Source organism: Sorex fumeus, unplaced genomic scaffold (assembly GCF_029834395.1).
Source record: "Sorex fumeus unplaced genomic scaffold, SorFum_2.1 ptg000098l, whole genome shotgun sequence".
NCBI classification, from domain to species: Eukaryota; Metazoa; Chordata; class Mammalia; order Eulipotyphla; family Soricidae; genus Sorex; species Sorex fumeus.
Window position 1 is genome coordinate 47,123,446 of NW_026606155.1, and position 72,089 is coordinate 47,195,534.

Genomic DNA, 72,089 nt, shown 5'->3' on the forward strand with positions numbered 1-72,089 from the left:
CATCCCCATGCGGTTCAGAAGAATAGTCCTGGTGCCCACATACCAGAGCCATGCTTGTAGAAGCTCATGGTCGTCGGGATTCCATCTGGAGAAGGTGGGGAGACAGCACCTTCTCCATCTGGGGCCTCCTGGTGATAATAGGCTCAGTATGAGGTCCGGAAAATTCTCTGAGAGTTGTGGAGCCCACCGGCCAGTTTTCTTTGCTGCTGTGTGCTGTAAGATGATGCTGGGGGCCGAGTCAGATGTTTTGAAGAAGAAAATTCAATTTCCAGCAGCAACAACAACAAAAATATAGATCTAAAGTAAAGCATGGAGAATTTTAGAATATAAGGTGCTTTAGTATAAGAAAAAATAATCAGTGTAAGAAGAATGGAAGCAGATACATGAGAAAAATGTAGAACTAGTTAAAAAATATGGGTGTGTACACAATGCTAAGACATTTATATTTTATAGTATGTAAATGCTATAGATAGTAACTATACATTTAGGCATGGAGGGGATATTGGTGTGGCAGAATTGGTTGTACAAGGACCACTCCTAGCACTTTATGGAATGATTACACCTTGCAATGCTCAGAGTAAAGTGTGGTACTAGGTATCAAATCCAGACTTCCTGCAAAAAAAGAATGGGCCTGACATCCCTGTCCTATATCATCATCCTATTACTAATATCAATTACTATAAGATAATAATAATAATGTATTAAAATTATAGAATGAGTGACATGGTCATATTTATGTTTAAATTTTATTCTGCTGATTTACTATATAGAATAAGGCTAACTCAATTATCTGTAACTCAATTACTGTCTTAATACAAACAATATAGAGATGAGAAAAAAGAATAATCATTATATAGAAAGCACCAAAGTAATAGAATTGATATTCAGTAGTAAAAAAAATATTACTGACATAATTTGTCATAAAAAGAGATATAAAACAATATTCTAAAATTATAATTTATTGGTGGTCAACATAGCAAATAAAAAGATGAAGATGTTTAGAAAGTAAAGAAGTTTTGTATTTTTACAAATTTAGTTATGACAAGTGTTTTACATGTAAGTGGGAATATCCAGAAGATATTAATAAATAAGGATTTATGACTCAAGAAAAAACTCTGTATTATAGATTTTTTTTATGATTTAATGAACAGTAGAGTTAAAAATTAAATTGTGGATAATAACGAAACAAACCTATAAAGTAAAAGTATATGATGTATCTTTATGAGTTAAATAAAGTAAAAGTAAAATATGAAGAATTTTTATGAGTTAAACATATTCTTATTAATTCTTGCTTTCAAGAATCATGCTTTTGGTATGATCACCAAATCAAGATCAGGTATCTTTTATAATATGTTACCTGCTTTTTTGTTGTTTTTCATGTTGCAATTATGCATACAAAATATTTTTGAGTTAAGTAAATTTTGTGGAGATATAAATTCTGTGTCTATATTAATATTTATATGCAGATAACAGTTGTTTCAGCACTACAATTTGTAAGGACTATCTTTGTTACACTACAAAATTTGGTTGAAATTTCTACTTTGAGAAAGTCATTGTCAGGATAACAAGGACAAGCCTCAGATTGGGGGAAAATACTAGCAAAAGAAAAACCTGATAAAGGACTGCTTCAAATTATAAAATAAACACTAGAACTCAACAGTTAGAAAAACAAACAACCCAATTAAAAAGTGAATCACAACCTTTATTAGATGCTTCACTAAAGAATATATACATATAAAAACCAGCCTACTCGGATTGGGGCTGAGCATCCTCCACCCAGATCCTCCGCGCATTCGCGGCCGCGTGACATCTTATTACGACATCTTATTATCTCATTCCTACTTTGGACAAACTGGCAGGCTACCGAATGTAACCTGTCCACATGGCAGAGTCTGGCAAACTCCCCGTGGCGTACCCAATATGCCAAATACCAGTAACAATGATGGGTCTCATTCTCCTAAAGAGCCTTGAATACAGCACTTTCTTAAAAATCTCAGGGCTAGGATGAAGGAGACATTACAGGGGCCTGCTCGAGGCAATCGACGAATAACTGGATGGTCGTGATTCGTGATTCGTGATTTCATCAGTAAACAGAATTTTTTTAAAAAATAGAGCTACCACTACAAATTTTTTATATTTATTTACTTATTTATTTATTTTTGAATCACCAAAGATTAAACACCCAACCCTCCACCAGTGCACATTTTCCACCTCCAATGTCCCTGACATTCCTTCCACCACCTTACCCCATTTCACCATCTACCTCTATGGCAGACACATTCCTTCTTATCCTCTCTCTACTTTTGGGCATTAAGGTTGCAATACAGATACTGAAAGGCTATCTTGTTTAGTCCTTTATTTACTTTCAGTGCGCATCTCCCATCCTGAATGATACCTCCAAACAATCATTGACTTACTAATCCCTTTTTTTATCCTACCTGCCTTCTCCCTCAGGGCTAGGATGAAGGAGACCTTACTCGGGCCTGCTCACAAGGGTGGCTTCCAACCATGGAGCAATCTTCCTGCCCCTACAAACTTTTTAGATGGATGAAACCCAAAAACTGACAATACCGAATACAAGGATATTGATTAACAGGAACTTTCATTTACTGATGATGCAAATGACAAATGGTCAATCTCTTTGGAAGACAATTTAGTAATTTCTTAGAAAACTAAAGAGTATCTTTCTTATAACTCAACAGTGGTATTTCTTGGTATTTACCCAAAGTAGTGGAAAAGCATGTTCATATAGATATTAGCATACTTAGATAGCACATATTTAGAGAGCATTATTCATATCTGCCGAACAGTTGAATAAACTAGTAAGTGAATAGACAAACCATATGACATCGAGAAAGTGAGCTATTATTCACCACTAAAATAAATGAGAAAACAAACACAAAAATAATAAAATATATGGAGGAAACTAAAGTGCATGCTTTTTCGTGAAAGAAACCAGTTTTAACAGATAGTGATTTTTCAGAACCATATAATGTTCTAAAAGAAAAAGAATGGAAATGTGAAAAAGGTAAGGTTTCAAAGAATTGTAGGTAGAATAGGTAGAATATAGTGAGCACTACCTGTTACCTTGTATGATACTACAATGGTGGGTATTTGTCACTATATATTTATTTAGATACACAGAATGCACATTGACAATGAACCATGGGGTTACAGCTATGTAAACCACTTCCTTGAAATGTTCACTGTCACTATCACTGTCCTCCCATTGTTCATCGATTTGCTCTAGTGGGCCCAGTAACATTGTGAAACTTGTCACTGTGTTTGGCATATCAAATACGTCTCGGGGAGCTTGTCAGGTTTTGCCGTGCAGATGAGATAATCTCAGTAGCTTGCCAGGCAATCCAAGAGGGCAGAGGAATTGAACTTGGGTCTACCAGGTCAGTCACATGCAAGGAAAACATCCTTTTTGCTGTGCTGTCGCTCCAGTCCTTGAAATGTTAAATGGCTATTAATTACTGGTGGTGGTAGGGGCACACCAGTAGTGCTGAGGGGATAAATACACTCTCAGGACTGAATCTGTGGCTCCAACATGCAAAGCAACAAAGCCTACAGCTCTTCCAGTCATTTCTCCAACCCTAAATTATAAATTTTGGGCGGTAAAGATTATATAAGGTAGATGTATCCATTATAACAAATGTACTACTGATAATAAAAGAGGCAGTGTATGTGTAGGGAGGGGATATATAGAAAATATTTATATCTTGTGCTTAAATTTAGTCTAAATAAAATTAATGAAAATTACTTAATTTGGACATGTTCTTGCATACTAGGTGTATAATTAATATGAAAATCTTGTCAAATATTTTGATTGTTTAATTTTAATTTTAATAGTTTATTTTTTCTAAAAGAGGCATAAAATATTTGTGTGTAATTGTAAATTTTTTATTTTGATCTTGATTTTCTATCACGTTTTCCTTAATATAACATTAGACTATATTAATTGACATATACCAACTTTATTGGTACTCAATTTGATATGACAATTTATAATTTTATCATGATAACATGATTCTTTTATATATTTAAATAGTAATACTTCTTTCTTTCAAAATATAATTGTTATCTTAATACTTTTAATCTTTCATTTATTTTAGTTGATCTGCTTCTTAAATATGCTCAATCGGTATGTAGTTGAAAATAAATTTGACTTATTTTCTACCTTTTGTTTAATTTTTATTGATAGATGAATTATTCAATTTAATGTAATATGGTTACTAGTATACACCATCCCAAATTTGGTTTTCATTGACCCCGTTTTTGTCTTTTACTTTTTAAAATTTTAGATCAATCCAATTGGAATCGATTTAACTCTAGTAATTAGAAAATTGTTCCAGTATTTTTCCTGTCAAACTATATTTACACATTAATCTCTCTAACCTAGTGCAAAATATACATAAGAAACTTAAAAACACCTTTTAAATATTTTTAGAAAATAACAACTGTAAAATAAAGTTAATTTCCATTCTCTATTTTCTCTTAATTAAAGAAAAATCATGCAACTAACTGTAGAGTTTTCAATGACCTCAAACCTTGATTACATTTATAAAAACTACTACTTCCTTAACTATGAAAAACAGCAAAAGGAAAACCTGCCTTGAAAAACAATAATATAGAAAAACTCAAATTATTTTACATTTTTCTGTCTAATTATCAGCCTTACAAAAAGCATACAAGAAATCAACTAACTGAAAAAGGAAAAGGGAAAGAACAAATAGACAAAAGAAACTAACATGGGAACTGAACAACAAAGTGAATAGTTATCAAAAATTATGAACATTTGCTCATAATGTTTAAAGACAAAAATAGATAATTTTCAGTGAAGAAGTAGAAACCATTTCAAGGAAAAAATAACATTTCATACTGAAAGGCAAAACAATTATAACTGAATAAATAGGCTTAATGATCACACTATACACTCTGAAAATTGAGAATTAGAGAACAAACTAAAATAAAATAGCCATACTCAATAGCATATGGAAAATGATGTATAATAATAAAACAGATTCTTACAACCTGCATCTGTAAGAAATGGTAGTAAAGGAGTCAATTAAAATGAAAAGAAAAAGAAAGTGTGGCAGTATTTAAAAATATATTGGCAAGAAGTATTCAAAACTGTGAATAACATCAGGTCAGTCAGGAAAAGTTGTGGAGAGAAACAGTATTGGTATTAAGATATATGCCTTGCATGTGACTGACTCTGGTTCCATCCTAGACATTATATAATCCCCTGAGTATTACCAGCTCTAGGACAAATACAAAGTGATATACAGAGTGATCGTAAATATCATGAGTTTTTTTAAGCAAAGGAAATAGTAGCAATAGATAGGATGGAATGTTAAAAAAAAATTAAAAAGGGAATTTATGTGAGAAAATACAACTTAAAACTCAATATATATAATTGAAATTACTTCATCATTGATTGAGTCATACATTTCTATATAATTTATATACTTATAATTAATAAGCCTGCCTTATTCATTGTAGTATATAAGCAATAGTTAAGAAAAATTTAGGGAATGCACTGATTCGTTTCCGTGTGAAACAATGTGGCTGTCATATAATAATATATCAATACAACTCTGATGAATGAAAGTATGAGTGGTGCTAGCCTAGATCCCAAATACAGCTAAAATACACTTTCTGATGATTGATTTTGGAGTGTATTTATTTGGGATTGTATTTTGGACTCGAGAATTTTAGTAACACCCCAGATTATTTTTTAATCCTTTCTCTAAAGTTCATGTTTCCCAAAAGCTTTTGATTGTAGCAATTTTTTTAACTGGTCTCTCTGAATCTCATTCATATTATTAGTATAGATCGTATGTCTAGTAGTTGAGATAGTGTTTATGATGTCTTAGAAAGGTAAACAAAAATCTTGTGTGGGCTAGTATATCTTGCTTATCTGATGTCAGAGCACTTTCTTTCATGAGCTACATAGTTTAAATGTCAAGCATTATTATCCTTTCTAAATTTTAGTAAATTAGACTAATTTTGTTACTATGGACCATTTTCTTTATTGTTGTTATTGTTGCTGGGACCAAACCTTGCTCTGCATTCAGGGTTTACTCCTAGCAGGCTTGTGGGATTATATGGGATGCCTAGGATAGAACCCCAGTCAGCTGCATGTAAGGAAAATACCCTATCCACTCTACTATCATTCTGGGCCCCTGTAGTATTTTCAGAGTATGCATCAAGAACACAAACCTTAAGTTACAGCTAATACAAAATTAAGATGACTGACTTGTACCAAAAATATTTATGAATTTATCATTACTAAGAAAAATTATAATGAGTTCAGCTAGTCACAGTTTTGGGTAGTACAAAGTATATATATTTGTTTGCTTTTTTGTTCTTTTTTTAAAAAGGTATGAAAATGTATGCATGTTATGGAATATTATTCATCCTGTAAAGGGAGACACAATTTTGAGCTGATTGAATTTTTGTAACATAGTAAATGAATTTTGTGGAAACTTTGTAAAGATTCATGATACTTTCCTGACAGTATTTAGTGCTTTATTTGCCAAAAATTACAAATCAGAGATGATGTCAAAGCTAAGACTATGATTTAAAAAAAAATGACCACTAAGAACTTAATAGTTGTGACGTGTATGGTTATTTCTCTTCTAAATATATTGCTCTCTATCCTTGTAAAGAATAGCTTTGTTCTCAGTTTTGTTACTCAAATCCTACCAAATCAAAAATTCAGCTTTTACATTTTACTTTAGATAGTGTCTGACTGGCTGGAGCAATAGCACAGTGGTAGGGCGTTTACATTGCACAAAGCCTACATGGCCAACCCAAGTTCGATTCCTCCGCCCCTCTCGGAATGCCTGGCAAGCTACCGAGAGTATCTCCCCCGCACAGCAGAGCCTGGCAAGTTACCCATGATGTATTCGATATGCCAAACACAGTAACAACAAAGTCTCCAATGGAGACGCTACTGGGCCCGCTCGAACAAATCGATGAACAACGGGAGGACAGTGACAGTGACAGTGTCTGACTACTTCTCAAAACTTTATTACTATTCCTCTCTATCTCATCATTTGTCTTCTGGACATTGTCATTATATTCTAACTGATTTTCCTTTTTTGAGAGAGGATGATTATGCTACACCTACCAATATTCAAACTATTCATCAATTTTTGTTCAGGGGAGACTTTTGGAAGTGCTCAGGGTACCATATGTGTTTTCAACATTCAAACTGGGATTAGCTGCATGCAAACTAAGACCTTATCTGCAATACTCTCTGACCCCATAGTATACCTTTACTTTAATCAAAATCACAACACACACTCACTGTTTTTTTGCTTATAGTAATATTTGTAAAGTACCTATTTCATTGCATTATTATCACAGATAAAATCTCAAATTTTTTTTGCAAAAAGGTGGTGTGGGATCATTGAAGTTTTTTTTTAAATTCTGCCTTTGTTACTTAAAGATAATTTATTACTAAACTAGTATAAGATTAGGATTGTGAAATAGTTATGACTATATGTACAATTAAATCCAAATCATCATTTCTTATTTCTGGCAGTTTAGTAAACATATTTTTTTCTGGTTAAAAAAAGTAAATTAATTGGTTGCTATTGATTTCTGCATTATAGTTGAATTATTGCAATTGAGAAAATGTATCATGGTGTCATAAAGTTTGGACTTATACACATCTCTGTCCAAAATTTCTAAGTCATCCTCATTGCCATTTATGTAAGATGTGTTGTTGCTCTGACACATTGTGGCATCTTCATCTCCATCTAATGCTTTCAAAATCCCTGTCTTTTTGAAGCTTTGGGGGTTCTTTCAACTCTTAATCACAAACATGTATAACACTTCCAAGTATGATGCTTAATATTGCCAGCGGTCATTGCTCATCAAAATAGAAATGATGTGTTAATAAGAAATGGTGTAAGTCTTTAAAGGGTTTTATTTGCAGATACTAAAATTCTAGGCTCAGAATTCTAGGCTCACAGTGTGTGAGAAGACAAATGCACAACCATATGCATGGAGAATGCATTGCTGCTATGTTGATCTTTTAGTCTCATGCAACTAGTGCATGATGATAGGTTTTAAACAAATTTTAGATTAAAAAAGATAAGCAGACTGCAATGATTTTGTAGTGGAATGTAGTAAAGCAGGTCTTGGTGTTCTATGCTAAAGTCCCTCTAAGGACTTTCTCTCATTTTCATAAAACCCAAAGTTCTAATCATGGTGTACAGCCAATCATATGGTTCATTTCCAGCACTGCTCCTTTTCCACTCTGCTATAGACTCACTCATTTTAGACAACCATGATATTTTTTTCAAATGTGTCAAGCAAACATTAACCTAAGAGCATTTTCCTGTTGCCTAAGAGATCATTCTTCACACACTTCTGACAAAAATAAACAAAACTAGACACTACATGCAGTGCTGGAAATAGTTGAAGTAACAATCACCACAATAGGGAAGAGGGTCAAGTACGAACTGAGTTCAACTTCATTAAAACAAAAGACAGGAGATTTTCTAAAGACTCGGTTGTGTAAACAAACAGGCATTGGGATTATGAAGAGTTAGTTCTTAAAAGTATTTATTGGCCATATTTATAAGGCCATATTGATTTAATAATTGAGTTGGAAAGAGGAATAGCACATGCCTTATTTTTATTTGCTTGTTTTGTTTGGGGTCACACTTAGAGATTCTGAACCCTTTCCGCACTTAGGAATCCCCCTAGCAGGACTTAGGAGACCACGTGGAGTGCCAGGAATCTAAACTGGGTCAACCATGAAAGAGAATTGTCCCAAATGCTATACTGTGTCTCCAATAGGATGTAATATCTTTACCACAGTATGTGATAGTACCCATTAAGTTAGGTACCTGTCCAAGTCAAACCTTTTTCCTCACAGGAACAGGAGAAAAGTTAGTTGTTTCCTTGAATATTTGCATTTAGAGTGATGCTGACTCAAATCTTCAAAAATAAGTTCTGTGTAGTATGAAATTTATATCTTAACAAGGTAGAAAATATTTTTTTTCTTTTTGGGTCATACTCAGTGGTGCTTAGGGGTTACTCCTGGCTCTGCACTCAGAATTACTTCTGGCAGTGCTTGGGGGACTATATGGGTTGCCAGGGATTGAACCCGGGTCTGCCGCGTGCAAGGCAAACGCCTACCCATGGTAGAAAAGGATTTTTAATCACAAATTTTCTACAGTAAGTGCCTTAAAGAACACAAACATTTTGCCTATCACCAGGTTTTGGTAGGGAAAAATAATGAATTTTCCAGAATATATGAATAAATATATAAAGGTATACATATGAAGATAGATGCTTTGTTCATAAATATTATGTATGAACACTGTCATTCACATATACGCATGCAAGTTATTTTTAATATTTATGTAAGTATAAAATATATTTATGTACTGTATGTCATTTACATTACGAGGTAAGTTTATTCACTTATTATTATTTATTCATCTTTAATCTTATTCACTACAAAATCCCTAATGTCTACTGTTTGTCATATTTGGTAAAGAGTAGGGAGTAAATATTTGTTGGTAATTATTTTAAAATATGTATTTAGAATGCATTTTCTGTATGGAACTATAATGCTCACCTAAAAAATACAGGTAAGATAGCTCCAAAATAAAATAATATGTTATATTGAATATGGATTATGTTGTTATAATTATGTTATATAATATATGTTATGCTATACTATATACTCTGTTATGAATATGTATTAGCAGGAAAATAGACATGAACTCAAATTATTTATTATACAATAGTGAGATAATTGATAAGAATTAAAATATAAAGTGCTATAAGGTAAAGGTAAAGGTAAAGGCCCTCCCGTTGATCATCGATTTGCTCAAGCAGGCCCAGTAACGTCTCCATTGGAGACTTTGTTGTTACTGTGTTTGGCATATGGAGACTTTGTTGTTACTGTGTTTGGCATATCAAATACATCACGGGGAGCTTGCCAGGCTCTGCCGTGCGGGCGAGATACTCTCGGTAGCTTGCCGGGCTCTCCGAGAGGGGCGGAGGAATCGAACTCTGGTCGGCCATGTTGGCCGCGTGCAAGGCAAACGCCCTACGGCTGTGCTATTGCTCCAGCCCTATAAAGTGCTATCAGAATCTAAAATTTGGGCAAAAATTAACGGGAGAAATCATGTATCAAGAAAAACTCTACAATGGATTTGATTATTTGATAAAGGTCTTGGGAGAACAGAGCAAGTATATTTAAATGTATTTTAAATAAAATTTGGCATGTTTTTCAAAATTCTATGTTAATGATTTATAAGTATAGACTTTTTTATTTTTTCTGAAAAACTACTCCTATGGAAACGTAACAGATGGCATCACAGTATAATTAGTGACTTAAATCTTACTTTCAATACAATTTTATCTCCTTTTTTCTAACATTACAAGATCTGGGTTTCATTGAAAAACATGTTACATTTCCATGTTTACACTCCCATCTTTTTATATAATGTGTATTGCCTTTAGCATAAAGTGTATATGCCATAAGCCTTTATATTATTCAAACTTGCACATATTTATTAATTTTCTCTCCTAACTCACATGATTTTGTCTAAGAAAACGATTATTATCAGCATAAGAATACTTGAATATAAGAAGACAATCCATACCAGAGGGATATCACAGTGGATAGGACGATTACCTTGCACAAGACTGACCCTGGTTCTATACCCAGCACCACTTATGGTCCCTCTAGCACCACCAGGATTAATACTTGAGCACAGCTGTGTGTGAACCTAAAGCACTTGCATCTACTTAAAAAGAGAAAATCAATTTATGTTCCAAGTTTGTATTAAAATTTCTTGACCATAGAGATAGCTCAACTGGTTGAGCACATACAAAGCATGTGGGAGGTCTGGGTTTAATCCCTGGCACTGTATGATTCTCTGAGCACTGCTAGGAACAATCCATGAGCACAAAGCTAGGAGTAATTCCCATGCATAATCAAGTGTTAACCCCGAAAGAAACAAAATTTCATCTTTACTCTTTCAGATACCGAATGTAAATATAAAAATTATAATATTTTGATATATTTGTACATAAATATAGTCAGTATTTAGGTGTGCAAATGTATATGTACATATTATATCTGTGTACAAACATATTTACATACATGAGCTGAACAGAAAGTATACTTTTTTAAAAAGATGCTTATAAACACACATGTATTTTATGGGGTCTGTTTTAACAGGCCTTTAAAAATTCTTCTCTTGATTAATTTTTTATTTGGAGAATAGGAATAGTGATTGTTATAAAAAATACTATTGTAGTATTCATTAAGAGTATTTTCTCTACATTGGATAACTGTTTAAAAACACAATTCTAATTGTGGTCCAAATTATTATCTTAGAAAATGATATATATATATATGTATATATATATATATGTGGCTGAAGTTTTAGAAATCAAGAAGGAAAACTTTTTAAAACCTCAAACATCTATTGATATAAAATATGTCAACATCTATTTTCTCTGCTTGTAAAACATAATTAAGGATGTACACTGAGTCTCTTCAGTGTTTTCGTAAACCATTTTGTTTCTTTGGAAGTAATGTCATAATGGATTTAGTCACTGAATTTCAATCAAAAACTTTATTCAAGTGACATGCATTATTAATATTCTCACTTCAAATTCACTGCAGAGTTTTGTTTTTAGTATTCTAAAATCATTATTAGGTAGTTAGAGGTTAATCTTCTTTGCATTATAATTGATCACTGGAGAGGTATTCTTAAAACTAACAAAATAAATGAAAACTTTGTGGGGAGAACCATTGAAAAGGTAACAGGAAAATTTGATTCTATGATAGAGATTTCAAATGGGTACAATGTTCCTTGTGATTTACCAGGTATAAAATGAGAGGCAATTTGCTTTAAAAAAAATTGCTATTAAGACATTGCATGAGTTAAAAAGTTGTTTAAATAGAGTTGTTTCAGGTACACAATGAACCAATCAATCTGACCACTGGTGTTCTGCTCTTTTACTACAATGTCCCCAGGTTCCCTGCCACCTTCCAGTGTGTCCACCTTTGCAGACATATAACAAACTTATTTCATATAACTTGCTCCAACAAAATATAACAGAATGTCAAATTAATGGATTTATTAGGAAATAAACCAATAATATCAATTTGTGATAATTGATTGCTAAGTGATATTTAACCAATATAAATAAGGTGCTAACTCATTATAAAAATATATAAAATCTCTTAAGCTAGGGGTAAATAAACCTAAATGTAGTTGAGGGCAGCCATATGCACTGCTAGTGAGAGCCAAACTCAATGCCACATGTTGGGAAGTTTGTTCTGTCATTTAGAGAAGCTCTTTAAATGCTTCTTGCAAAACTCATTTCAAGGCTATAAATTCTCTAAACTCCTGCCTGTCCAAGAAACTCTGTGTCATTCCTTCAAATATGAGTCATTTTCTAGCTGGATAGAGTACTCTTGGTGAGATGTTCATTTGTTGAGTTTTTATACTATATCCCTCCATTCTCTTTTGGCCTGGAGTTTCATTTGATAAATATGCCATGCATCTAATGGACTTTCCTTTATATGTAAGTTTCTTTCCTTTTTTAAATTGTTCTGCTTTCCTTATTCTGTCTCTGTCTTTGGATTTTGTCATCTTGAGTAGAATTGTGGCTTAGAGTTTTCCTAATAGGTTCTATTTTCACTGGGACCCTTTCAGCTTCTTGGATCTCAGTGCCTATAATCCTCAACTCTGGGAAATTTTTTATCAATGATTTCTTTAACTATCATTTCTTCATTTCATTTGCCTTGCTATTCTCCAGTGATTCTTGTATTGTCCCTCTTAAAGTCCCACTATAATTCTCTGGTATGCTATTCACTTCTTTTCAGACTATTTTCCATCTCCTGCTTTTGCTGGCAGTTTCTTCCACATGTTTTATTCTGCTGTTTGGAGCTCCTATTGACTTTTCTTTTTATATAACCCACCATCTTATAATTTCAGATTAAAGTAGTTATTTCCATATAGGCCCTTATACTTTTTCATTCTTTGCAAATTACCTGTGCTATTGTTTGGGCTTATTTAACATCCTCATCATAGTATCACTTAATGACTTTGGGTGAGGATTTAGTGGTGTAGTTTATGGCTTGGGTGGTATTGTTTTCATTCACTGATTTGGAGAATTTCTTCACCTCCACAGCCACCCCCAACCCCCATTGGTTTCCCAGTGTTCTTTCTGTGGTGAGGCTGAATCTTTGTAGATCTCCTGGAAGATGTGAACGAGTTAACCTGAGGTTGCTCTCTTTCTTCTCTGCCCTTCTGGAGTGGTAAGGCAGCAGGCTGGTCAGAAAGCCATTGTGTGGGACTGTTTGTATAGAATAGATTGGGTGGGTATAGAGGCTGCTGAGAGCTTCTGGATTATGCCCAGAGATGACAGCCAGAGACAGGACTAGCCTGGAGGTCAGAAAGGAACTGCATTGTCCACTAATGCTTTTAAGCTGTATCAGGTATAAAGTGAGGAATTCCATGAACAAATGGGTTAGTTTATGTGATTTGTACTGATATCAAGAAAGAATTTTGGCATAAATTCAAAGCACAAATGTTCCAAAGTAATTAGTTTCACTGGCCCCTGGAGTAAGAATATTCATGCATCATTCTTAAACTAGACATTTAGAAGCTCTTTAGTACTTCTATAAAAATAAGTTATGTTGATTCCAATTTACCGCAAATCCTTTTGAACTAAACTCCTTTGTTTTCAACACCAATCTCTGGAATCCATTTTACCAATTAGTTTATATTTTTCTAAGAATAAATTCTTAGAACATAGCGTAAGTACTTAAGAAATCCTTTTTACAACAATTGTTTTATATTTCTAATATACTAAAATGGTATATATATATGGTTTCATTAAATATAATTCCCAGATTGTTCTATTTATAAAAAATATTGTGGGCTGAGGTGATAGCACAGTGAGTAGGACACTTGTATTGCACTTGGCCAACCTGGGTTCAATCTGCAGCACATCATAAGGTCCTCTATGGCCTCTCTGAAAGGAGTGATCCCTGAGCACCAAGACAGGACTAAGCCCTGAGAACCACTGAGTGTGGCCCCAAAACAAAACAAATTTATCACTAAGCATAAAAATCTTTTCATGAACCGAAAGTCTGGTTTTAACTTTATTGTTTTCACACAGTATTTGTGAATAGCATTCAAAATTATCTTTATTTTATCCCATCTATAGGGTGCTTATGATTTTCCTTCCTTTCTTAGCCATTTCCTTCGTGATAGATGACAGTATTCCCAGTCTAATTTTCCTGAATGATAAATATATGTTTGCATTATATCATTATTCTTGTATTTATGACTTAAATATAATACATTTTGAAAAAGTATTCTACTATATCTGATTATTAAAATTTTCAAGGCTTGTAAATATATACTGCTAGTCTGTACATGGTATTTACATGGTTATGATCTCTATAAACTGATAAATAATAGTTCATATGGAAATGAACCTTTCAGAGTTAAAGGTTTTATTGTCTCTTCAGGAGATTTGTAGTATATATTATATACACATTTACCTGTGCTTTCAAAATTCTAGATAAATTAGGGCAAAAGAAATGAGTATTGCATAAAAAAAACAGTCAACAAATAATAGATTTTTGAACTTGAAAAGTGAATGAAAACTGGAAATGGGATAAGAAAGATAAGCAACAAAGTTCTGGATAGTGAGATTTTTTTCATAGGAGGAATAGCTGTGGAAGATGTGGGATAAACATGCACTAAAAATATCAGATAAATTTAAAGATTTTATAAAATACATAATTTCAGGGCCACTTCTAAATCCTGTTCAGCTACTTTTTTAACTCCTGAAGAGAATGCAGGCTTACTTGGTGGAGAAACTGAACTGAAAGTTTCGTACTCAAGGTCATCAAACAGGACAGGAGAGATTTTTTATTGTAGTTTTTTAAGGAGTTAGGGTTGGTAAACCTGAATTCTCCTCATAAATCCCACTGGTGGTGGGAATATCTGGTTTAGCCTCTAAAGAAAGCCAAATATGAATAGCTGTCCAAAAAATAGCAATTGAACCCCTTTATGATCCATAATTACTACTTGGTATTTATCCCCTCAACAAAAACACCATTAATGTGGAAGGATATATGTGTACCTATGTCCATTTCTTCACTTAGTCAATAATCAAGATATAAACACATCCCAAATACACAACCATGGATAAATGAATCAATAAATTGTGTGCATATATATGATATATAATTAAATAGTATGCTATTCTTAAAAAGAACAAAATAAGTCAATTTGTAGCAATGTAGATGGAACTAGAGGATATTATACAAAGCAATCAGGGAGAACTAGAGGGATTTTTCTAAAAAAATAAACAAATGGTGAATAAATACTGAATAATGTATCTAATATCTGGGACATAATGATACACAGCAATGTAACAAAAAAGCCCAAAGGCAATAGAAGAGGAGAACAGATTAAGACAAATTGATTGGTGGTGGGGGGAGGGTTTGAAAGGGAGGGCCATTCGGGTCCTTGGGAGAGGGAGGTGGACACATTATTGATGGATGTGGTGTTGGGAAAAATTATCATTAAGAATATTGTGATCCACCTGCCCCAAAAGAACCCCGGCAGCCACAAACTTCCAGAACCCAACACAAAACCTTCAGAGGGTAGCCCTGAACCCCCAATACATGTTATTGAATCCACTGAAAAACCCAAGCATGCTGGACTTGTGACTGAAATATTCAGGCTTCTGAAGTCGAGAATGAGCCCCTTCTCCCATCTCCCTGTGCTTTCTTTTTCCTGGCAGTCATGCCCACAAATGGCCTCTGGGCACCATTTAAGCACATTAACTTTTATGATCCAGACTCACAAATGAATCTCGGAAGAGAGCAGCATACTCTGTACTACACAAATCACCATCTAGTTAAGAAAAATTTGACTCCAGTTCTAGCATCCTATGAAAAAATTTTAGAATTCCTATGGGGCACAGCAGCATTTGCAGTCACGTGACATCTGAGACTTTATGCCACTGATGGACCAAGAGTAGCAAACAACATTTGATGAGGTGTAGAGTAGAAGGCATTCCATCTTGAAAAAAGGAAAGAAAAACTATCTATATCTATCTATATCTATATCTATATCTATATCTATATCTATATCTATATATCTCTATCTCTATCTCTATAGCTATAGCTATAGCTATATATGTGTGTGTATGTGTGTGTGTGTGTTTGTATGTAGCATGGTCCTCCCATTGTTCATCAATTTGGTCTAGTAAGCATCAGTAATGTTTCACAACAAATTATGAGACTTGTTGTTACTGTTTTTGGCATATCTAATACATCATGGGTAGCTTTCCAGGCTCTGCTATGCAGGCGGGACACTCTTGGTAGCTTGCTGGGCTCTCTGAAAGGGGTGCAGGAATTGAAAGCGGGTCCGCCAAGTGCAAGGCAAACACCCTAGCCACTGTTATATATACATAAAAAATGAAGCTTCCCATAATCTTGCAACTGGACTCTGTGCCAGGCTATTTCCACTCAGGGTGCCCCAGAGGGGGGTGAGTGAAAGCCCTCCCTGCCCCAAAGGACCCAGTCCCAGCAGCCGACCCCCACTAATCAAGTGCCGTCATGCTCCAGAACACTTTCCACATGCTCAGATTGAGCCTCACACATGAGTGAAGTCCCACAGAACTAAGGTAATGTGGAACTTTGTGATCTTGGACTCTGGGCTCAACGGCACCTGGGAGCAGAGATCCTCTGCCTGCTTCTCTCAGTCTCCAGAGACCCAGAGGTCACACCCATAAGCCACCTCCTGCCACCATGAGATAGTCTCCTCATCAGCCTCCCTCCAGAACTCACGGCTGCTTCTCCCAGAAGGGAACATAAAATGAGACTCCCATAACCTTGCCATTGGACTCCGCACCAGGCTATTTCAACTCGGGATGCCCCAGAGGGGGCAGGTTGAGAGCCTTCTCTGCCCCAAGGGACCCAGCCCCGGCAGCCAAGCTCCACTAACCAACTGCCACCATGCCACTTTCCACATGCTCGGGCCAAGCCTCATGCACAACAAATATATATATATATATATATATATATATATATGTATATATGTATATATATACATATATATATATATATCACTGTCCTCCTCCCATTTTTCATCTATTTGCTTGAGCGGGCCAGTAATATTGTGAGACTTGTTACTGTGTTTGGCATATCGAATATGACATGGGTAGCTTGCCAGGCTTTGCTCTGCGGGTGAGATACTCTCGGTAGCTTGCCAGGCTCTCCAAGAGAGGCAGAGGAATCAAACTTGGGTCGACCAGGTTGGCTGTTTGCAAGGCAAATGCCCTACCTGCTGTGCTATCGCTCCAATCATACACACACACACACACACACACACACACACACACATATGCCTCTCAGAGAGTCCTGCAAGCTACTGAGAGTGTCCCTCCCACACGGGCAGAGCCAGGCAAGCTCCCTGTGGCATATTCGATATGCCAAAAACTGTAACAATAATAGGTCTCATTCCCCTGACCCTGAAAGAACCTCCAGTCATTGGCAAAGACAAGTAATTAGAGGTTGCTGGTGCCCGCTTGAGTAAATCGACGAACATCGGGATGAACAGTGGGATGACAGTGATACAGTGATATATATATCAGAACACTATACCGAACCTGTAACAACATGTTATTTATCTCTTATACAATGACTTAGTGGCTCTGAGGTGAGATACAACAATTTTAACATACTTTCCTCTAAGGAAATCTTTTTGGATGATTTTTTGTGAATTGTTCATATAAAATATAAAAAGTAAAAAATAAATTATTTAATATCTGCCTTTGGGGAAGGTTTGGGTGATGGAGGGAAAATTTGAAACAATGATGGTGGGAAGGTGTAATGGTGGTGTGATTTGTTATGGAATAATGAATGTCATAAATTATTGTGAACAACTTTATAAAAATGAAATTTAAAAAATTAAAAAATATTCATGTCATCTTTGTCTTGAGTAAAAAATCTATTTATAAATTAAATATAGAAAATAATTTATTGTAATAAATGTCTTTCAAAAAAAGTACAGCACTCATAATATTAGAGATAGATTGTTATTCCTGGAATCAAAGAGTAGAGAGGACATCCATGCAAGAACATATCTTAACTATAAAAACTTATATTTTACATATCAGAGATTTTTTTATTGGCTACGTTTGCCAATGATGGAACACTGCAAAACAAAATTCATGTATAGGGACCCAATTGAATATTCAATGTATAAATTCACTGGAATAATTATTAAATAACAACTCATGAATGTCTAGGAAAAAAGGTATCACTATTTGTTAGGAATGCAGACCCACATTCAACCATACATTTATTTATCATTCATAGTTTTCCCCTCTGGCCCTCATTTGGTTAAGACTCAGCAATGATTTACAAACAGTATACCTAAGATAAATGGGGTTCTTCCACTTACACCATTTACTTTATTTTCATGTGCTTTACTTTATGATTTCATTTTAATGTGTTCATAACAAAATATTTCATTCTTAGAATTATCTAGACAGTAAAGGTATTTTGATATTTTATTTTAGGATTGTAAAAGTAATTTATTAGAAAGCAGTTTGTAAAGTATAAAGAATATGCAATATAATGTATTTTACTTAATTAAAGAAGTAGTGAGAAAGACCAGAGAGATAAGCAGAGAGATGTTACATGACTTATATGTGCAAAGTCCCAAGTTTGTTTTATTATTTTTTCTATTGTCTGTTGCTATTCTAGAAGTTTCCTGAATCTTGACTTGAAGCACCTTGATCTTGTCCTCAGCTGCTGTTTTGATGCTGCTCAGATAGCGCTTTGAAAATCAATCAATTGATTTTTTTTTATATTACCTATATACTCCAGACATCTATTGAGTTTTTCATATTACCTACATACACCTTCATTGCAGTCATTTCTAATTAAAGTTTTCTCATTTCAACTTTCATATTTTCTTGTGCCTTGCTATCTGACCATTTCTTTGAGCTCATTAAAAATCCTCAACATGGTGTTACTAAAGTTATTTGATAATTTACAGAGCTGGTTGGTTCTAGTTGAGCCTTCCATGTTACTGTTTCCACTTATTGGACGTGGTGGGCTTCCACTCATCTTCTTCCCTCATTGTTTGCTGAACTCTTGCTGTGCTAAAAGTGAATCTTTGCAGTTAGGCACCCTGTAAGCTTCTGCCAGATTAGGCTGAGAATTGCTCTTTTTCTTCCCTGCTCATCTTCACACAGTGGTTGGAAGTATAACTGTGAGTAATTTGAGATTTGATGAGTAGGGTAGAGGTTCAGGAAATGTGTAAATAATAAATAAATAAAGGCCCTCCCATTGATCGTCGATTTGCTTGAGCGGGCCCAGTAACGTCTCCATTGGAGACTTTTTTGTTACTGTGTTTGGCATATCGAATACTCTCGGTAGCTTGCCGGGCTCTCCGAGAGGGGCGGAGGAATCGAACTCGGGTCGGCCATGTTGGCCGCTTGTAATGCCTTACCACGGTGCTATCGCTCCAGGTTCGAAGACGATCAGGAAATGTGTAACTGGGAATATTGATATCATAGAGGTTGGGTGTGGAGGGTCCTCTTTGATCTTGAAGTGATAAGAATAGTAACCATTGCAGAGTTCTTCCATTTATTCACTTAGATTCTGACTGATCTGTTCCATTTGTTCATGAAATGATGAATTAAAGTCATTCTATTTTCCATGAAAGAACTTGTGCGCTAATCCAAATATTTTTAAAGTAGGCTCTAATATCGAAAAATGTACCCTGTATGTACTAATCCTCATTACTGTATCACTTTATCATTGTCATCCCCTTGTTCATCGATTTACTCAAGTGGGTGCCAGTAACGTCTCCATTCGTCCCAGTCTTGGGATTTTAGCAGCTTCTCCTTACTTGTCTTTCCCAACGCTGTTGTTTTGGAGACTTTTTCAGGGTCAAGGAATGAGACCTGTTACTGTTACTGTTTTTGGCATATTGAATATGCCACAGGTAGCTTGCCAGGCTTAAAAAAAAACTCTTTATATATGTATGTAATTTTTAAATTTAATTAAAAATTTAAATTTAATTAAAGAACTGTGATTTAAACAGTTATTGATAGTTTGATATTAGGCATACAATTTTTGAACATTAACTAACATGAGTGTCAACTACCTTCCACCAGTGTTCCCCATATTCCCTCCCCACCCACAACTGCTGCCCCATATATACAAAGTTGAAACTGCATTTTAGACATCTATCTCCAACTTTTATGGCCAAGTATATAAGATTTTACTAGAGTGTGTATATATATATATTTATATATATACACACATATATAAACATACCCCCATTTATGTCTGTATAACATTTATATATTTACATTTTAATATAAATTTATATAAAATATGTGTATATATGAGACTGGAACAGTAGCACAGTGGGTAGGGTGTTTGCCTTGAGCACGGTCAACCCAGGTTTGATTCTTCCATCCTGCTAAGAGAGCTCGGCAAACTACCGAGAGTATCCCACCAGCACGGCAGAGACTGGTAAGCTACTCGTGGCATATTCAATATGCCAAAAACAGTAACAAGTCTCACAATTGTTACTGGTGAGACATTACTGGTGTCCACTCAAGCAAATTGATGAACAAGGGAAGGACCATGCTACAGTGCTACCATGTATTGAGACATACCCTTATATATATAATTACAGTGACTGCCTTTACTTTTCATTCACTACTTCTGGAGCAGGGGTTAAAATGTATACATTTATAACAAGTACTCTATTCAAGTTGATTGAGAAACATAGTTTGAAAAACATTAGTTTAAATATGTTTAAATTTAGATTAAGTGTAGTTTCCTTTAAGGTTCCTTCATGTAGGCAACCCTGCATTTTCTTTCTGAAAAGTACTTCCATACTTAAAAAAAATGAAATTTATCTGCATGAATATTTGGGAAAATTCAATCCATATGCAGACAGAAAAACTAATTTACAATTATTAAAATTAAACTCAGAATTATTTAAGAATTATTAAAATTAAACTCAGATTAAAAAGAAAATAATTTCAGTATCAGAAAATCCTCAGAAATTAAGAGAAAAATAAAGAGTATCTGTTGATTGTCATCAAGTTAAATTTTGCCTGGCAAATGAAATTTAATTGTAGATCTGAGAGAACTCAGCATAATGGACTCCTTAAAAGATAACTTTCATTTTCACGAAAGCAATTAAGAGAAAATAGTACTAGTGCTAATTAAAGCTTAAGTAATTTGAAAAAATACAAAATGGAAAGAATGCATAATATAAGTTAATTTTAATGATTAAAGACAATTTAACATGCTGTTACTAATTGTGATGTTTATCATGCCTGGTTGAACACTGGGAATTTTTCTTTATGTTTCTCACTTGATTTCTGCATGTCTTTAAATATCTTAATCTTCTTTAAAAACCATTGAGTATTACTAGTTACATTTTTAAAAAACAGAGCAGGCTGATTTATTAATCAAGCCAGATACCTGTTTTGTTATAATACTATCATAGTTTGTGTCAAGCAGCCTGGCTATAATAACCATATTTTTGGTTCTTTGCTTGTTAATTTCCCAAGATACCCTGAACTCTCCAGAGTGGGGAACTGATTATCTTCAAAGAGCTATCGAAGTATGTTGATTGGAGATAATTTTTGTATATTATTGTCTCGGTCTGAAATCACATCAATTTCAGTCTTTAGACTGTAGGGAACCAAAATTTAATGTTGATGTCTATTTTGTTGTTGTGTCTTTTGATTTTATGTTTTGAAATGCTAAACAGGCCAAGTTCTAAATTTTATCTCCCATGACAAATAAATTAATTGATAGGAGAGTGAGATCTTACAAGACTTGGCCAACTGCTAGATAATATTCCTCATCAAGAACAAATAGAAAGATATTTAATTCTGATTCCACAGAGGATCTGAGAATATTTTCTCAAGGTGCGCAGCCTTCAAACTGTTTCATAAAACTGGTGTCTAAAAACTTGCCATTTGTTCATTTGTACTTTGAAGGTCATCTATCAATCCCAATACTATAGAGTGAAAAATGCCCATTTCCTATTTCTTTGGATGCATCTTTAGCATTTTAATATGCTGAATTTTTATTATCAAGTTCAAAGCATTTTCTGACTTCCCTTGTACATGACCTTTTATTTTTTATTGGGGGTGGTGCTCAGGGCTTACTAGAACTCTGTGCTCAGGGGTCACACTTGGGAATACTTGGGGAACCATATGTAGTGCTGGGGATCAAACAGGAGTGAACCACATTAAAGACAAGCACTTTACATAGGATATTAACTTTCTGGTCCAGAAAGAGTTTTTAAAAATGCAGCTATATATTATTTAGAACTTCTGATTCTGTTGTAGCTCAACTAAAGTAGTAATTTTCTATTTTTCTTTTTTCTTTCTTTCTTTTTTCTTTGTGTGTGTGTGTGCGTGTGTGTGTGTGTAATAAGCTCTTGAGCTGGAGCAGTAGCACAGCGGGTAGGGCGTTTGATTTGCACACGGCCAACCTGGGTTTGATTTCTCCATCCCTTTCAGAGAGCTCGGCAAGCTATCAAGAGTAACCCATCAGCATGGTAGAGCCTGGCAAGCTCCTCATGGTATATTAGATATGCCAAACACAGTAACAACAAATCTCACAATGGAGACGTTACTGGTGCCCACTCTAAGCAAATCGAGGAACAACAGGAGGACATTGCTACAGTGCTACAGTAATAAGTTCTAATATATTTCTATACAATTCACAAAAATAAGCACTGTGAATTTTGAACCCTTGAGATATATTTCATGGCTCAAAAATTATATATAAATGATTTATATGCAATTAAAAATATTTTTTGTACATAATTTTCTATAAATGTTAAGCCAACTTGTGTAATCACATAAAATGTGCTTTTCTCTCTTTTTCCTATGTTATCAAGATAAGTATTTGTAAGCTATAAAGCATGCTGTGAATATGTTGGTTTTTTTATTTTAGTTATGTCGCTTTTTGTGTATAAAAGGTAAAGGCCTTCCCGTTGTTCATCGATTTGCTCGAGCGGGCCCAGTAACATCTCCATTGGAGATTTTGTTGTTACTGTGTTTGGCATATTGAATACATCACGGGTGGCTTGCCAGGCTCTGCCGTGTGGGCGAGATACTCTCAGTAGCTTGCCGGGCTCTCCGAGAGGGGCGGAGGATATATATTTAAAGTTATATCATGAAGTATATTTTAATATATATTTTATTAAAATACTTGTCATCTTTAAATGTCTCTCTTTATTGCACCCATTTATCTTACTACAAAGTCTTGTGCTATATTGTTTTATATAAATATAAATTAATATAATGATAAATTAATATGTGTTAGCATGGAAAACCAGCTTTTTTGGCTAATATGTTCCATAGCATGCCTACATAGCAAACATGTATCTCTCTGGGTTAATAAGTACATATACTTGTATATAAAAAGGAGTGGAATACTTTTTTCGCTACTTTTGTTCTATTAAATATTAATACTTTCCCCGTTTTCTGTTTTTTAGTGTATAAACGTCATTTGTCTTATTTCAGTTTCTCTTCTATTAACTAATATGCTATAGTTTAATCTTTTACTCTTTTATAGTTATAAAGATACCCAAAACTTATTACTATGTAACTTTTATTATACCAGATGCAGAATAATGTAAAATAATTAGAACAATTTTAACCCTATGTCTTCTGGCTTCTTTTCTTCTGTTGTATATTTTATTTTCAGATATGCTGTAAACACCACAGTTATTTGTTATCATTGGTATTTTCAAGTTGGTCATTTCTGATATTTACCCTTGTGTTGGTGTTTGCTGTTTATTTGTCCCTTGTTATATCTAAGATAATTTTTTTCTTCAACCTATTGATTTTCTTTGTAAGAATGGAATTATTACATTGCTCTTATTTATATCAGAAGGGAGACACTCAGTGGCAAAGCTACCTTTCAACCAAGCAGCAGCATGTTGCTCCTCAGTACTACACTACTTGTGCCAAAAGCAATCACAGGTGCCCTGCCATTTGAAACCCTGAAGCTACAAAGTGGGTGATCTCTGCACACTGCACTGAAGTGTGTGATCTCTGAAAAGAGTTTCAAATAGAAGGTGTGTGAGCCCCCCTTATAAACAACAAAAAGAGCACAAAAGGGATGACCAACTGGCTAGAGTGCCTTATTTATATGACACAATGAGTTGGGTCCCTGGATCTACCCCATATACTGAGAACGATACTGGCAGTTCTGCTGTTTGTGCCCAGCAGGAGTTTTGTTTGAGATCCCCCTTGCCACATGGAATTTCCAGCTACGCTGCAGAGAATACAAGCGGACACCACAGACAATGGAATATACGCATAAACACTTCAACTCAGAGTGCACTCCTGGCAAGTCCTCCAGCCAGAATGTGCATAAGCACCACACCTAAAGAATATGGCCCCAAGCAAAAATGTGTGTGAGCAGTGAAGCTATAATGAAGTGCAACATCTCCCACGTACCCTGGCACTATGGGTGAGTATGAAAACACCACACCAGATGTTTGACCATTGGCAAACACCATACCTAAATGTTTAAACACAACAGCTTACTATATGCATGATGCCATCATCACAATAGAATGAAAGGTAAAATCGTTTTTAAAAGGAAGGGAGAATAAATCAATTCACTTAATCACTTAACTTCCCGTTAGTCGTCGATTTACTCGAGCGGGCGCCAGTAACGTCTCCATTTGTCCCTGTCGCGTGCTAGTGTAGCCCAATGGCATCTGTTTGCTCCGGGAACATGAAGAGCCTCAAAATGATCATTCATGATCTTGATGAAGAAGTCTGACCATCTGGTAGATGGGCGGCCACGCGGTCTTTTGACATCCCGTGGAATCCAGTCAGTAACAGCTCTAGTCCAGTGGTCATCTTTAAATCTCATTACGTGACCAGCCCATCTGATTTTTAACACCTTGGCAAATGAGACAGCGTCCCTGATTTTTGATCGTCGACGGATGTCGGAATTCCGGATTTTTTCTCTCATTTGAGATTTTATTTTATTTTTTTAAATAAAAATCAATTAAACTTAAAGTAAAAAATAGAATTCTTTATAAAAGGGGATTAGCAGTTTATAGTAAGTACTTAGGAGACAATTATAGAGCTAGATTTTGACTTTTACCTTAATAACTTTCAAATAAGAAGTGGCATTGCATAGACAGATTTTACTAGGTTTTTTTTTGTATTTCAAAGAAATATAAATATTTCATCATACAAATTCTGAATATATTTGGTATATCATCATTAAAAATATTTTCGCAAGTACTGTTAATGCCATACGTTTTTCTAAATTATTACATAGATTTAAAACAATATTATAGATAACAAATGTTTAAAAATCTTAAGAGGAATACTTTAGTTGTCCAATAAAAAAGTATAATTCTTCTTTGTATTTTTTGCTCCCTCTCAAAAAGTTAAAATATATGAAGTATGTGTTAACAATCTCCAAAATTGAGAACAACTGAATGACTGAGTTTCATATATCATATTTTGGAGATTAAGGCAGGTAACATAATATAATGGATTCTCTATCAGACTTCAGGCATTTAATTCTGGGAACTGTTTCAGACTGTGTGATTATAGAAATGTCAGCAGCATCCTCTGGAGAATGTCTCATAATGGTACTGTAGAAGAATGTCCTTTTATACTTCCTTATCTAGGATGAAGCTTTTAATTCCAAAGAAAATGAAGGATTTCCCCTGCCCCCAACATCTAGTTTGCTTAACCAGAAGACAAAACTAATTAAATTTTATTTTTATTTATATGTTAATGTCTGCATTTTATATATTATTTTCCTACACTTTTTTCCAGAGAAGAGTGATATTTGGGCCACACCTTTTTATTAGTGATCAGGGCTTACTCTTGTGTCTGTGTTCAGGGATTATTTTTGGCTGTGCCAGGGGACCATAATGTGGTCAGGGGAATTAAACTAAGTTTGTTCACTCACAAGGCAAGCACCTTATCCTCTGTACTCTCCAATACTCACCTAGCTCAAGAAACTTGACTTCAAGTGACTTAAATGAATTTGTTATATTCTACATCTTCCTGCATACTCATCTTAAATTTACTATATTATGAGAGCATTATTATCTAAAAATTTTGTAACCCAATAATCCTGGAATTATCTTGAACAACCTTGATTCTTATTTCAACAGATATAAAGTCCATTTTATTTCTTTTTGCAACTCATTTGTTTACCGTCTTATTTTTATCCTGTTGTGTGCCAGTGAGCAATACTTTAAGGGGAGTTTGCTCTAAGTCTAACCCTCATACAACTTAGAAATTCTAACTTTGGCAACATATATTCTAATTGAAAATCTTATTCTTTATTCCTAATTGGCCTTTTCCACATTCAAGTCTTCATTCTGTTTTTTTCTAACGTTTTATTTCTTCATTATAGCATTCAAATTTTTTAAAATGTGATATTAACCTTATTTCTCTAACAGTTATATAGAAAAAAAGTGTTTTAAAATAACTACTTCCTAAGTGGTAGGTCACGATTAGTTCTTTACTGATAGCAAATATAAACATTTTAATTACTTGGTCCAATTGCTATGTGATAAGAGATCTGAAATGCATACATATCTTTTCTTAAGAGTTTAAGTATGAAAATCAGTAGTATCTTTGGAGAAAATAAAACATGGCCAACTCTGTTCAGGCTCACATGAAATCAGAAATGAGCAGCCTCTCCCAACACTCTGTGTTCCTGGCAGCCTGGCAGTCACATCCCGGAACTGCCTCTGGAGCCATATAACCTCATTAACAGTCATGATCCAGAGACTCTGAAATAAATCTCTTGGAAGAGAGCACAGAATGATAGCCATAGAGATACCTCCAGACCCCAAAGTCACCTTCCAGTTAAAAAATAATAATAAATTAACTTCAGCTGTATAACTGTATTTAAAATTTTAGAATTCCCGAAGTTCAAATCTCATTCTATATACAAGGGCTTAAAGGCTCCAGGGTGATATACAACAGTCTTCCATACTTTCCTCTAAGGAAATTCTTTGGATCATTTTTAGTGAATTGTTTATAACAAACAATACAAAATAAATTATTTAGGTTCCTCTTTGGGGCAGGGCTTGGGGGTCAGGATGGAAACATTCAAAATATGGTGGTGGGTAGGTATAATGGTGGTGTGATTGGTGTTGGAATATTAAATGTAACAAATTATTGTAAACAACGTTATAAAATAAAATAAAATGTAAAAAAATCAAGTGAATAAAAACATGACCATAAAATTCTGTTTGTTTAAGGCCGCAAATAACTCAATTAAATTAGGAACTATAAAGAAATCTAAGCACTAACATTTAATCTTAACTGATTTTAACATAAAAATAAGGAGTAATTTAAAAAGTGTTTATATGTTTTAACATTATGGAATGACTCTCGCTCATTCTTTCACATTAAACTAATACAACAGTAAGGGTTTATCAATAACTGAAAAGACTCAGAAGTTACATGAAGACTGCAAATTCATTTTGTTTCTAAGCTTTGACACCAACCAATTCTTTTTAATTTATGAGCACAGCAGATTAATGATGACACCTCTTCAAATTAAAATATTGACTGCAACATGTCACCAATTTCCCTTATGATACTCTTCTGATGACATATACTAATGGCATTATGTCTCACTGTTTATCTTTTCAACAATTCTGACATTTGACATGAATTACAAACTATTATAGCAGAGACCCAGAGGCTTAAACTTGGTGTTGTGAGAAATTAAAATACCATACTTGTAACTGGTGACAGAATTTAGTTTGAGGATTTTAGAACAGGATATGATCCAGTTAAAACTAGAAATTCCATCCCTGAAAGCTGCCTTTCACTGATAGGGAATTACGAATCTATATAAACAAGAAATAGTTCCACGGAACATCCATTCAAATCTACTTCTGAGTGGGAGAAATATGTCAACTAAATTATAAAGATGTGATCATTGTATAAGTTTTGAAATATACTCTGAATTTATTTACATTTTATTGAATCACTTGAGATGGATCTTTACAAAGCTGTTCATGATTAGGTTTCAGTCATACAGTGTTCCAACACCCATCCCTCCACCAGTGCACATTTGCACATTTCCCAGCACCAATATCCCCAACTTTTCTCCCATCACCACTCTATTCACCCCCAGTCTGCCTGACAGGCACTTTCTCTCTCTCTCTCTCTCTCTCTCTCTCTCTCTCTCTCTCTCTCTCTCTCTCTCTCTCTCTTTCTCCTATTGGGCATTGAGGTTTATAATACAGATACTGAAAGGTTGTCGTGTATATCCCTTTACCTACTTTTAAACACTTAGTTCTTGTCCAGCGTGATCCCAAGTATTCCAAGTATTATTGTCATAAACTGGTCCATCGTGAGTTCACAAACTAAATTGCAGGGAAGGCTGCTGCAACTCATGTGTGCATTCTGCATTTCGTGACCCAGAGCCACCTCCCTATCTCCCCAGCCTCCCCAACAGAGAGACAGATAGATGGGGAGACAGGCAACCAACCACAGCTTGATGGTGAAAATGTCCCTTTAATGCAGAGCTGCTAGCACACTTATAGAACATCTGAAAGGTAAGGACATAGGTGTGATTGATCATTTACATAGATAAACATCTGGCAAAGGAAATTCTCTTGGGGAGATCAACTCAAGAAGACACTCTGTCTCCCAGGGACATCTACATTGCTCTCATCTTTCCCTCTAGTTGTATAAATTATCAATAATTGCAGTTGTTTGGATAAACACAGTAAAAGACAAAGATCCCAATAGTTAATTCTCTAGGCAGAGAGCAAGCAAGGCTTTTAACATAAATTCCAGACTAAGTCCTCAGGCCAGTTCAGCTTGTCCTTCCCCATGGGGGTCCTGTCTCTTAAGTTGTAACAGCTTGCATCAAAACCATGCATTTATGCTTTCTAGACTGTCCTATTTCTATGCTGGGTAGCTTTACCCAATAAACTGGGATACTAATCCCCAAAGTCAACGGACTTAACTCTCTATAGGAGAGCGAATAGGTAGGGGAGAAACCTCTGCCTGGCCCTCTGCTTACCGCGGGATTCCTGCCATTGCAGGGAGAGAAACCGGCTGAGAAAGAACAGAGCAGAGCAGTGGAGTGTGGTGGTCAAGCAGTTCTGAGTGCCTGCCTCTGGGGAGTGCTTGAGCAGGCCCCCTGGGTCTTTGTAAACAGGACCAGCTCTTGTTCCCACAGGCAGAGGATTTGGTCAGTCTCAGGCTAACTGCTGAGACCCCAACACTGAGTGATGTTTAAAGTGCTCTTTTATCATCACTGATATAGTAATGACTCATGAAAAAATTCTTATGGAACTATGTATCTCTATTATCCAGAGTATTTCTGGTTTATTATCATTTACTCGCTCATAAGTGTGTAAGAAACTATTACTTCTGACAGCTATCATTTATAATGATAAGGCTCTGAATTACTAGTTTTAGTAACCCTAGTTTAGCAGTGATTGCATCAACTATTTATCACTGATTCGATTTACTTCCTAATCTAATGCAATGGTGCTAGGAAATACTGCCTTTCTGTAATGATATGCCCAAATATTCATGCATGTAATAGATATGACTCAATGTTTTTATAAGTTTAAAATTTATGCCACATGTTCACAATCTAAAATATGCTTTTCTCTTTATTTATTTATTTATTTGTTTGTTTGTTTTTTGTGGGGGGCATGTCTAATTATGTTCAGGACTTACTCCTGGCTCTACATTCAGGAATCACTCCTGACAGGCTCCAAACCATATGGAGTGCTGTGGATTGAATCTGGGTCAGTTTTATGCAAGGCAAGTGCTTTACAAACTGTACTATTTCTCGGGTCCCTTTCATCAACAGTCTATTATTATTATCTACTAAACCCAGTCCCTGAAAACATTCACTCTAATTTCTATTAACGTATATTTGTTTATCATTGATTTTTCATATAAATGGAGTCATTTAAAAATCATTAACATAATGATTTGATAGATTTCCAAGTATGCTCTTCTGTTATATGCTTCAAGAATTTCCATTTATTTTCCTTATGAATTCAAGTTTCTTAACAATAAATCATGCATATAGTTTAGGATTGATGTAAATTCATTAATTGAAATAATATTTACCTAGTACTAACAAAGTGTATTATATCTAGATAGACTCTGATATATCTGATAAAATCTTACCTTCTTTTCTCTCAGTGACATAATCAGGCAATACTGAATAATTATCCTTTAATTACTTTACTCTCCCCCTTATGGAGAGGTAGTATAAAATGTGGATTCATTAAATAACTTTCTAGGGTCAAAATGTATTATTAACAGAGTCACATGTATGTATCAAAAATTATTTTAGTCTTTTTGTCCACACCTGGCAATGCTCAGGGATTGCTCCTGGCTTTGCACTCAGAAATTATTCATGGAAGTGCTTGGGGTATGGGATGCTGGAGATAGAACCCAGGTCAACTGCGTGCAAAGCAATTGCCCTCCCTGCTGTAATATTGCTCCAGCCCCTCAAAGTGTTCTAAATTATGTGATAACTTAGTTTGCAACCACAATTTATTATTCTTTTAAAAAGTATTATTAAACTACAGTTTGGATTTGAAAGAACTGAGGCTTAAGTAATCTTGCCTTAAAAGAAAATAAGTTTACTTGTATAAGAGCGTCTAATTTGGAAGCCACTATTGAACATCTTTAATCATCCATTTTGATTATAGTTTGAACTGACGATTGAACTTTCATGTTTTGAACAGAAGCAGGCACCAACTGTTAACAGAACCAATAATGATCTATATGACTAGAATGGAACAAATCACGGGAGACTTAGAAAGTGTGGAGAAAAGCAGTCTGTAGAGAGTATATGAAAAATTAATCTCACAGTAGAATATTAAAACATAGTTCAGCTTTCCAAATAAATCATGATACAGCCCATAAATCTCAATATAAAACTCAGTGGGTTCAACATCCAATATTCTGTATTCCATATCCACCCAGATGTCTTATTTCTTTGCATCAATGAATTGAGAAATACAATGGAAATTTGTTTTTGTGTCTTACATGCTTAGAAGACTTAAAGTATTTTTAATGGATGAAATTAAATTAAAGATACTTTATGTTTAATTTGAGTGAATTTTCCTTTTAATAAAATATGCAATAGTTCTCTATGCCTTTTCTATTTAATAATAAAGTGCAACTTGCATATTTTTCTTTAATAGAGAGTGCATTCATATATGAGGGAGCAATTTCAATTCTTGCAGCTTTTATTAGCATATTTAATCAAATTGTTTGATTCCTATATTTTAAATATATAGTCTTTACATATACAACACTCCTTTATGATTATGACAGTTACTTAACTGACCATTTAAAAAATCTGATCCAGACTACCATGTAAGAAATATATTTTAAAGTCAGGGTAAAACAATGAGAAATAGTGATAACTAAACAGGTATCTTCCTTCTGAAAATGACTGCCTCCTATCACTGCCTCTTAAATTCCTTATCCATTAACATTATGAACATTGGGCTTTTTACCAAAAAAAAATAATACAAAGCTAACCAAATATGCTTGTTTTGTCAATTTCATCGCTGAAAATGAATATAGCTGGAATATTGAAAATTTTTGGATGTATATCTGAGCTAGAAAATATAAGTTAATGATCCAAATGCAGTATGCCCTGCATATGCTGTACTACTCTATTGGTTGGCCCTTATCAGGCTTAACATCTAATGGTCTCCTGATGTCTATTGTTTGCACCTTGAAAGAGTAAGATTATTTATGCCAACCTTGCAAGTAAGTACACAATAGTTAATCAGCACAAAAAATGTTTTGTTAGCATATTGCATGTGATTATTTTACCAGTTAATGAACAATAACTTATTTTAACCTAAAATAAATCACTGTTTTTTTTCAACAAATGTCAGTAGTGGTATTGTTAAAGTTGATAGTAAAAGAGCCTAAGAAAAGTAGAACAATATTAGCATTTATTTTTTATTTTTTTATTTATTAGCAAGAATATCTGAGATCATCACCAGGAGGATTACTCCATAGCTCAGAGGCCAGCTGGGCATTCTAGGGGAAAGGGCAGCTCAGATAGAGAAGGGAGCACCAAATAAAGGGTGTTTGGAGAATCCTCCCAGGAGGGGAGATGCATGTTGAAAGTAGACTATGGACTTAACATGTTTGCCACTCAATGCCTCTTTTGCAGACCACAACACCCAAAAGGAAAGAGAGAACAAAAGGGAATGCCCTGCCACAGAGGAAAGGTGGGATGGGGGGGATGGGGGTGGGAGGGATATTATCCTTGGTGGTGGAAAATGGGCACTGGTTGAGGGATGGGTATTTGATCACTGTATAATCGAAACCCAAGCACAAAAAATTGTAAATCTACAACTATACCTCATGGTGTTTCATTAATAAAAATAAAAAAAATAAAATAAATAAAATAAATGATTAGGCAGTAAGGGATCAAGAAACAAAAGAGAAAATAGCCATCAGAAATTACAAACAGAATTAAAATAATTATAATGGTAAACTGCTGAATGACTAAGACCTCTGTTTATACTCAGCAGTTTCTTGTCTTTTATCCTTCTGATATAATTAATATCCCCTAGGGTAGGCATGCTGGTGTTTACTGCCATCACTCTGAAGTTTGTGTAGTGCTTTACACCTTAGAAATATCTTGTTCATTGTAACTTGTAGTTCTGTAGTGGTGTTCTTTCTTGGAGAGAGTATCTTTCTGCCTAAAATTCACCTGGGCACTATCATTTTGGCTCTTGCTAAGGAAACTGTGCTTCAAAGCTTCAGATTAGTTTTTGTGTAGATTGATCACTTGATCACTTGACTTTGAGTTAATCATCGATTTGCTTGAGCGGGTGACAGTAACGTATCCATTTGTCCCTGTCATGTGCTAGTGTAGCCCAATGTCATCTGTTCGTTCTAGGGCCACAAAGAACCTCAATCCGATCATTCAGGGTCTTGACAAAGAAGTCTGACCATCTTGTAGGTGAGCAGTCTTCCATGTCCCGTGGAATCCAACTGGTAACGGCTCTAGTACAGTGGTTGTCTCCAAATCTTAATACGTGTCCAGCCCATCTGATATTTGATGTCTTGGCAAACGGAATAGCATCCCTGATTATTGACTATCAATGGAGGTTGAAACTCCGGATTCTTTCTCTCATTTGAGTGAAACATGATACTCCAAGCATAACTCTTTCTATTTCTCTCCAAATAGGGTTCTCAACCTGTTTTCGTAGGGCCCAGGTCTCTGACCTTGTCTGGGCCAGGTGCTGTTTGTTTCTTTACTGACAAAATGGCGTGTCGGATTTTGGAAGGGAGGATGTTGGGAATGACATATCCATCCTGCGGAATTTGGTATGGGGGCAGGTGGACATAGCTATCAAAGAGATCTGAGTAGAAGTCATGAACAATCTTCTCCACTTCCCTTCTCAAAGTTGTGATAGATCCATCAGGTCATCGGAGGGCAGTCATCTTGGTCTTGTAGTTGGCAGAGGACAGGCGGATGTTATAAATGCTTTTTCCAGCTCCTGTCGCATCTACCAGCACTGCTGCTCTTCTCGCTTTGAGGTCTTCCTTTATCGCATCTCTGCAGTGCTTTGCGAGCTCAGATGTTAGCTTGTGTTTGCCTGAGACATGCGCCAAACCACATTGGCGAATAAGCTCAAGAGTTTTTGAAGACAGGCTTTTTGTGGCTATCTCTCTCTTGGCGATCCTAGCACAATTATGGAGGTGCTGAACCAGTAGATCGTATTCCTCGTCAATGTTGTCAATGATGGCATCTTCCCATGTTGCAGCTATAGCGCCAAAGAGCTCTCAGTTGGTGGTCATTCTGGGAGTTCTCTTCTTAAACTTTGCATCCCTTTCTCCCTGATCTGTGAAGTAAAATTTTGCCCAAAGGAGATGGTGGTCCGATCCCATTTGGAATTTTGGGTCAACAGCGGCATCAGTCAGGCAAAACCGTTGACTGACTGAATATGATTTGGTCAATTTCTTTGTGGAACCATCCACCAGGAGTCTCCCACGTCCAACGTTTAGATTCGGCCTTCTGGAACTGTGAATTACCATGGATGGTCTTTGTCGATGTGATGAACTCAGTCTCTCACCCTGTTCATTCCATTCTTGGCCATGGGTCCCGATGTGGAGTTCTTTGGCTGATCTTCTCGGTCCTATCTTGGCATTAAAATCAACCACAATGATTTTGTATAAGGTAAGGTATTCTTTATAGAACTTTTCCAGCTCCATGTAGAACCCAATTTCTCCTTCATCATAATTGTATGTTGGTGCATAGACAACGAAGATAGAAACTGCCAGCAGTGAGCCACATCTATTCAAGTGTAGTCATCCAGTTCGGGTTGTTAGGCATTCGAATGAATCAATGCTCATGGCCAAGTTCATGTTGACAAGGACACCAACACCTCTGATGCCTCTTCTGTTGCATGTTCTGAGGAACAGTTCTTCTCCAGTGTCGAAAACAGCATGATGTGATTGATGCCTTCTTGTCTCGGTCAGACCAATGATGTCGTACTTGATCTTTCACATTTGTACCATCATGTCCTCGATGGATGCATCTGATGCCAGTGTACGTGCATTTTAAGTACAGACAATCATTTTTGTCTTTCTTCACTTTGACAGTCTAGTTCAGTCTTGAGATTTTATCAGTCTCTCCTTCCACATCCTTCTCAACGCTGCCGTATTGGTGACTCCTTCAGGGTCAGGGAAATGAGACCCATTGTATTTACTGGTTTTGGCATATCAAAGATACCACGGAATACTCTCAGTAGCTTGCCAGGCTCTCCGAGAGGGATAGAGGCTTTTGGGGCGGCCTCTAATTGCCCTTGTAGGTGTTCCCATGGTTCAAACCATATTTGAACCCTATCAAATATGGTGCGGCAATACTGGAAAATGGGTACTAAGTGTCTTATGATGTGTAGATTAGTTTTTATTTTTTCCAAAATGGGCCTGTGGAAGCACCTGGAACAATGCAGGGTGTCAGTAGAAGCATGGCTTCAATTGAGAGTACTTTCTATTGGTTCACTTAAAGTAGATGGATTTCTAGAATGGTAGTAAGTGGGTTTTTTTGTTGTTGTTTTTTATAAGGAGAGGCATGGCAAATAAGTTTGGGGACTCTGATATAGATGTAATCCAAGTTTTGATTAAGATTTTTCTATAATCACTAGTTATAGTTTTGGGAATTGTGGTTAATACACTGTAAGTTTACATGCTCTGCAAGAGTGCTAAAGTAATATTAACTTATTTTACTATGTACACGGCAAAGTCTGGCAAGCTGCCCGTGACATATTCAATATGCCAAAAACAGTAACAACAAGTCTCACAGTTTATTGTTATATGTTACTGATGCCTGCTAGAGCAAATCAATGAACAATGGGAGGACAGTGCTACAGAACTACAGTGCTATGATGTACATGACAATCAAATGAAAACAAATTTTTTACAGTAAATTCTAATAACAATCAGGGAGAGATGTTGGGATCTCAGGAGCCAGCCTGAGACTGAAAACTCCCGCTTATTGTTTTATATAAAAGCCAGCTACTGAGGGCCTCATTCTGGGGCCTTAGAGATCGGGCCTTTCTTAGGTTGCCTCTTCTGAGGTCTTACCTGTCTCTGGCTCTCTGACCCAGCATCTCTCCCAGCGTGGCAGCTTTCTTGTACTCCTTCCATGGCCACATGCACCCAGGCCGCATCTCCTGGTCGAGGGTCTTCAAGTTTATCTACCGTATGGCTAAACATCACCATGGCCCAATAGAATCATATACAACTCCAGTGTGGTCAGCATAAAAGCAACCCTTCTCCCCCAACCTCGGCACATAAGCACCCCCTTCCAACCCTTTGCTGTCCCAGCTCTTACAAAAGTACCTGTTCGGACACCAGATGTCGAAGTGAGGGCCAGTCAACCCTGGCACACTGGAGTACAATCCCCTGGTCACTGGACTTTCTCCCTATAGGAGAGGGAGTGGGCAGGAGAGAATCCTCTGCCCTGGCCCTCTCCACACATCTTTTCCTTTCTCCCATTTTCTCACAATCACATACGACACTGACTTCCAAAAACATTTCAATTTAGAAGTTCCTTTACAATATTTGGCTTAAACTTTTCTTACTTAATATTTCTTTTTCTAATTCCTCATTTTCAGTATTTATTTTCATTGAGTTATTATGTAACATGTCTAAATGTTTTTAATTTTACTTAAATATAAAAACAAATTAAAAACAAATTAAGAATTTTTTCTATTCAATTTAGAAAGATTGTTTTCTATATGATTGTTTTTGGTTTAGTTCCTTTTAAAATAATTAACATTAGGAACATTGTAGATTAAATTTGATCATTCCTATAGAAAAAATACATAAAGACGTGGATTTACACTATCTGTATGAAAAAGTTCTCATACTCTGGATTTATCAACACAGTCCTATTTAAAACAGTTACTTTCATTGAAGTGTTTTTTTTTAAAGATAATCCATCTTGAATGATTACTCTGTTTATTAATCAATTTATTTTTCCATATCAGTACTTAAAAAATTTCTTGCATAACAGGTAAATAATTATTTCCTGTAAGGAAGAAGTTTTTTTTTTATTTTGGCTTTGGGAACACATCTAATTGTTCTCAAAGCTTATTCCTGGCTCTGCATTCAGGGATCATTCCTGGTTGGCTCAGGGGGCAATATGTGATGCCAGGGATCAAATTCAGGTCAGCCACATACAAGGCAAGGTTATAATTCACTCTATTATCTCTCTGAATGTAAGGAAGAAATTTGCTTAAGTTACCAAGGATTATATTTAAGGGTCATTGTTATTTCATCATTGTTTATATATCAGATCCAAGCGTGGAAAAATTCAATTTTCAATTCAATAGTGTTACTTTATGGACTCATTAAAACCTACATGATACAGATAAATTTTAGGAAATGGATTTGTATGTGTTTTGTATCCACTGTCCCTTAGAAAAACAAAATATTTCTGTCTTGGTTAATTCTCCTTTTCTCCCAAAGAGTAATATCCAAATTTAAAGGCATGCTGATAATATTGCAATGCCCTCTTTGTACATTTATGTAACAATTGCACATGTTTCATTTAGCACAATGTATTATTTTAATCTTCTACCTTATTTGATTGCTGCTCATTCTTTGTGTGTATACTCTTAATATAATTTTATTGTATACTCCTAATTTGTATAATGTATATTGTATACTCATAATATAATAGAATATATATCATTAAATTAGAGAAAAATTTAATGACATAATCTTTGAAATTTGCAGCAGTAATTTTCAAACTGCTTCCTGTTTTTCTGCTCTAAAGTTCAGCAAAGAATGACAAATGGTTTTCATATGAGCTGATATGTGTAAGTGTGGTATAAGTGTGTATTTGTTTACATATTATTCCTTCATATGTAGGTAAAATCACACAATTGAATGCATATATCTGTAAATGAATATATATCTGTAAATATGTATACAATTTTGTTTGTGTGTAGGCGGTGTTTTTAAAAGAGTGTTAATTCACTCATAGACCCATAATTACATTTTTCCAGCTTACATATAAGCTTGCACTTGAGAAAGTAATACTAAAACTAATTGTTAAAAATGCTTAACATTAGGTGTTTAAAGACTGTTAAATGTTTAAAATATAAAAGGACCTCAATAAATAGTAAAAGTCTTGAAAAAGCTTTCCTAAAACAGCTAGGAACATATATACTCCTTAAATCTATGTTCAATATCTCAATTTATTTTCATCAAATATATTTATGCTTATAATTTACTAAACTTTGTTTTCCTGAAAAATAGAGCCTTTCAGTATAACCACCTTTTTATTTATTTCCACTTTTTTCTTTCCTCTGGGTCACCTGGGAGACTTATAAATAAATACTTGGCAAAACCAAAGAATCAGAAAGAAAAAAAGAAATGGAATCAAATAGATAATTTGTAAATGGCATAATTGAACTTAGATATTAGATATTAGATGTTAGATATTAGATATTAGATATTGTAAATGGCATAATTGAACTTAGAATAATTGAACTGATTTTCATATAGAAGTAGTTGGGACTAAAATACTTTTCTCTCTTGTAGCCTGTATATTTGGATATGCTTTCACAGAAATTAAGGCCGAATCCTTCAGCAGAAATATCATTACTCACTATTTTATCATTTTACTAGGATTTTGAGAACTTCGGTGAATTCACAGAATTGTAATAAAATGCGTTTTTTAGATAGTGAAAACTAATAAATTGTTACCATGTACATGAAAAAATAAATTACTATAGGTATATACAACAAATTTTCAGATTTTGGGGGCTGAAGCAATAGCACAGCGGGTAGGGTATTTGCCTTGCACGTGGCCGACCTGGGTTTGATTCCTAGCATCCCATATGATCCGCCAAGCACCTTCAGGGATAATTCCTGAGTTCAGAGTCAGGAGTAATGCCTGAGTATTGCCAGGTGTGACCCAAAAAGGAAAAAAAAAGAAAGAAAGAAAGAAGAAAGAAATAAAGAAAGAAAGAAAGGAAGAAAATAAACAATTATTTAGATTTTTGGCAATATCAAAGTTATGCTTAATTTTTCCTACATCCTAAAATTACATTTAAAAATGAGAAGGTGATACTTTTATAACTAATATGCACGTCATATTGCCTTTAGAGTTTTAAACTACAGTCTTAAGATTAAAGTTTCAGACTTGACTTTGGGTCTCATTTCTAGCCCCCACTGCCTCTTCTGCTTTATCTATCAGAAAAGCTAACTCATATCCTATAAGTTTTCCTGTGATTACTGAGTGAACAAAGCATTGGTGTTTATGGGATTTAAATGATAGATCAAAGCCCTAGCTAAACAGGGCATTCAAACTCAGTACATCAGGATCTTCCATGAGCTGTATTACAGATTCATCACCATGATCTCACCATTTCTACAAGGAAGTGATCATCGACATCAAGAGAGGAGTTCATCAGGTTGATATTATTTCACCAAAGCTCTTCAGTGCCACCCTCGAGAACGTCATGCTATGACTGGAATGGGAAGGAATGGAAGTGAAGATAAATGGCCGGAAACTACACCACTTCCCCTTTGCTGATGACATCATTGTAATAACACCAAATATTAACCAAGTGGCACAAATGTTGGCCGGCTTCGACCATGAGTATGGAAAGGTTTGACTGTAATTGAGTCTCATGAAGACAATGTTCATGAGAAACAGAACATTGCTCCTGAAGTTTCATTTGCTCTCAATGGAAAGAGCATCTCTGAATGCAGCAGTTATGTGTACCTAGGTCAAGAACTCAACATGACAAATGACCTGGCACCTGAGCTGGGCAGGAGGAAGAGAGAGGCGTGGAACACCTTTAAGAGCATCGAAAAAGTGGTTAAGAAGACAAAAAACTCTCGGTTCTGGGCACATCTTTTTGACTCCACCGTTCTTCCTGCACTAACATACACTTCAGAGACCTGGGCCCTATGAAAACAGGATAAGAAATCTATTTGGTCTCCTAAAGAGTAATAGAAAGAGCTATGCTTGGAATATCACATTTCACTCAAGTGAGATAAAGGACCCAGAGTTCAAACCTCCGCCAATGATCAAGAATCAGGGATGCTGTCTCATTTGCCAAGGTGTCGAAAATCAGATGGGCTGGACACGTAATGAGATTTGGAGATGACCACTGGACTAGAGCTGTTACCAGCTGGATTCTATGGGATGTCAAAAGAACGCATGGCTGCCCACCTACGAGATGGTCAGACTTCTTCAAAACCCTGAATGAATGGTTTGAGGATCTTTGTGTTCTGAGAGCAAGCAAGACAACTTTGGGCTACACAAGCATGTGACGGGGACGAATGGAGACATTATTGGCACCTGCTTGAGCAAATTGATGAGCAACAGGATGACAAGTGATACAAATGATATAATAGATGAGCACTCAGGATTTGGATGTGCTTTGGACACATGAAGTTAATTCTTCTCCTGTACAAATTGGTGTGGATGACTTTTCTTTTTTTTAAATTTTTAATTGAATTTTATTTTTATAAAGTAGTTCACAATATTCGATTACGTTTAATATTTGAACACCAATCCCACCACCATTTCACCTTCCCACCATCATGTTTTGGATGTTTCTATCCCAAATCCCAACCGCTGCCACAAAGCAGAACTAAAATAATTTATTTTGTATTGTTTCTTATGAATAATAAGCCACTGAAAATGCTCCAAAATCCTTTTCTTAGAGGAGAGTTTGTGAAGATTGTTGTATTTCACCCAGGGGCCATTAGGTCCTTCTATAAGAGATTACTACAAGAGAATACTTATATGTTGTTAAGGGTTGAGCCTTGTGTTCTTATATATTTCCCTCTAAGATTGGTTGCCTTCTACTTTAAACCTTTCAAATGTGGGGCACTACTCTTGGAGTATGAGTGATGTGAGCTATGAAATGTCCATGGCTAGGTTTCCTGGGCCCGAGCATGTGGAGAGCAACTGTGAGTATGGAGAAGGTTGAGTTCTGGAGGTTTTCAGCTGCCGAGGCTGGGTCCCCTGGAGCAGGGAGAAGTTGTACGCATCCCCTTCTGGAATCCCAAATGAAACAGCCTGTAGCAGAATCTGGCAGCATGGTTATGGTAGTGCTGTAGTATGCTCTCTTCTGGGAGAGAAGGACAGTGGCTGGCTTTTCTAATGGTGTTGGAATCCCTCAGGGTTCATTATCTGGTCAGTTTCTTTGTTCATATTATCTCTTTCAATATAGTCTGGAATTTAACAATTCCCAAATTATGATAACTATGAATATCATTTCAAACTACCACATCCATTTTTTACACTTGACTTTTGACACTTTAACTTGAATATCTATCAATTGGTACTTCAATTTTTTATGCCCTTATAGTTTACTTTTGTATTTTTTTCATAACTGGTATTTTTGGTATAATCAATAATAATAAAATAAAAATGATTTAAATTATAAACAATTCTTTTTATTCCTCACAGGCATGGAAGTTACATGTTCATGATGAAAGTGCCAAGATTAGTATTTGGTGAGTTTTTTCCTTGTTTTCAGAGGACCATTTTTCATCCTGGCATAGTCAGAAATAGATTAAAAATCAAGCTTTCTCTCCTTTTTCTTTTATTTTAAAAAGTTTCCTATTATATATATATATTGCATATAATATAGATAGTAGATAGATAGATAGATAGATAGATAGATAGATAGATAGATAGCTTCTAAACTCTGCTCAGCATTTCCCAAGTTTTTTACAATAGACAGTTTTCACAATACTCAGTCAACTGTGTTCAATGGTTCAGCACTAAAGTCCTGGAATGAGTGAGATATGACCTGATAGAGAATGGCTTACATTAACTTGATATCTCACTTTCTTTTGAGTTGTGTTTCATCGACAATAAGTGATAGTAACTGATCATTTTTCCCCATAACTTCTACCTGTGCCTCTTCTTTGGTGAAGTGTCTCTTCAGCTCTCCCATTTTTGTGGGTTTGTTTTTCTCCTGTTGCTATTGTGTTTGTGAGTGTTTACATGTTTTTCTTCTTAGCTCGTTGTCAGATGTGTGGTATACAAATATTTGATCCCAATCAGCAGTATATTTTTGTGTTACTGAGTTTATTTTTCTGTGCAGAGTCTTTGTAGTTTGATGTTATCTCATTTGTTTAGTTTTGTTTTTGTATTCCTTTCTGTTAAATCTTCAATACATCCTGAAAAGTTTTTGCCTGTGCATTTTAAATTTATTTTATGATTTCATGTCGAATACAAGACTCTAATCCACCTGAGTTAACTTTTTTTTTCCCCCCTTTATTTTATTTTATTTTTTTTAAAGTTGTAGATTTACAATTTTTTGTGCTTTGGTTTCAATTATACAATGATCAGATACCCATCCCTCCACCAGTGCCCATTTTCCACCACCATGGATAATATCCCTCCCACCCCCATCCCCCCATCCCCCCGTCTCTGTGGCAGGGCAATCCCCTGTGTTCTCTCTCTCCTTTTGGGTGTTGTGGTCTGCAAAAGAGACATTGAGTGGCAAACATGTTCAGTCCATAGTCTACTTTCGACATGCATCTCCCCTCCTGGGAGGATCCTCCAAACATCCTTTATTTGGTGCTCCCTTCTCTATCTGAATAGCCCTTTCCTCTAGGATACCCAGCTGGCCTCTAAGTTATGGAGTAATCCTCCTGGTGCTGATCTCAGCTATTCTTGGGTATTAATCTCATACTTTGTTACTTTATATCCCCCAGATGAATGCAATCTTTCTATGTCTATCCCTCTCTTTCTGACTCATTTCGCTTAGCATGATACTTTCCATATTGTACCACTTGTATGTAAATTTCATGACTTCATCTTTTCTAAGAGCTACATAGTACTCCATTGTGTAGATGTACCAAAGTTTCTTTAACCAGTCATCTGTTCTTGGGCATTCAGGTTTCTTCCAGTTTCTGGCTATTGTAAAGAGTGCTGCAATGAACAAACAAGTGCAGATGTCACTTCGACTATACATTTTTGCCTCTCTGGGATATATTCCCAGGAGTGGTATTGCTGGGTCAAATGGGAGCTCAATTTCTAATTTTTTGAGAATCGTCCATACTGTTTTCCAGAAGGGCTGAACCAGTGGACATTCCCACCAACAGTGAAGGAGTGTCCCTTTCTCGCCACATCCACGCCAGCATCGGTTGCTTTTGTTCTTTTGAATGTGGGCCAGTCTCTGAGGTGTGAGATGGTATCTCATTGTGGTTTTGATCTGCATCTCCCTGATGATTAATGATGTGGAACATTTTCTCATGTGTCTTTTAGCCATTCGGATTTCTTCTTTGTCAAAGTTTCTATTCATTTCATCTCCCCATTTTTTGATAGGGTTGAGTTAACTTTTGTGCTTGATATGTGACAGCAATATGGTTTAATTATGTTCCATTTGCTATGCAGTATCTCCCACATCATTTATTGAAGTGACTATCTTTTCTCTGTTCTAAGCTTTGTTTCTGCCTCATCTTTCATAAATTTACTTTCTGTTTATATAAGACCTTAAATCTAGGCTCTCAATTATTTTCATTGTTCCCCAGTGTTTATTTTTCAATGTCTATTTTTATTTTAATGCCATTCTGTTGTATAGCTTTATGATGTAATTTAAATTCAGGATGTATGATGCTTTCACTATTTCACTATTTTCATATGTGTCAGGATTTCTTTGTCAATTAAGGATTTTTTTTGTAATTCTATACTAATTTCAGTAATATTTGTTCTATTTCCTTGAAGATCGTCATTGAAATTTTTCAAAGGATTGTACTTATTTCCTAAAATTTATATGTAAGTTCAATAAGTTTAGCACTTAATAATATCGTTTCTATTTAAGTATTAGATTATTTTAAATGGGATTTTTTAAAATATTATTTTTTATATAGCTTGTTGTTCACATTTAGAAATGTAACACATATTTATATATTTATTTTTGTTTTCCATTTATTATTTGTTAAATTAATTAGTTTTAGTCGTGTTCCAGAATTTTTATGTACATCATCATATCATTTGCAAATATGATAGTTTCATTTCTTTCTAATTCAATCCCTTTTCTTTTCCTGCCGAATTAATTCAATCTCTTTTCTTTCCCTGCTGTGGTTTTGAATTTCCACTTCCATGTTGAATAATCATTGTGAGAACAGATATGTTTGTTTTGTGCTTGATCATATGGAAGAAGATTTCTTTATTTACTTAATTATTTTTAGCACATTGAGTATGTTAGCACTGAGCTTGCAGTGTGCGGCCTTTACTTACTACATTGAGGTGTGTTTCCTCCATATATACTTTATAAAAATTCTATGGAAGTGTATAGTTGTAGATGCGGTGAAAAATCTCACTACCAGAGAAAAGTAATTGTTACTTCTAATCAGAAAAACAAAGAATACAAAACACGATTTCTTAACGTGGGACTAGAAACATGTCAGAGCTCCAATCTCTAATCTAATACAATTTAAGATCTTCTGTGGCACAAACTTTTCTACATATGAACCACAACAAATGAAAGATAAAATTTAACTACCAAGAAGATGACCAGAAACATTAGGAAATTCTCAATATTGAGACCTGGACAACTGTGTTCTGTGTAAGATTAGGACAGTTATATAAAATGACAGCAAATTCTTTTGCCTTCACAACAAACATAGTATCACTGTATCACTGTCATCCCGTTATTCATTGAATTACTCTAACAGGCACCAGTAATGTCTCTATTCCTCCCAGCCCTGAGATTTTAGCAGCCTATTCTTACTCGTCTTTTCCCAATGATTAGAGGCTATTTCAGGGTCAGGGGAATGAGACCTGTTGTCGTTACTTTATTTGGCACATTGAATACACCATGGGGAGCTTGCCAGGCTCTGCCTGTGCAGGCGGAATACTTTCCATAGCTTTATGGCTCTCCAAGAGGCATGAATGGGTAGGAAATGTATTATAATGTGTTGTGCACTGTGCGGTGGTCCAGAAAGCAACCTGGAGCATGGCGGAGGTTGGGTAGTGGAGGTCGGCTGCTGGGGCCCTTGGGGTGGGGAGGGCTCTCACCCGCCCCACAGCTGGCGCATGGTTCTGAGGGCCTTCTTTTGTTCTCCCATCTGGGAGGAGCATCCATGAGTTCTGGGGAGTGGCTGATGAGGAGATTATCTGGTGCAGGCAGAGGATCTCTGTTCCAGGTCCAGTTGAGTCCAGAGTCCAAGGTCACAAGGTTCTGCATTATCTGGGTTCCCTGGGACTTCATTCTTGCCTAAGGCTCAGCCTGAGAATCTGGAAAGCAGCCTGCAGTATGACGATGGTTGGGCAGTGGAGGTCGGCTGCCAGGGCTAGGTCCCTTAAGGTAGAAGGGCTCTCACCTGTCCCACAGCCTGGTGCAGAGTCTGGTGGCTTGGTTCAATTACATAGTAGTGATCGAATATTTAGCAATATCACTCTGACGCTGAAGGAGGTAATACTTCCTCTTTAATTTTTTCCCTGCATGCTTCTCACCCCACCACTTTGTCAGTAATACTCCTTCTAAAGCACCAATTGGTGTGGAGAGCAGAAAATTGGGAATAGATTTTCAATTTTAAGATAACTTTGTAACACAGTTCCATCTCTATGTACAAGTATCTTCTGCACTTTATCAATATTGCTTCATTCTCTCTGACTTGCTTGCTTCTAAAAGTCATTTTTGACTGTCCATTGCACTATCTGAAATATCGTTTTCCCTAACAATTTTCCATTTACTTTCAGTTTTTAATCAGTTTAATATATGATGTGTCTAGAGTTGTGTGTCAATGATCTTGGTGTATGTGTGTTTGTGTGTGTGTATGTGTGTGTAGCTTAGATTTCTTTATCTCTCTCTTTCTCTTCTTTTTATTTTATTTATTAAACTTTTTGGCAGGAAAGGGAACACCAGGTGGTGTTCAGGGTAACTACTGGATTTGTGCTCAGGGATCTCTCCTGGAAGGCTTGAGGGATCATATGAGGTGCCGCACATCAAACCAAGGTTGGCCTCATGCAAGGCAAGTGCCCTACCTGCTGTGCAGTCTCTTTGAACCAATTCTGCTTATATTTCTCTTTTCTATATTTTAAATCTTATTACTTCATATTTGTATAAAATTCCCAGATTTTACATAGTTAACTATTTAGTCTGTCCTGTTCATTCACTCTTTTTTTAAAAAAAAAAATGGGAATCTAGCATATTAGTGACATAGGTCAGTGCAAATGCAATGCACAATTGATCCAGACGAGAAGGAATCATGGAAAGCTTTTACCTTTCATAGGAAAATATTCTATTGTGCTGATAAATACTATAAAACCTAACTAATACATCATATTAAAGTTCCTTAGGTAAAAATCTGTGTATACAAGGGCCAGTAACTGTATATGCCAAACTTGAATTTTTCATCAGTCGCCTCCCTTTTCCATCTTTGATCAGGTTTGCCTTGCAAAAGAAGATGGTACCTGGATGTGAATAGCAGCAAGTTTAATGAATTTAAAATGTTGGTCACCAAGTCACCAACAGATGAGAAAAATAGAATAAAAAACTGGTGAAAACCAAATGAAAGGATGAGTGACAGACAGCCACAACTTTATTATATGCCCATTAAAATACGCTTAAATTATAGAAATCTATCACTTGCCCCATGGCCATAAAGACTGCCAGGGAAATCTAAGTAGCACTATTCTCTCTAAAGCAGAGGTTCCAAAACTTTTTTGGTTTTGGGAAAAAATAGCCACACAACACCTTCCTGGAAATTAGCCTTAATGCAACAAATAGAAAATGTTTCCAATTGCACCCAAGTTACTACCACCCCTAGAACTTTCTAGTACTTTCCCAAGGACCATGTGTTTTTTCAGTCTTTTTATAACTATTAATGTGTGAGATTGGGCTGGGGCTATAGCACAGCAGTAGGGCATTTGCCTTGCGCACAGCCAGCTCCGCGAGCTGGGTTCGATTCCTCTGCCCCTCTCGGAGAGGCCTGCTACCCGCATGGCAGAGCCTGGAGAGTATCTCACCCGCATGGCAGAGCCTGGCAAGCTACCCGTGAAGTATTCAATATGCCAAACACAGTAACAAGAAGTCTCAAAGTGGAGATGTTACTGGGCCCACTCGAGCAAATCGATGAACAACGGGAGGACAGTGCAATGAATGTGTGAGGCTGATTTAAAATAGCACACTGCTAAACTGAGTTTAATTTTAGTTGCTGCAGTGTTTCGCAGAAATGTATAAAAAAGTATGCACAAAATCCAAGATCAAAAAAGTAAGAAAAGTCTTGCAGTTCCTATAACTAGTAATAAAATGCCTTGAAAAATCAAGTACACCTGAAAACTATTATTTCTCTTAATAATTACCACTTTAACCTTTAGAGTTTTAGAATTCATAAGCACAAACAACAGGATCAAAACTTCTGCCCAGTAGAAAATAAAAAAGAACTTCTAATTAAATAAGATTAAGTCATATGTCTCAAACTTGCTACCTAGCACACTAGAAAAATCTTTAATGTAATGACATTTTTGGGATACAGTTTGGCCATCTAAATTTATCAAATAAAATAGAAAGGACCTTGCAGTATGGTAGTATGGAAAATATAAACTAGTTCAGTTTCCTCAGAGGGAGATAGATGGATGCAACAAACTGTATACTGGTGGCATTAATAAACAACAGCTCAAATGTATTCTGTGAGTTATTTATTCCCCCCTCCCCACACACACATACACCCAGAGAGAGACTGGGTCAGTAAAAAAAATGGGTCACGTTTATTGGTTTTTTTTTTCAATTATTTTTTAACTTTAAATAGACTTCCACCAAGAATTTGGTTTTGTTTTTGAAACTAATGATCAATCTCTATCCCCTCTCCCCCGCCTCTCTGTCTCTCTCTCCGTCTCTCTCTCTCTCTGTCTTTCTCACATGTATGCGTGCGTGCACAGACACACACACAGACACTCTCTCTGTCTGTCTCTGTCTCTCTCTGTCTCTCTCTCTGTCTCTCTCTCTCTCTCTCTCTCTCTCTCTCTCTCTCTCTCTCTCTCTCTCTCCCAAAAGTTATCAAAGGGTTTATTGCTCACCCGGAGAGGATTTCTAGGTAGAATGAAATGACTCCTGAAAGATTAAAAATAATTTAAAAAAAATGATTTTTACAGTGGTTGATAACTATTATTGAGATATGAGGTCTCACATGTGCCTTAAATTCTGGTTAGTGATAAAGGAGTCCAAACCATGTAAGGGACAGAGAGAAAGAGTAAGAAATAAAGCTCTGATGCTACGATGCTTAAATGATTAAAATTTGTTACTTATTGGGAAATAATTACTAATATATCACAGCTTTTTATTTATTAATTCAAGATTTATATAGGGGCACATATATGTATGAGGAAATATTCTAAGTCCTGAGTATGTAAAGATCAGAAAATTGTTATAAAATGTATGCATTTCATACTATGAACAAAATCGTATGCACAACTAGGTTCTCATTTAATGGAAAATTTTGTATGATTAGTTTTAGCCCAAATATATTTTTTGAAAACCAAATATAACTAAAATAATAAACATGATTTACTTTCGATATAGAGGATAAAGAATATTTTCAAATAAAGTTACTAAGACTTTCCATCATCAATGTTTAATTAGTCTTAATAATTGAGAAATTTTAATTATATACTTATGAAAATGCCTTTTTGAAAAATTGTAATAGCTGCTAACTTACATAAAACTTACATAAGTACATTATTCTTTGCATTTTTCAGCATAAGAAATATTTTGCTAAACTAAACTTGCTGCCTTAAATTTGTAATTACATCAATATTTGATCATTTAGTATTATTTATCTGATAAATATTACAGATATGAAGCCTATATGAAATTTAAAGAACAAGAATATAAAAATAACCTACAAAATGAATTTTCACAAATACTAGACTTAAATTGTTTTGCTTTCTCCAGAAAACATGATGTGCAATGTTTTTACTTATATTATACCTTCAAAGTGTTCTTATTTGGTCCTCCACATAGTAGCACTGTAGCATTGTCATCCCATTGTTCATCGATTTGCTCGAGTGGGCACCAGTAACATCTCCATTGTGAGACTTGTTGTTACTGTTTTTGGCATATAAAATATGCCATGGGGATCTTACCAGGCTCTGCCTCTATACACTCTGTAGCTTGCTGAGCTCTCTGCGAGGGACGAGGGAATCAAACCCAGGTCGGCCATGTGCAAGGCAAATGCCCTACCCATAGTAGTACTTATTAATTATATTCTAAAGTTTTATAACTATAAAATCAAATACAAGAAGTTTAAAGATTCAATTAAATAATTCTATTCTAAAGAGCAGAGTAATAAGGGTAAGGTGTTTGTTTTTCACATGGCCAACCTGGGCTCAATCCCCAGTACTACATTTGGTCCTTGAGTCCTACCAGAAGTGATCTCTGAGCATGATTAATGATCACAGAGTCATGATTAATCCCTGGGCATCAACTGGTGATGCCACAAAACAAATGATGATAAAGACAATAATTCTATTCTACTATAGTTCCCAGGGTATAAAAAATATAAGAAATATATTTTGAGCATCTTTAAAGGTTCGGCAAAGTATTAGAAAATTTATATGTGCAGTGTCATGATTATTCTATAGCAACATGAAAACTATACTGATTTATATATTGTAGAAATGCAAACTTTAACTTTTTGCATATTTTTAAAAAATTGTTTAAATAGTAATTTATGCATACTGGCATTCATTTTTTTTTGGTGGAGGGAGACAATCGTAATTATACTTGGCACAGCTGTGTGGGTGTTAAGGTTCAGTGTCTGGGCCTGACCAAGCAGACTTACTCATATCAATACTACTGGGTGATCAGTAGCTGGGTCTCACCTGGTGTGCTACAGAATTTTGGCATATGGTGCTGGAGGAGACTAAACTAAGGATCTAAGACTTGCAACCCATTTTCCAGCTCTTGAAGCTATCTACAGACTCCCGACATTCACCTTCTGTCATTTCAGAGTGAACTATAACTTCTCTGAGCACATAGCTACTGAGGCTTTATTAATGATCATATACTTTCCATCCCTTCTCTAGCTCCATGGTATATTTTCATATAGTCTAAATTCTTATTTATTTTACTTTTGTAAGTTCTTTTTTCCACTTCCTGAAATATTACTGTATCTCACGGTCACGGTCAGGGTCGTCCCATTGTTCATCAATTTGCTCCAGCGGACCCAATAACATCTCCATCGTGAGACTTGTTGTTACTGTGTTTGGCATATTGAATACTTCACGGGTAGCTTGCCAGGCTTTGCTGTGCGGGCGAGATACTCTCGGTTGCTTGCTGGGCTCTCCGAGAGAGGTGGAGGAATCGAACTCGGGTCGGTCATATTGTCCGCTTGCAAGGCAAACGCCTTACCTGCTGTGCTATTGCTCCAGCCCATTACTGTATCTACAATATTTAAATGTATAAATGGGAAATTTGGCAGTGGGGAAATTTATACTGTTGGAGGGATGGGTATTGGAAGATTGTATGACTAAAATGAAATCATGAAAAATTTGTAACTCTGTATGTCACTTGGTTCAATAAAATAAATTAATAATAGGCAAAATAAACTAAACTAAACTTATCTAGATAATACTGTCATTAATATACAACACAGGTGTACCTAAAAATATAAACCAAATATTTTCAGACCTAAGTAAAGACGTTGAGTACAGCACACCACTTATAGCAATGGACTATTCAACCGAACAGAAAATTATAAGGAAGATATGAACTGAAGTTAATTAATTGACCCAATTACTCAATGGACATATATGAAAATTTCTATTCCATTTAAGACTTTTTTTCAGGCACACCTGGAACATACTCAAAAATAGATGATATATTGAGACACAAAAAAGTCTCAATAGGGGCTGGAACAATAGCACAACGAATAGGGCATTTGTCTGGCACGTAGCCAAGCCAGGTAGATTCCCGGCATGCATCCCATATGGTCCCCTGAGCACTGCCAGGAGTAAGTTCTGAGTGCAGATATAGGAACAAACCTTGTGTATCGTTGGGTGTGACCCACTTAATCACTTAATCACTTAACTTCCTGTTAGTCGTCGATTTGCTTGAGCGGGCGCCAGTAACGTCTCCATTTGTCCCTGTCGCGTGCTAGTGTAGCCCAATGGCATCTGTTCGCTCCGGGAACATGAAGGGCCTCAAACCGATCGATCATGATCTTGACGAAGAAGTCTGACCATCTGGTAGGTGGAAGGCCACGCAATCTCTTGACATCCCGTGGAATCCAATCAGTAACAGCTCTAGTCCAACGGTCGTCTTTAAATCTCATTACGTGACCAGCCCATCTGATTTTCGACACCTTGGCAAATGAGACAGCGTCCCTGATCCTTGATCGTCGACAGATGTCAGAACTCCGGATTCTCTCTCTCATTTGAGTGAAACGTGATATTCAAAGCATAGCTCTTTCTATTCTTCTTTGGGAGACCTGAATGGTGATCTCATCTTGTTTGCGTAGGGCCCAGGTCTCTGAGGCATATGTTAATGCAGGAAGAACAGTGGAATCAAAGAGATGTGCCCGGAGCCGGAGGTTCTTCGTCCTCTTAGCTATTTCTTCGACGTTCTTGAAGGCGTTCCAAGCCGCTCTCTTCCTCCTGCGCAGCTCGGGTGCCAGGTCATTTGTCATGTTGACCTCTCGACCTAGGTAGACATAGCTGTTGCATTCGGAGATGGTCGTTCCATTGAGAGCGAATGGGGCGTCAGGAACAAGGCTGTTTCTCATAAAGATTGTCTTCATAAGATTCAGCTGTAGTCCTACCTTTCCACACTCATGGTCAAAGTTGGTCAGCATTTGTGCCGCTTGGCTGATGTTTGGTGTTATTAAAACAATGTCATCAGCAAAGCGGAGGTGGTGTAGTTGCCGACCATCTATCTTCACTCCCATTCCTTCCCATTCCAGTCGTCGCATGATGTTCTCGAGGGTGGCACTGAAGAGTTTCGGTGAAATGGTATCACCCTGCCGCACCCCTCTCTTGACATCAATGATCACTTCTTTGTAGAATGGTGAGATCCTGGTAGTGAATCCGCAATACAGCTCACGGAGGATCCTGATGTATTGGGCTTGAATGCCCTGATTGGCTAGGGCTTCAATGACCGCTTCCGTCTCAACAGAATCAAAGGCCTTCTTTAAATCAATGAACGTTAAGCAGAGCGGCATCTTGAACTCCCGAGAAACCTCAATGAGCTTGGTTATCGTGTGGATATGGTCGAGGGTGCTGAATCCTTTGCGGAACCCTGCTTGCTCGCATGGTTGTCCTTCATCTAGTGTTCTGCCAATCCTATTCAGGATGACTCGAGTGAACAACTTGTAGATGACAGACAATAGGCAGATCGGGCGATAGTTGCCAATGTCATGGATGTCTCCCTTCTTGAACAGTAGTACGGTCCTGCTGGTTTTCCATTGGGACGGAACCTTGCATTCAGACAGGTAGCGAGTGAAGAGTCGAGCCAGTGTATTGATGAGTACTGACGGCAGGTTCTTCAGGTGTTCAGGTCTGACCTTGTCTGGGCCGGGTGCTGTTTGTTTCTTTACCGACGAAATGGCGTGTCGGATTTCGGAAGGGAGAACATTGGGAATGACATACCCATCCTGTGGAATTTGGTATGTCGGCAAGTGGACATGGCTATCGAAGAGATTTGAGTAGAAGTCATGGATAATCTTCTCCATTGCCGTTCTGGAGGATGTGATGGATCCATCAGGACGTCGGAGGGCATTCATCTTGGTCTTATAGTTGGTGAAGGCCAGGCGGGCGTTACGAATACTTTTCCCGGCTTCTGCCGCATCTACCAGTACTTCTGCTCTTCTCTCTTTGAGGTATTCCTTGATCACATCTCTGCACTGCTTTGCAAGCTCGGACGTTAGCTTGCGGTTGCCTGAGGCATGCGCTAAACCACGCTGGCGAATTAGCTCTAGAGTTTTCGAAGACAGGCGACTTTTTGTGGCTATCTCTCTCTTGGCGTTCCTCGCACATTTATGGAGGTGCTGAACCAGTCGATCGTATTCCTCGTCAATGTTGTCAACAATGGCATCTTCCCAGGTTGCCGGAATAGTACCAAAGAGTTCCCAGTTGGTGGTCATTCTGGGAGTTCTCTTTTTGAACTTTGCAGCCCGTTCTCCCTGCTCTGTGAAGTAGAATTTTGCACGAAGGAGATGGTGGTCCGATCCCGTTCGAAATTTTGGGACAACAGTGACATCAGTCAGGCAAAACCGTCGATTAAATATGATGTGGTCTATTTCGTTGTGGAATCGTCCACCGGGAGACTCCCCTGTCCATCGTTTAGATTTATATCAAGCATCTTTTTTGAGAAAAATGATATGAAACTGGAAATCACACACACACACACACACACACACACACACACACACACACACAAAGTTCCCTATACTATTCCTGGGAAAAAATCTCAGATTTGGGGAATAACAGCAAGCTTCTGAGTAAACTTTTTGTCAATAAAAAATCAAGAGAGAAATAAAATTTATCTGAAAGCCATCAAAAATTAAACAATGAATTATCAGATTCTTTGGGTTACCACAAAATAGTATTAAGTGGAAAGTTTGCATTAATACAGGTCTATGTCAGTAATTTTGTTTTAAATCTCAAACAACCTTATCTTACACTTGAAGAAATTATCAAAAAAAGGACATACAGACACAGTGGCCTCTAATACCTAAAACTAAAGATCTATAACTTACTTTGGCTACCTTCCCACTCTCAGAAAACAGAACAAAACAAAAAAATCATTAAGTATCCTCCAATGACACTCTAACTTCTTTAATCAAACAAGCAGAAAGCACGCTCAACTGCACATCATATACTACCATCACTTGAGAGTTCCAGATCCCTTGAGGGATAATGTTACCCACTTTGGGAAATACTGCTCCAGACCAATACTGTCGCTGTTACTGTCCTCCCATAGTTCATTGATTTGCTTGAGCTGGCCCAGTAACATTGTGAGACTTGTTGTTACTGTGTTTGTCATATCAAATACGTCATAGGTAGATTGCCAGGCTTTGCAGTGCAAGCGGGATACTCTCAGTGGCTTGCCGGAGTCTGAAAGGAGGGATGGGGGAGGAATCGAACTTGGGTCGACTGGGTCGGCTGTGTGCAAGGCAAACTCCCTACTTGCTATGCTATTAGTTCAGCCAATACAAATGACATTGAACACGGTCACGATGAATATGGTCTTCCCGTTGTTCATCGATTTGCTCGAGCGGGCCCAGTAACATCTCCATCGTGAGACTTATTGTTACTGTGTTTGGTATATCGAATACGTAATGGGTAGCTTGCCAGGCTTTGCCGTGTGGGTGAGATACTCTCAGTAGCTTGCAGGACTCTCTGAGAGGGGCGGAGAAATTGATCCCGACTGGGTCGGACTGGCTGCGTGCAAGGCAAATGCCCTACCACTGTGCTATCGCTCTAGCCCACAAATGACATTAATTTTTTTTTAGATTTCTGAAGCAATAAATACTTTTAAGAAGAATTGTATGTCCTTTTTTGAAAGATAAAAATAGGTGAAATAAATAAAAAGTTGTACAAAATCTAATAACATGAACTAGAAATTTGTACATACTGATTTAACTATAATATACTCTTGGTTTATTAAGTATAAACTCAAGCAGAGCCCCAGCAGCCAAAGACCTCCAGAACCAGCCACAGCCACACTTAAGACATTTAGATGAGCCTTGTGCATGAAGGAACTGGCAGAGGAACCCAGGCATGTAGGACCCGGAGCTGAGATCTCCAAGCATGCTCAGATCAGGACTGGGCCTCCTCCACCCAGATCCCCCATCTTCCAGTAGGTAGGTGTTACACCCACCAACTGCTCTTGGCACAGTGTTATCCCATCAACGGCCAAGACCCAGACATTATAAAACCTAGCTCCCGGAAGTAAATGCGTCTGTGCGACATGTTATTATCTAGTTCTGACTCTTGGAGAACCTGGCAGGCTATCTCAAGTATCCTGCCCGCACCGCTGAGTCTGGCAAACTCCCCATGGCGTAGTTGATATGCCAAAACCCAGTAACAATGATGGGTCTCATTCCCCTGACCCTGAAAGAGCCTTGAATGTGGCACTTTCTAAAATCTCTGGGCTAGGACAAAGGAGATGCCTGCTCGAGGAAACCAATGAACAACAGGATGACAGTGATACAGTGATACAGTGGTAATATACTTTTAGTTTCTATGGTCACTGTTTTATTTAACTATATCATCCATTTGTGTATAACTTAAAATGTAAGGCTTACTAGATATTTATTAAATCAGAGAGAAGTCATACTAAGTAAAGTACTAGTCAAACAATCAGCAAGAAAATATAACTTACAATCCTGAGAGGTTGGTTTGGGATTTATTTTATGTGAACGGTAGGTCACACCTGGCTGTGCTCACATCTTACTCTTGACTTTGTGTTCAAAGAGCACTTCTGTAGTGTTTTGGGTAGTATATGCCATGCTAGGGATCAAAGCCCTATCAGTTGCATGAAAGGCAAGTATCTTAAGAAACTTACTGGGGCTAGAGCAATAGCACAGCAGGTCTGGCCTTTGCCTTGTACGCGGCCAACCCGGGTTCGATTCCCAGCATCCCATATGGTCCCCCGAGCACCGTCAGGAGTAATTCCTGAGTGCAGAGCTGGGAATAACTCCTGGGCATCTCTGGGTGTGATCCAAAAAAGCAAAAAAAAAAAAACTTATTATCACTCTAACTCAAATTCTGAAATATTTTAAAATTATTGATATATATTAATACTAACAGATAATTCTGATAAAATTTCAAGTGCAATGAATTACTATTTCTAAACTCCACACACAATAATTTCTTAAATATGTATTCAAATTACATATTTGAAATTATAGATATATCATTATTAGGAGTATGACAATATGTTTAACTTAAGTGTATAATTATGCAATAATGATAAATATATTTGTATATACAGCCAATGAACTGATTTCTTTTTTTGTATTGAATCACTGTGAGTTAGACCATTGCAAAGCTATTCATGATTGAGTTTTAGTCCTACAATGTTCCAACACTCATCTCTCGAGCAATGTACATTTCCCACAAACAATATTCCCAGTTTCCCTCCCAGCAGCCTCCTACCAACCTCCACTCCCCATCTGCCTCTATAGCAGGCAGTTTCTCTCTCTTTCTCTCTCTCTCCCTCTTTTACTCTATCTCCCTCTCTCTTTCCTTTTATGCATTATGGATGCTTGCAATATAGGTACTAAGAGTTCATTGTCTTTGTTCAGGGCATTAAGAATTTTTAGCAGGAAGGCAGAGCTGGAGTAGCTTTTAATTTTTTTAACTGGATGCTGTCTTTGGGGTGTGGAGTGACTGCTGGGGCTTCTGTAGGTACAGGGAGTGGGGAGAGGTAGCCCATCTCAACCCTGAGATAGTCTGGAGATTTTAGAGACAAAATCTGCATACCTGAAATTTTCAGCAGACTAATATCTCCGTGAGGTCTGTCCCAAGACTGTGGAGTTCGAATGGGGCATGGCAGTGATTTTGGACTGTGGAAGCAAGTGGCTGCCAGGGGCCTTGTTTTGGCAGACACCCAGCTAACCTGATCCCCTTTGTTCTACCCCAGTCTGTTGAGCCTTGTGTGGATCTAAGATTAACTGCAGTTTTTAATCTCTTTCTAGATTTATTTATGGGGTTTTGAAGAGAGGTGGGTAGAAGAGCTTGCATGGTGTCTTTGGAGTTGGTTCATCAGGGTGACTGCTGGTGTTTACAGGATTATAGGGAAGTTGTTGGGGGGGAGGGGTAGCCCATCCTGACTCCTGAAAACCTGGAGGCTTCAGTCACAAAACCTGCATACCCAAATTTTTAGGAGGCTCATATCTTGATGAGATCTGTCCCAAGATGGTGGAGTCTGGCCCCTATGCATTGCAATGATTTTGGACTGTGGAAGAAAGAGGCTGCCATGAGCTCTGTTTGAGCGGGTACTAGGCTGCCTCCTTCCCCAATCTACCCTGGTCTGTTACAGCCTTACATAGGTCCTAGGTTAACTTCGGCTTTTGATCTCTTTTGAGATTTATTTATGGGTCTCTGAAGCAAGGCCAATAAATGAGCTTATATGGCTGAGCCACAGGTGGTTTGATTAATAGACCTGGCTCCCACATACCTAAGTTTTGGAAGTTTAATTTCTCAGGAATCTTGGTCCTGAGTTTTAGGAGATGCTAATAGTGAATTTGAGGTATCAGGAAGTCTGAAGGCACTGCAGGTCCAGGTTGACTTGCCTGTGGCACCATGATCCCTCAGCCCCAGTGGTGATAGCAAAAGCAGCCCAGGAAGGACCAGAACTTGGAACCAGGGCTTCTACCATTTATGGTCTCAGCAACTCATTTAAGCTGCAGCCACCAGTTCAGCAGAGCCTGAACAGGAGGCACAAGTCCCCATGCTGGATCTCCAGACAGTTAGCTCTCAGGAAGGTTTTCCTCCATACTTTGTGGGCAGCATGGGCTAGTCTAGGACAGACATGGGGGCAGGGACACCCAGCGCAGCTGAGACACAGGAACTGAGGCACTTTTTTGGTGTGATATGGCTTCTGGACCCAGAGTGGGCACCCAGCTGGCTGTGAATTTCTGCATTTGTTCAGCCACCCAAGCCAGCTGTGTATGGTATGAAGAGGTTCTGTGCCATCCTTCTCTACAGTTCAGAGTTCCAATAGTTGGCTCTGCTCCACCCATCCCAGCACCTGCGCTTGTGCCACCACTGTCTTGGATCCACCCTCAAATGACCCTAATTAATTTCTTGTGGTTAGAGGACTGATGGCATAATTTCTCTTCAGATTTAACCAGTATATCCAATGGTGACACTTTAATAATAAAATTAATCTTTTAGAAGATTTTACAATCAACAGTTTCTATAAAAAATCAAACTAGAAGCTTTACTATTGATTATAATAAAATTATTTCACATCTCCATGAATAGAAATTTTTCTGAACATCACGATATGTACAAATTATCAAGATTTATTTGGCTGAGTAGCATTTCTAATGGTATTTTTAAAAGTAATGTGTTATTTGCCTACATTAATGGAAAAAGTTTCTTTTCAATGAAGAATATGTTTTAGAAATATATGTCATTAAATGGAGATGAACTTCATTTTGTAATTATTACTATAATCCAATATCAGTATTTATATCTTCCCTGTCTGCACGGCAAAGCCTGGCAAGCTACCCGTGACATATTCAATACGCCAAAATCAGTAATAACAAGTTTCACAATGGAGATATTACTAGGCCTACTCGAGCAAATCAATGAACAATGGGAGGACAGTGCTACAGAGCTATCTTCCCTGTTACTAGCTACTAAAGTTTGCTATTTAAAGTCTTTAGTTTTATAAATAAGCCATCTTCATGATTTAGATTCTAAGTTATGTTCACATATGAGGAAAAATTATAGGTCCAAAGAGGTAGCAGTGAATCTACTACATTGCTAGGAAGGATGCATGCCTCACATGCATTCAACATAAAGTACAAAGAGCTAATTGCAGAGAATACCATATGCAGCAGCATCTGTATTTAAGAACTAGCAACAAAGAGCAAAGGATTTGATTAAGTTCTCGCATTTTTTCCCTTTAATTCACCATTTCATCTGCTTTCCATTCTAAAGAATCAACTGAAAACTGTCCCATTTTGAAGTAAGCTAGAGGTAGTTTCATTGGTCCTCTAAGTGAAAATTTCTCCAATAGTTAATAATTAGGTCAAAGACATTAACAAATGGGTATTCACTGAAAATGCAGACTAATAGATAGCAAAGAGGAAACTACACAATCTCGTGTTTTCTAAGGAAAGAAATTTATGGTAAAAGTCTAAATGTATGTATTCCATCTCCCAGAAACTTAATTCAGAAGCTTCCTTATTAATCCAGACTACTCTAGGGTATTGTAAATGTTTATTTCAATATTTCCTTCATGGGTTTTAATTTAAAAGTTATATTTTTCCTTATATAGATAGGCCTCCCAATCTAGTTAAACATCAATATATTTTTTATTCATATGATTTTCCAACAATCATCATTTGGGGATTAGTTTTTTAGTAACTTTTATTAGAGAAAAGGATTTCTATTTTAAAGTATTATGTTTAATGTTTTGTATGCATATTTTCATTTTTGCATATAGATTATTACTAGCCATTAAGAATTTTTATTTTGAAGTACAGTATAATGTAATAAATACATTGTTTTCAATTCCTTGAATTGATTTCAAGTGTCAGGCTCTTAAAGATGGTATTATAAATTATGACTTCAACTGACTTATGTTTTTGATACTATTAAATTGCTCTTGCAAAAGTAGATTCCACAATGTGTTCTGTGCTACAGGTCAGTTTTCTTATTTTCAGAGGAAAATAATTCTGAGATAGATTGTTTATAGATAGGTTAATGAATCATACTCTTAGGAATAAATTCTAGTGAGTTCTTCTGACCCAGACCTCCTTATTATAGATGAAGAATGCCTTTAAATGTCTAACCACATGCCATGTACCTGAGGATATGTATCTCTTAAATAAACAATTGGAACAACATTGCAGTTGGCTTACAAGGTTAAATATATGATAATCAATTGTCATATTCAAGGGTTCATCTAGTTTTTGTAGAAACCAGATTACAAAATTAAATAGAAAGTAATTGTGACTATCATATTATTTATATTTTGAGGGTGACATTGCTCTCTATATTTCCTTTAGGAATTTATGTATATTATATTCACTAGGAAATTTCAGGGATGTCATTTGATTTATTCTACTATAAATATTTCCACATTGCATGGAAGAAGAATCCAATGTGAGTTTTATGCCAAAGAACAATTACATTTAAAAGCCTAGGGATGAGTAGTCTGTGAATTCAGAGGATCCATTCAGAGCCAGATTTCAGCCAAGATTCCATTTAATTATGTCCCTCATGCCATTTGACCTTGAAAAGGGTAAGAAATAGGAGCATGGTAATGCTTCAGGTGTAACAATCTGTTATTTCACACCCAGGGCACAATATTTGCAGTGTCTAGGAATTATCCATCCTTCACTATGCTGTTCAATAAGTAAGCTGCCATACATGTCTGAGAAATAATCACTGTATGAAACTTCATTGTAATTTCTAGTTTCTTCGTTCTTTGAAATAGACTCACTTGATTCACTGAAATGAAAAATCTGAAAATGACATACGTTCAGGGATTAGACAACATGGTGAGTTTTATTATGGGTAAGACTGCCCTCACCCTTGAAAAGACTTTTGAAATTCACAAATGGACTAATCTTTGTTTGGCTTCTATCTGTTATTTGAAACATCAATAATTTTACCACACCAATTATTTTACGAAAAAATATAATTTGAATAGTAGAGTTTGAAATCCATTCAATATTCTATTTCTCCAATAATTTCTTCAAACATTTTTTAGAATATTATAGAATATTTACTTTGGCTTTGGTGTTGTAGTTGGTAAAGGACAGGGTTGCATTGCGAATGCTTATCCCAGCTTCTGTCTCATCTGCCAGCACTGCTGCTTTTCTCTCTTTGAGGTCTTCCTTGATCGCTTCTCTGCACTGCTTTGTGAGCTTGGACGTTCACCGGTGGTTGCCTGAGGCTCACACCAAGCCAAGTTGGTGAATGAGCTCGAGAGTATTCAAAGACAGGCGTCTTTGTGTGGCTATATCTCTCTCAGCACCCCTCACACAATTGTGGAGGTTCTGAACCAGTTGATCCCTTTCTCCCCGCTCCATGAAGTAGAATTTTACATGAAGGAGATGGTGTTCTGATCCCATTTGGAATTTTGGGATAACAATGACATTGGTCAGGCAAAACCGTCAATTGAATATGATGTGGTCAATTTCATTGTGGAACTGTCCACCAGGAGACTCTCATGTCCAACGTTTAGATTTGGCTTTCTGGAACCGTGAGTTATCGTGGATGGTCTTTGTCGACATGATGAAGTCAGATAGTCTCTCACCCTGTTCGTTCCATTCTAGGCCATGGGTTCTGATGTGGAGCTCTTTGAACAGTCTTCTTGGTTCTACATTGGCACTAAAATCACTGACAATGATCTTGTAGAAGGTGTGGTCTTCTTTATAGAACTTCTCCCGCTCCATGTAGAACTTAGCAATCTCTTCTTCATCATAATTGGATATTGGTGTGTAGACAACAAGGATAGAAACTGCCACAGTGAGCCATATCTATTCAAGTGTAATTGTATGATCAAGATGACTGCCCTCTGATATCCTGATGGATCTATCACATCTTCCAGAAGGACAATGGAGAAGATTATCTATGACTTCTACTCAAATATATTCGATAGCCACATCCACATGCCCACATATCAAATTCCGCAGGATAGATATGTCATTCTCAACGTTCTCCCTTCCGAAATCCGACACACTATTTTAGTGGTAAAGAAGCGAACAGTACACAGGCCAGACAAGGTCAGACCCGAACACATGAAAAATCTTCCATCAGTATTCATCAATACACTGGCTCGGTTCTTCACACGCTACCTGTCTGAATGCAAGCTTCCGTCCTAATGGAAAACCAGCAGAACCATTCTACTGTACAAGAAGGGAGACATCCATGACATTAGCAACTATCGCCCAATCTGCCAGTTGTCCTTTGATTCTATTGAGATTGAAGTGGTCATAGAAGCCTTAGCCAAACAGGGCATTCAAACTCAATACATCAGGATCCTCCATGAGCCGTATTACAGATTCACTACCAGGATCTCACCATTCTACAAGGAAGTGATCATCGATGTCAAGAGAGGGGTTCAGCAAGGTACTACCATTTCACCAAAAAACTTCAGTGTCACCCTCGAGAACGTCATGCAATAACTGGAATGGGAAGGAATGGGAGTGAAGATAGATAGTCAGCAACTGCACCACTTCCGCTTTGCTGATCGTTCTAATAACATCAAACATTAGTCAAGCAGCACAAATACTGTTCAACTTCGACTGTAAATGTGGAAAGTCGGAGTGCAGCTGAATCTCATCAAGTTAATGAGTTAATGAGAAACAGACTTGTTCCTGATGTTCCATTCACTCTCAATGGAATGAACATCTCTGAATACAGCAGTTATGTGTACCTAGGTCGAGAACTCAACATGGCAAATGACCTGGCACCTGAGTTTTACAGGAGAAGAGAGTGGCGTGGAACACCGTCAAGAAGGCCCAAGAAATAGCTAAGAGGATGAAAAACCTCTCGCTCCAGTCAAAGCTCTTCAATTCCACCGTTCTTCCTGCATTAATATATGCCTCAGAGACCTGGGTCCTACAAAAGCAGGCTAAGAATGCTACTCAGGTCTCCCAGAGGAATAGAAAGAGCTATGCTTGGAGTACCATGCTTCACTCAACTGAGAGAAAGAGTAAGGAGTTCCGAACTCCATCGATGATCAAGAATCAGAGACGCTGTCTCATTTGCCAAGGTGTGAAAGATCATATAGGCTGGACACATAATGTGATTTGGAGACAACTGCTGGACTAGAGCTGTTACGGATTGGATTCCATGAGATATCGAAAGATCCTGTGGCCACCCACCTACAAGATGGTCATACTTCTTCGCCAAAACCCTGAATGAACGGTTTGGGATTCTTTGTATTCCTGGAGAGAGCAGATGCCACTGGACTACACCAGCACGCAACAGGGATGAATGAAGACGTTACTGGCGCCCACTCAAGCAAATCCATGAGTAATGGAATATCAAGTGATCAAGTGATCAAGTTTGGCTTTAATCAGTATATAAAAGTAACATATAAAAAATTCAAGGTTAAAATTATAGTCCTCCCTCCACTTCCCCTGCGACCCCAGTGATACTCAGAAAGACTTGGATCACTTTCAGCAATTCATATTTAAATACTGAGGCCTGAGGATCCTGTGGAGCCTGGGAGCAGAAACTACCAAACCACCTGGCTAGACTTAGGGACCTCCAGGGCTGTTCCTAGATATGTTTGGGAAACCATGTGATGTCCAAGATCAAACCCAGGTTGGGCATATGCAAGCCTGGCCCTTAGTCCTGATACCTGACCCCAGCTTCCAAGTTTTTTTTTTAATGCGTATTTTACAGTTTATGACTGTCTGCTTTTAAATGTATTTATATATCATCTACATATGCATCATATATTCTGTGATGTTTCAGAAATGTGCTACTTCTTTAAATTTCTTCGTAATGAGGACATTAAGAGGAAAGCAATTGAGAAGACTTTGAAGGTCCAGGGATTCAATGGCCAGTCACATGTTTTGCAAATATAGGTTCTGCATTTTTTTCCTGAAACCATATGTGCCCCTAGTAACTGCATCATTGATCCATTTGTTTCATTTGACTGCCACTGGATATGGCCCTTGTGCCTCTGAGTGGTGCTTGGGAACACAGCACTCTACTCCTGGTGAAGAAAACCTTGATGGGATATATAGTTCACCTTTCCAAATTTTTTGGATTCTAATAATTTAAAATGCATTTTCCTTATATTCTAAACAATTTCTCTGGATATAGTTTTTGTTTTCATCTTCACTGACTTTTAAAACTCATTTTTCTTCATCAATTTGTGTCAGAGAGAACTTTCAATACTATATTTCTTCCTATTTAATTGCAGGAAATTATTTCAGTGTAGTCTTAAATGGAATTGTTTCTAATTTTTGCCAGTAAGAATCATTGATACTTTATATTCCCAGGAAATATACTCCATTGATAATTGCTACTTTCTTCTATTTCAACTTTGCAAAGAGGTATTTTTTGGGGAAAAGATTTTTTCAAATGCTTTTAAATCAAGGTTATTATTTCTATTCATTTTCAATTGACTTCCCTTCTCATATTTGGGGTCACATGCAGTTGTGCTTAGAGTTTACTTTGGCTCTGTATAATTATTTAAATACACATATAAGTATGCAAAAATATGAATTTCCACATATTTGTAATGCAAATTAAATGCATTTACGTTTTCATTCAGCACATGAGAATTATTCTAGACTCAAATAATTTAGTAAATGATACACTGTTTTCAGCATTCTGACACGTTTATGAAGTATGAATATTTGGTTTTGGTGACTTTTTAGCTTTAATAATTAAAAGTAAAATAAAAGATTTATAGATTAATTGTTACTTTTGAGGGGCAAAGTTTCCCCTGCAGTGCTAAGGGGGAGCAATATGAGTTCCTGAGGATGCAGTGTTGCTTGGGACTGTAGTTCCAGAGACTATCAGATGGTGTTCAGTGGCTTCCAGGGCCTCCAGGGCCAAGTAGAGCAATGATGGAAGGCTTCTATGGCTGGTGAAAAGCAACCTATAATATAAACTAAAACTTCCCTTTTAAACTGTGTGTTGTCGTTCCATATGGGGTCACATGAGGTTTTAAATATGCATTTTGAAATAAAATTTCTTTATAATTTATTGGACTGGAGTGATAGCACAGCAGAAAGGGCATTTGACTTGCACATGGCCGACCAGGTTGATTCTTCTGTCCCTCTTTGAGAGCTCTGCCAGCTACCTAGAATATCCCACCTGCAGGGCAGAGCCTGGCAAGCCCCCCATGGTGTATTTTATATGTAAAAAAAAAACAGTAACAGCAACTCACAATGGTGACGTATATATATATATATATAATATACATATATATGCATATATATATTCCTCACTGGTCAGAATTTTTTCATTTTGACAATCACAAAAAATTGTGAAACTCTTATGAATCTTATGTTAGCATTTATCAGAGTATGCAATTGAGTTCAGAAAATTTTAATGACTTGCTAAAAGTCTAAATAGTATTAGTTTGTGCCAGAACTAAATTCAAATTTCTACTCTTTCAATCAATCACTTGTTTAATATATGTAGGTAATAACATTTTGTGGGACTAATACTGAGAGTAGTCTGGTGATTTCTATTATTGTCTCTGCTATCTGAAAGCCCTCACTTATAATTTTGTCATATACTTGAGTACATAGTTTATCAAAATGCTTATAGTCTAAGGCTACTAATTATATTTCTAATGTAAAATACTATTCCAAAATATAAATAATTCACAATATACTGTAAAAAATGACTGTGTGGTACAAAATATTTTGAATAATTATCTGGTTTCCTGAGAAAAGTTTGGTTAAAGAAAATTCTGTTGCATTCTATAAATGTGGGAGAATAATTTTATAAATCCTAAATTATACCTAGTTTAATATCAACTAAATACATTAACATGGTCCACAGCTAACTCTCGAAATGTAATAAATTTCAATATTATTTTATAAATCAAATATGTATGAATAAAAGATGTATTTGTACTGATAGCTATTATCAGACATATTATCCAAAAAACTGATATTTTAGAAAAGCATAGTTTATCTTAAAAAGATATGGTAATTGAAGATTATTTTCCAAGGTAGTATAAAAATAGATAAGCTATCATGCAGGGTGATTTGCACTGAATTAACAATTTTAGTATTCTTTATTAAATATTTTCATTGTTTTGTCTATTTATTATCATTTATAGTATATGTTTTATAATTTACATGACTATGCAAATATCTATGAAATACTAACTCTGAAACAAATTATGCAATGGAAAATTTACATCGCCTCCTTTGAAGGAAATATTATCTCATAAAAGTAAATTTGCATTCTTTGCTTTTTAAATACATCCACTATAAGCTAATAAAACGCAATTCAATATGTTATTTATAATACACACCTATGGAAATGTCTTGCAAAAAATAAAACTTTATATTTAATGTTCTATCCTAAAAGAATTTATTAATTGCTCATAGAAAATATTTAGTGTTACATGACTTGTAGGCTATATATGTTTATGCATGTACATATTTTATATAATGTATGTACATGTGAATAAATATACTATTAAGAACCAAATATAATTATAGAACATATGCTATTTCCAATAAATTCTTACTGTGACACATACATATTTGTGCTTTATTTTACATTCTATTTGTGTGTGTAATTTTAGCGTTTTTGGTAGTAGGCTCCCTCTGAATCTAATTTTATCACTTGACATCTTGTTACTCATCGATTTGCTTGAGCGGGTGCCAGTAACATCTCCATTTGTCCCTGTCGTGTGGTAGTGTAGCCCAATGGCGTCTGCTCATGTAGGAACACAAAGAGCCTCAAACTAATCGTTCAGGGTCTTGACGAAGAACTCTGACCATCTTATAGATGGGTGGCCTTTTGATGTCCTGTGGAATCCAGTCAGTAATGGCTCTAGTCAAGCAGTTGTCTCCAAATCTCATTACGTGTCCATCCCATCTGATTTTCGATGCCTTGGCCAACCAGATAGCGTCCCTGATTCTTGATCGTCAACGAAGGTCGGAACTCTGGATTCTTTATCTCTTTTGATTGAAGCGTGATACTCCAAAAATAGCTCTTTTGATTCCTTTTTGGGAAACCTGAATAGTGTTTTCATCTTGTTTTTGTAGGGCCCAGGTTTCTGAGGTGTATGTTAGTGCAGGAACAACAGTGTAATCGAAGAGATGTGCCCAGAGCCAGAAGTTCTTTGTCCTCTTAGCTATTGATTTGATGCTCTTGAAGGTGTTCCAAGCCGCCCTCTTCCTCCTGCACAACTCAGGTGCCAGGTCATTCACCATGCTGATTTCTTGACCTAGGTACACATAACTGTTGCATTCAGAGAAGATCGTTCCGTTGAGAGTGAATGAAACATCAGGGATGAGACCGTTTCTCATAAACATTGTCTTTGTGAGGTTCAGCTGTGGTCCAACCTTTCCACACTCACGGTTGAAGTTGGCCAGCATTTGTGCTGCTTGGCTAATGTTTGGTGTTATTAGAATGATGTCATCAGCAAAGCAGAGGTGGTGTAGTTGCCGACCATCTATCTTCACTCCCATTCCTTCCCATTCCAGTCATTGCATGATGTTCTCAAGGGTGGCACTGAAGAATTTTGGTGAAATGGTATCACCCTGCCGAACCCCTCTCTTGACATGGATGATCACTTCCTTATAGAATGGTGAGATCCTGTTAGTGAATCCGCAATACAGCTCACAGAGGATCCTGATGTATTGAGTTTGAATGCTCTGTTTGGCTAGGGCTTCAATGACTGCTTCCATCTCAACAGAATCAAAGGCCTTCTTTAAATCAATGAACATTAGAGCGACATCTTGAACTCCTGCAAAAACTCAATGGGCTTGGTCACTGTGTGGATATGGTCAATCATGCTGAATTCTTTGTGGAACCGGCTTGCTCGCATGGTTGTTCTCCATCTAGTGTTCTGCCAATACTATTCAGGATGACTCGAGTGAACAGCTTGTAGATGATAGACAACAGTCAGAGAGAGCGATAGTTGTCAATGTGGTGGATGTCTCCCTTCTTGTACAGTAAAACGGTCCTGCTGGTTTTTCACTGGGACGGAAGAATCTAATTTGGGTCATGTTAAATTTAAAGACTTACTAGAAGTTCAGAGTACAGTTTTCGAGAAAAGTATCAAAATACATCTGGAAAACTAACATTATACCATTATCATATGTTATATTTTTTATCTTGTGAGTGAAAATATGCTTTATCCAGTTTAGGGACACACAGAGTAAAATGATAAAAATCAACTGCTGTTGTTTCTAGCATTAAATAAATGATAGTTGTATTAAAATTTAGTCTGAGGAGCTTGAAAACAGGATTTATCTATATTATTGAAAGTGGAAAGTTAAAGGAAAAATATTTTTAATAGATTGCCTGATCACCTTACTGGTTAAAAATATAGATCATCATTATAAAAGAAAATAAATAGATGAAAATAGACAGAAGACAGAAAGACAAAAACCAACAAAGGAAGGAATAAGAAGAAAAAAATTATATTTTCCCGGGGTTATATATTACACAGTCGAATCATTCTACTAGTATAAAGATGACATTAGAGAGTTCCATGATATCTTTTTGAAGGAATTTCAGAATTATTTTGGAAGTTTCATCATTAGTATGTCTTATGAATTTCTTTAGTTTGGATATAAGTAGTCTCATATTCAGCCTTTTAAGAGGACAGATGCCTGGTCATCAGAGCCTCATCAGTTGTAGGTCATTTGATTTTAAACTCTGTCCACCTTATTCTCATGCTGGTAAAGCTGGTTCCTTTGCTCATCATCTTTCTTCAAATATCTTCTAGGAAAACAAAGATAGTTTTATTTACTGGGTCAGACTTCATTACAGGAAATGTTACCTTTCTCTAAGTTGGGGATATAATTTTAAAAAATATTATCAGTAAAAGTAAGTAATGCTTATATGTGCATGCACACCATGCATTGATGTGTAGATCAGTAGATAATTATTGTGACTGTATTTGTCTTTACCTCTTCATATACAGTAGAGTCATTCTTAACTATATAAATACTTTGACTTTGTCAAGCCCTTGAAGACATTTTGACCCAGGATAGTGAGGTAATGTCTGGATAGTGTGTGCTATCTATAAAATTTTCAGTTATTTTTCTTACACCTATGAGAGAGATGGGGGGAGATGATACTGCATAGATCTCCAGGGCAGTAGATACATGCAAAACCGAAGAACCCACAAAGTGAACTATTTACCTTTGCACCACTATTTAAGTGTATTTTTCCCATTGCTATGGTAACCTTACCACAAATGCAGTGATTTTGAACAATACAGATTTCATTTTACAGTTCTGGTAACTAGAGTTCTAATAAATATCACTGAGCTAAAATTCCCATGGCATCTATGTTGTATTCCTTTCTGGAGTTTCTAAGGAATAACCTATCTCCAGGCCTTTTAGCTTCTGTGGACAAGCTGTTTTCCTAGATTCCTGGTCCTTTTCTTTATCTTTAGTGCCAGAAACATAATATCTTTAAACCTTTTTATGGTTTTAGCCGGTTTTTCTCCCCCAGACAAAATGGTATCTTCTGATGACATTGGATTCAGCTTATTAACACTGATGCTCAGTCTGTAACCTTTAAATCTTTTTGTCATGCAGCAGAACTTAGTTAATGTTACAGGTTTTAAGGATTAGGACATGGACATCCTTGGAGGAGGTCCAATACTGAAGCTGCTACCTCATGTTTTAATGCCTTGTCATAGTCTCAAATTATTAATAATGTTTGAGTCAGTCAAGGGACCCCTGAGTTATTCTGCAATAAAACAAAGAAATAGATGAGAGTGAACAGTACACTGGGATTTGAAAGGCATAAATTCTCATTTTATTTTGCCCTTAAAGATATGCATTGATTTCACGAAAGTCACATTGATATATGTGGGATACAATTTCTAAATACAGATTAGAATCTCTAAATCCTCATTAAGCCCTGTAATAACAATTGATGCCTATGGAAAGTATGTAAGTCAAACAAGAAGCTTGAAAATTTGAAACCAAATAGATAGAAGTGGAACTTGAAGATTAATAGATAAAAGATTTTAAAGATTCTAACACAGCTAATTATTTGAATTTCCTAATAACATGAAGAAAAATCCTATGCATGTTTTTTCTGTAAGTTTTTCAGTCATGCATAGTGAAATGGATAAGCAGCACTTGGTGACTGATTGTCCACTGTTTTTGGAGGAATCAATGTCAAGAGGTTGTGCACATGCTTGTGGGGCATTTTACTATTAATGACAGAGAACAGTTTAGATATTAAATGTATTTTCTAATATCTCTAAAAGGCAGTGCTAATTATGTGAGGGTAATGAGTGAAGAACCAAAATTCATGGAAATATCTCTGATTTGCATGCTGAACCTTTCATAAGAAACTGGGGATTTTAACGGAAATTTGTATCAAATCTTGTAGATATAACATTACATTTTCATTAAAGCTTGATATAAAATTAAACTTGATATACCTTAAATATAGCATTTTATTATTTTAGATATTTCTGAGATTTCTAAATTGATAAATGAACTGGTAGGAATTGCTGAGTTGTTTATAAACTGATACCATTAGCAACTGATAAACTAAGCACCCAAAAGTACCTTTAAGAGTGTGCATTTATTAAAATAATATTTATCATCTCTTCTCAATACAAGTAACACAAAATGGAAATAATTTATTAATACACATTATTTTAAAATATTTTCATTTACTTTTTCAGTGTAATAAACTTTTATTCTTGAAAATTTTACATTAGGGTCTTTACAAATGAGTGATTTTTATTAAACTAGTGATAAAATAATGAAGAATGTCTTTACTTTGTACAGGATTGAAGCTCAAGAGCATTTGCTTTTCATGTTTGAGGTTCTGGATTCAAGTCCTGACATCAATTACCCTTTCCCTGCACACACACACACACAAATACGTTTTTTCTTTCTCCTTTCCCTTTCCCTATCCTCCTCTCTCCTCTCCTCCCCTCTTCTCACTTTCCTTTCCATCCCCTCCATGATTTACAAAACTTTAAATAACAGTTTCAGGCATATAATATTTCAACTCAAAATTTATCTCCAATGTCAGTTGTCCCTCCACCAATAACCCAAGATCACTCAAGAATGACAATGATGAAAAAAACTCAAAAGTACACATTCAGAGTAATGAGCTATTTGGAAAATGGTGGAGATAAATCTGGCTAATATTATAAACTACAAAGTTTATTCCCAGTTATTCCCATGCATTCTGCAATGGCTTTATATTCATAATCAGAAGCTGAATCAGGGATTCTGATCCTACTCAAGGTTTAATTCTAAGATTTATTGACAATGCCATTTTCTCAACCAAACTCTCTGAACACAACTCTGTTGAAATGACTCGAATCATAAAAAAAAAATTTACTGCATTTTCTAGTGTCCATAGGGTATAATAATTTTGGAGAAAATAAAAAAGTATGTATTTATTTCCTTCACCTTTCAAAAATAGTTTACAAGTAAATTAAGTTTTTTCCCAATATTTCATCTACAAAATTACATCATGCATCCTAAAGGAAATGCACAAAGTATAAAAGATAAAATAACACTTGTCTACATAGAACAGACTAATAAAAAATGACCCTGCATTTCTTGACAGGGAAACCACCTAAGGCTAGACATAGTAGAGTCTGATAGAAAATGGAAAACTGAGAAGACTCAGCTGATTTCCTCGTAGGTGAGATTTATAGTATCATTTATTGACTGAGCAATGTGTTAGCCCTACTGAGTGTGTATTCAATCACAACCATAAGTCAAAGCAATAGACTCACTGATAGACCATTCAAGACTATGTGTGTGTATGTATATTAAAAATAAAAGACATGTACATCAACATCTCCTGCCCCCGCACCTGGCTGTACTCGCCAAGGCCCCTTGGAGGAAATGGGTTGAGTTTCCCTACCCGCCTCCACCAGGGCTCCAGCAGCCGAAGACCTCCAGAACCAGCCACCACCATGCTGAGACCACTCTCTACATGCAAGAAGGTACCGGCAGAGGAACAAAGGCATGCAGGTCCTGGGGCTGAGATCTCCAAGCCTGCTCTGATCTGGGCTGAGCATCCTCCACCCAGATCCTCCATATTCCATTAGGCAGGGGTCACACCCACCAACTGGGCCCCTGGTGCCATGTAATCCCATCAGTGGCCAAGACTCAGAGACTATAAAACCCAGCTCCCGGAAGTGACATCTTATTATCTCATTCTTTACTTTGGACAAACTGGCAGGCTACCGAATGTAACCTGCCCACATTGCAGAGTCTGGCAAACTCCCCATGGTGTACCCAATATGCCAAATACCAGGAACTATGATTGGTCTCATTCCCCTAACCTTGAAAGTGCCTTGAATTTGGCACTTTTTAAAAAATTTCAAGGCTGGATGAAGACGTTACTGGGGCCTGCCTGAGGCAATTGACGAACAACAGGATGGTCGTGATCGTGATCATGATACATCAACATCAGCAATTTTGTAGTGACTCTCTTTAAATTACTTTATCTTAAATTTAAAGTTTATTTATTGAATACCTTGAACATTTTTCAGCATATTACCTTAATATTTACCACATAAAAACATCAGACTTAATTATTAAGTTTGGTAGATAGATATTTTTCTGTCTTTTAAAAAAAGGTAACATTGATTTTAAAAGTGTGTTTTCTAATTTATGTATATAATGTTATAATAATACAACATCCACAAAATATAATGTGTCTCCATAGGACACTTCCTTTCTATTTCAAATTTCCTAGCTCAAAGTTTGTTTGCGAATTTAGTTAAATTTACACTTTAATAAATGTCTGTTATAGTTAGTAATTTGGAATAGGGTTATTAAGAGGGACATTCAGAAGACTGATCCTTGAATAGAGCAGTTTGCATCCAATACTGTATTTTTCTTAACAAAAAATGCCTTCTAAAAATCACCTGTAAGATATTGATGAGTCATCATACTTATTACAATTGGATATATATTTCAGTACAGGTTTTGACTAACAATGTATCAATCATACAATTTTTACAAATAAAAACAATTTTATGTAGGTAACAACACATTCTACCATTATATCTATTTCAGATGTGTTTTTTTTTCAATGCTAAGGATCAAACACAGGGCTTTACACGTTTAAGGTGAGCATTTCATCATTGAGCTACATACCTTGA